Below are 69,694 nucleotides of genomic sequence, written 5' to 3' on the forward strand. Positions count from 1 at the left end.
TTTAAAAAAAAAATAAATCAGCGCCCCCCATCCTTTTTTTCCGACTGGAAATCCTCTTTTCTTTTTTTTTTTTTTTTCTCCCACAAAAAAACCCATTGTGGTTTTTAATTATTGCTTCCCAAGCAGCGACCCCTTCCCTCCTCCTCCTCCTCCTCCTCCTCCCCTTCTCCTTCCTCCGCTCGGCTGCTCCTTCCTCCCCCTCCCGAGCCAGGCTGGGCACGGAGAAGCTCCGGGGCTGAACCGGCTGCGGCGCCGCCGCTTCTCGCCCTTATTTTTATTTTTAATTCCTATTAAAAATGGGTTTAGGGGGGCTGGATGGGGTTTGGGGGACGTGCTTTGCTTTTGCTGTTTCGAAAAAGGTGGCAGAAGAGAAGAAGGGCGGGGGGCGAGGGGGGGCTGGAGGGTGAGGAAGAAAATTGGGGAATAATTGAAATACCCTTCAGCCAGGCTTTTCCCGAAACCCCGAAGCTCCTTGGAGCAGGTTGGACATTTCCCAAGCAGCTTTCTTAATGAAGAAAAAGGCGGTGAAATCCTACCTTTGCTTTGTTTTCCTTTTTTTTTTTTTTAATATATATATATTTTTCCCCCCCTTTCCCCGCAGCGAAGCAGCTTCGACTTCCCCGCCTCTGAGAAAACAGCTTTTTTTAATTATCCACTTTCATTCCCCAACTGTCTTAAGTTTCTGGGCTAAAATGGCATGTGTGGTGTGTGCAGGGAGAGAGAGAGGGGGAATAAAAAAAAAGAAACCCTCTTGGAGGAGAAAAAAAAAGGGGTCGGATTTGGGAAAGGGCAGCAACTTTCAGACGGTGAATTGCAAGGGAGCGGTGGTGTGGTGGGTTTGCTCCTGTCTGTCTGTCTGTCTGTCTCTGCTCTGCTCCCTCTTTCTCTTCGGGATTTATCTACAAAGGAAAGAAAAAAAAAAAATCCCAATCCTCCAACCTGGGACTCGCTGATATCAGGCAAATAAATACCTTCCCACACCGAAACTTTCAGGATTCGCTGCTGGTTTATTTGATTTGTTTGGGTTTTTTTTCCCCCATTTATTTCCAGCAGTGATTTCCCGAACAAAGTTACTTTTTTCTCTCCAATTTCCGCGGCGAAATTCGCTGCGATGGCAGCTCGAGTTGTTGTGGTGGTGGTGGTGGTTGTTCTTTCCTTTTCAGTTTTTAAATCTCCGAGCGAGGTTTGATTGCCTCGAATAGGTCGGGAATTCGTGGTTCCCGCTCTTCCCAACCCCTCCCAACTTTATTTTCTTTATTATTTCCAAGTCGTACCCTAATTAAGACCGATGGGCTTTTTCCATCCTTTTCCACCGGCGCTTTGCAGTGGTTGGGGGTGAACTCTGGTTTTAGGTTGAAACCTTGGCGAATAAATAAATAAAATGCGAGATGGTCGGGAATTTCAAGATCATTACAGTTAGAAAGACACGGGTTCAGAGTCACTTTCAAGGGAAACAAAAAGAAAACGCCACCTTTCCTTTAAAAAAAAAAAACACAACAGGCGAGGGGGGGAGAATAAGAAGAAAGGGGGGAAAAAAGAAAAATAAGGGAGAAAAGCAAAAGAAAGGACAAAGGGGGAAAAAAGGAAAATAAAATGGAGGGGGGAGGAAAGAAGGTGAAGGAAAAAAAAAGAAAGGGCTCAAAATCGCGGGAGGGAAAAAAAAAGTACATTGGGACAGAGAAAGTGGAACTTGACCGTTTGGGGTGATTTGTAACGGTTTAGAGTAAAGTCCTACTTAAATATTCTCACGTCTGCAAACCTGTTTTCCCAAAGATTTTCAAAAGCGGGGCTGTAAAATTCCCCTGGACTTAACTTTCCAGGGGCTTTGCGGGTCTTCTCTCCGCACCAAGCGGGACGAATTTCTGTATCTTAGGCCGAAAAAAAAGCCTAAAAGTGCGTATTTCCTAATTCGTGTGTCCCCCCTGCCCGGGAAAAGCCTTTTCGAAGGCTTCAGACGCCATTTGGTTCCCCTTGGAAAGCTATTTGCGACTTTATTGCCTCTATTTGTGTTATCTGCATAGGTCTTTTTAAAACAGTTTGATAGAAATCGTTCGCTTTTATGATATCCAACGAAAATTCCACCGTAATATTTATAAGCAAAGAATAAAACTTTAGTGCGGGGAGCCAATATTTTCTCATTTATAGGTGATGAAATTAAAGACCAACGCGATTTTTTTTTTTTTTTTAGTGTATTGCGGTTTTTATCCCCTACACCCCTCAAGTTTTAATTTTATTTTTTTTTAATCCCCCCTTATTTTCTACTTTATTTTCTCAGATGATGTGGAGGCCCAATAATTTACGCCGCTCGGTCGAAGAGTTACACGCGTGTATTTTTGGGGGACGCCAAAATTCGACCTCACGGTTTCCTGTGTTGTCTCTCTCCGGATTAAACAGGTTTTCCTGAGTTGTTTTTTTTTATTTTTCCCAAAACCCCCTCGTTCTGGTGTTTCTCTCGCCGGAGGAGACACACGGAAGGACCGCGCGGATTTTTTTGGTCACATCAAACGTGACGTTAAACAACCTGAATTTGCTTCTCCAAAGAGAACCGGGCGCTCCACGAGAGCGTCTCGAGAGAAACTCCCCGTCCAGGTCGGTGGAGAGAGAGGAGGGGTGGGTGGGAAAACCTGGAAACCTCATCTTTTATGAACGTGTAAACGTTGCGAGTGTAAAATAAAGATTTACACCGTTCGCAGGCGTTTTGTCGACCTGGTTTCGCCAGCACGAATGTTGGAAGGGTTTCGAGCCTCTTGTCGCCGCTTCCTCATCAGCATCTTGGCCTCAGAAGGGATGAGTAAACATAAAATCAGATTTTTCACGAAAATACGAGGTGAAGATATCGCTGGAAACTTCACCGTGAGACGTTTTTGGCCCACGGGAAAAAAAAATAAAAAAAAAGGGAAAAGTTGGCATTAGGAAGCAGCACAGAGACGTCTCCGGGAGAGCGAATATTGTTTAAAGTTAAAAATAATTAGAAGTATGATAAACACGGGTCATTAATGGGGAGAGGAATAAAATTCATCAGCCTAAGTGGAACCCCCGTTGGGAAAAATGCTTTCGTCTAATTACAGAAAATAAATACGAACAAAACGCTATTAAAACTTAAAAGGAGGGGAGCCCGCCCGTGGGAAGGACTTTAATAACCCACTTGGAATTTTACACACTTGGAGAGGGGGGATCCGTGTCCCTCCCAACCCACGCGGTTCCCGGGGGATCTGCTCCCCACGCGTGGCTCCAACCTGGGCCTGGTGGGCCGTTTTTTACCCAATAAACTCGGAGCCAAAAAAAACTTGGGGGGGTTTGGAGGGGGTTGCCCTTCCTTGTTCTCTCCCCCCCGGGCCGGGGGGTGTGTGGGGGGGTTGTCCCCTCGTCCTGTCATCGTCCCCAGCGCCACAAACAGAGCGATTGCCCCCCAAAAAACCTGCCCAAAAATCAGCGCTGGGAAGTTTTGGATGGGGATGGAATGGGGGGGGGGGGAGAGAAGAGACGCCAAAACCCCCCCCTCTCCCCTCCTCCTGCCCGTCACCCCGAGGAGTATATAAATGTCTACAATTTCCAAGACAAAGCATCGCTCGGACTTCCCCGGAATATTTTACCTGTCCCCCCCTTTTCAATCTAATTATTTAACCGTGAGTTATGTGGGGAGAGAGCGCTTCTCCTGCCCATTGTATTTTTTAACCAAGTTTTCGTACGTGGTGGTTTTTTTTTTTTTTACGACAAACATTCATTTTTTTCGCTGCGAGGAAGTATTTGGTAGCAAGGCTTTAATGATTACCTTAAATTTGTATTTCTGCCCGGTATTATGCCCCGTGTTGTAGCGGAAATAATTCTGATTTATGACAAAGTACACTGGAGTACAATAACAGCGATGCAAAAATAAAACCCACGCCTTTATATGTTGGCTTAGAAACTGTAAACTATCACCACAAGAAATCTATCAAACTTTACAATCCCTCTTACCCCGCTTCCTTCTTTCGGAGTAACTTAAGTCAAAAGAATTATGGAATGATATTATGTTCCTCGAGGTGGTGTTGAAAAAAACGGTGTCCAAGTTTTTCTACCCCCAACGTAGCACCCAAGTCCTGGATGGAGTTTGGACCCTTTTTTCTTTTTTTTAAATTTTATTTTTTATTTTCCTTTCCCCCCTTTGATCACGCGGGAGAATTTGGGAAGCGTAATTCATAAAGGAGCCAAGAGCAAGGCGGGGTGACACGGGGATTTTGGGGGAGTTTATTCAGCGCCGAAAACGTTTCCTTTAATTTTTCCAGCGCGTTAACGAACTCAGATATTACACACACACCTCCAAAAAAAAAATAAAGAAGAGAAGAAAAGGGAAAAAAAGGATTTTTTTTTTGTTTTTTCTTTCTAGCAGGGGTGGAGAAATTCGTGTGGGAGCTCTGGGAATGTGGATTATTGCAAAATTTAAGTTGGTTTCCTATATAGACACATATATATACATATTAAGTTGCGATTTTTAAGGTGCAAAATAACCCAGCGGCGGGTATTTGGAGGAGTCTCTTTTATAAAGCGTAATAAAAAAAATAAGAAAAGGGAAGTTGCAAGAGGCGAAGAGTAACGATGAAAGGTAAAACTCGCCAACAATGAAGGACGTGTGAAAATGTGGGGCTGCCCCGCGAGTTGAGGGTAAAACCTCAAAGAATTCCCCATTTTTCACGCAGGACGGCGGGAAAAAAATGATTTCTTTGGAACTCGGTTAAAACGCTGATAATTTACCGGGCGCCTTTGAAGGAGGAGCTGCTCAAAATAAACGTTATTGTTTCAATGACGATTTTAACAGAATCTGGAGAGGAGAGGCCGTTAACACTCCCCGTCCCTCCTGGAGGAAGAAAAAGAGGCAACTGGAAGAAGAGAGGGTGGAAAAAAGAATTCCAGATAAATACGGATTTCACACCTACAGCTTGGAGATAAAGCCTGCTCTTATTTTTGCCGTATTTGCTTAAATTTAAGGATCTCGACCTTCTAAACGCAGCGCAGCGGTTGAGAATCGTGAGGGGCGGATGGGCAGGGGATAATTTAATTTTTTTTAAAAATATAATCCCTTTTTTGTATTAATTTTTTAAAAGAATCTCTTCCATACCTGCAACCCTGAGAGAGGAACCCCGAGCGCCTCCTAAATTCTCACTCGGGAGCCCCTCGCAAACCCCAGAGAGCGGCAGCTCTTTTCGCCCTCACATACGGTTTAGATCAGGCACATCTTTGGAGCAGAGGCTGCAGATTTTTCTATCACTTAATTCAAAGGGAGGAATCAGGCCTCTTCTTTTTTTTTTTTTTTTTTTCTTCTTTTTTTTTTTTCCCCGCAATTAAAACGAACGAATTTGCTTTGCTACTTGTAGCACATAAACAATTGTAATGTTTACATTAAGTCTTCCTCCCCCCCTCCTCTCTCTCTCTTTTTCTTTTTTTTTTTTATCCTCCCCCAAAATGAAGTTTTTTTTATGGGCTCCCTCAGCCAAATGTTCCAACCTAATTCCACCAACCCCAGATTAAAAAAAAAAAAAAGGCAAAAAAAAAAAAAGCAGCCTTATGAGGTTGCAAACCACATTCCCGTGGTTTCATGTTGTAATTTAGGAGTTATCAAAAGCAGAGGAACGTGCTTCCATCTCACATGTGCTGAGCATCCCTCGAGCCTCCCCAACTTGAAGCAAAGGCGGATGAGCCAAGGCCTAAACGAGCCGCCATTTTGGGGCAAAATCCTCGAAAGTCGTATTTTTAATAAATTTCCTTTGCCCCGAGCCCCCTCCACGTCTCCTTTTTGGGGTGTTAATTATTTTTTGGGGACCCTTGAATTTTTTTTTTTTTTTTTTGGACGGGGAGAGCTATTTATTCTTATGGTGCTGTTTTGGGGGGTTCTACTCATCTTTAAGAGCCTAATTATCTCGGAGGAGTTTTATTTTTGAGGTGTGCTTATTTGGGGAGTTATTTTTAATTATTTATTTGTTTGATTATTTATTTATTTGGTTGGTTCTCTATCTATGGGATCCCATTTATTTCCACACGTCTATTTAACTCGGGGTTCCAGCCACTTTTGAGGACTTCTCTTCATATTTTGGGGAGCAAATCGCTTTCCCTCAAACCCACAATTCCTTCCCCAAAGTTCTCTCCCTCTTTCCCCCCCCCTCAACCAATTCCTCTTCCCCTCCCTCCTCCTCCTTTGGCCGGTGGATTTACAATATTTCAGCGGCAAATTTGCAGCCTGATTTTTCCCCCCAACCTTCGGGGCTTCAGGAAAACCGATTTAATCTCCTTTCTCCAAGGTTGTGACCCACCGGGGTCCCCGGGTGAGGGCTCAGGACCTTGAGGGGTCCCTCCTTGCCCTCTTTTTCCCATCCAGGGAGCAACGATGGCTCCCAAAAAACTTCCTCGTCCCCAAATAAAACGCCTTCACCCCCGGGGGATCCGCAGGCGAGGATTAGCTCAATTGACGCTCCGTCCTCAATTGACGCTGAGCTCGCCAAAAACCGCTGGTATTTTTATTTTATTTTTTTAACTCCTCTTCTCGCTTTTTTTTTTCCTTTTTATTTTTTTTTTTAAATTTATTTTTTTATTTCCAAATCCCGCCTCTGGCCAAGTCAAAGCCGCGAGGAAAAGTGGAAGCGCTGGAGAAAGGGTTGGTTGTGTCCCCAGGCCATTGTGAGCTCTGCCGCGGGTGATTTTTACGCCCCCCGAGGAGGTTTTCGCCTTCTCACACAGTCAAGGTCACGCGTGACGGGCCCGGCGGGGCCGTGGGGTGGGTGAGGGTGGAAACAGCTCCGTCCAGCTCAGCGAGAACCTCTGGGCACAAAAATCCAACGTTTGCAGCACCCAGAGATCCCCCACCCCACAGAGGCTTCTTTTTGTTCTTCTTTTCACTTTTTTCCCCCTTTATTTTCCTCCTTTTTTCCTCTCTTTCCTTCCTTTTCTCTTTCTTTTCAGTTTAACTTCTTTTTTTTGTCTTCCCTCCTTCCTTTCTTCTTTCTTCTTCCTTTCTTCCTTTCTCTCTTCTTTTCCTTTTAATTTCTTTTCCCTTTTTCCTTTCTTTTTTTCTCTCCTTTTTCTTTTTCCTTTTTCCTTTCTTTTCCCTTTTTTCCCTTTTCTTTTCTTGTTCCTTTTTCTTTTTTTTTTTTAAATAAGAATTAATTTTCTTTGTCTGGAAGCCAACGTAAGTGAACACAATCATCCCGCAAAAAAAGCCAATTAGAAGCCAACCCCTTCTCCTCCTTCTCGCCCTGCAATATTTCACAACAAAAAGTCACCCAGAGCTGCTTCCAATATGTTGTGTATGAAACGCAGGGAGCAATAGGAAACAGGTCGGGTTGGTGTGTGTTTGTACGTCACACGGAAAGGGCTTTTGTAATTAGTCTGGGTGTCATTAACGCAGAGCCCAGAGCGAGTTTTCCCAGCCTATGAGGGCGGCTTTGTTGTGATGGACGTGCGAGGTTAGGAATTAAAAAAAAAAAAAAAAAGTGCGATGGAAAAGCCAAAAACGCGCGGTGGGAATTAAAAAGAAATAAATAAATAAATAAATAAATTTAAAAAAAAAAAAAAAAAAAAAGGAAAGAAAAACTTGTAAAAACTTTTACGCCCAACAAAGTTATAAAAACTCTTCATGCGTTAAGATATCAAAAGCTTTATAACAATAATAAAGCGTGCTCGCCGTGTGTGTGTTAAACCTGCCCCGAGATGCATTAAATGCTGCGCGGTTGAGTTAAATATTAAACGTCATAAACGCCACGCGGGGGTTCGAAATTAGAGGGTGGGGTGGGGTTTTTTGGTGGTTTTTTTCCAGGGAAAAAAATGTGGGGACCCCCCTCAAGACCGACCCCCCCCCCTTTCTCCGGCTCCCTGGGGGGCGGGGCGACCCTCTCTGATTCCCCTTTATTACAAAAAGGTTAAAGGTGATGGACTTGACTTTATTGAAGTTCAAAGACATCATATATTCACATTTTTCTTCCTGTGGGTCTCGCTCCCACCCCTGCATCCCTCGGCCCGCCCCGGGAAAGGAGGACAATTTTGAGGGGTTTTGGGTTGAGGGTGGGGTTTTTTTTGGCTTTTAAACGAGAGCAGGACCCTCCCCTCGCCCTCATCTCCTGTGTCACCTTCCTTGTAGGTGCTCGCTGGCGACACACGCGTGTCCCGACCCTTTTCTGCTCTCCCTCTCCCACGGTGTGGTACCCAAAGCATCTTCTCTGCCCCCTCCTTCCCCCCTCCCCGGTCCTCCCCCTTCTCCCCTCCCCAGAACATTAACAGCCCTTTTCCTACATGGCACTGCCGCTTAATGCCGCTGTAAACTCCCACATGGTCTATAAACTTGGATTTTACAACTGGCATTCCATTTTAGCTCGCGAAAACTTTGAACTAGGCCTACAGTTTCATTGTGCTGCAGTTGAACTGGAGCCTTGGAAAAGGAGAGGGGAAGGAGGGGAGAAAAAAAAGGAAGGAGGGGGGGAGAGAGAGAGAGAAGAGGAGAGAGAGAGAGGAAAAAAAAATTCCCTGGGCAAGACTCCCTTATTTGTTTACTATTTACTGCGGAAGTCTTTTCCTTTTAGCCAGACGGGGTAATTAAGAAAAATTAAGCTGTTTAGTGCTGCAGTCTTTATTACAACGTCTAGACGAGGCGCTTTTGTCCGGGCAGCCGCTGCTGTTACGGAGCATTAACTGCCCGCTTCTGACCTCCCGATATTCACCTTATTGCACCTCTCTTCGGTTTTCCTAACCTTGGGAAGGTTTGGGCAAACACTCATTAAAGAAAAGGTGCTTTTTCTCGGGGGGTTTTTCCGGGTGGTGTGGGTTTTGTTGTGGGTTTTTTTGGTTTTTTTTTTTTCTTTAATTTGGAGGAGAAGCCCCCTCCTCAGGCGGGTCTGGCAGCGCTGCTACATCTGCCGGGAAGATGGCTCCGATCTTCGTCTCGTCTTCATCTTTTACTTCTTTACCCGCAAAAAAAAAAAAAGGAGAGAGAAAAAAAAAATCCCCCTCCTTACGCCTGGTTTATTGAATATAAATCTCAGGCGAGGTTTTAGGCCCGGGACAAGCGCCCTTTCAGGCTCTCGGTTTTTTGCAAAAATAAATAGAAGAAAAATAAAGGAGTGGGGTTTTTTTTGCCATCCACCCAGGTTTTTTTATTTTATTTTTTTTTTCTTTTTCCCCCCTCCTTCCCTTTCCCGCTCTTTTAATGAGAAACATCCCTCTTAACATCCTTTCAAGATCATCTCGTGGCGTAACCGGGACGGGTCTATCACGAAAGCTTGAAGTGGGTTTGGATTTAATTGCTCGGGGGGAGTAAAAGGAGGGAGGGGTGGGGGGGGGTTTGCTCAGGGGTGTCGGGATGGGTGCGAACGAAGAGCGTTTTTGTGGGTTTATCAATTTATTTCCTCCCCCCCGACCGTCGTCAAATAAAATCAGAAGACACCACCAAAGGGTTTTGGGGTTTTTTTTTCTTTTTTTTTTTTTTTTTTCATTCGACGGGGTTCATCTTTAAAAGTGAGGATGAGAATTTTACAAGAACACGCTCAGAGGATGGGAATAAAACGTGTTGGTTTTTTGGCTCCTGGGGGGGGGGATTATCGCCACTTCCCCCCCCCCTCCTCACTCTCCTCCATTCCCACAATCTCATCAGAAAGCGGTAGAAAATCTACATTGGCGACCTCGAACGTCAAAACCCTCCCCACCAACACCCCCCTCCTCCCCTCCCCAAGAAAAAAACACCACCAAAATTGTCGTATTGACACCAAATTCATGCACCGGCATCACCGACGGCATCTTCGGCCTTCCTTTGTCCTCCCCGCGACTGTCGCGTCGCCTTCGGGCCACGGCGAGAAAAAGTCATTGTGGGAAAGAGGTGGGGGGAGAGAAAGGGGAGGAAAAAAAAAAAAAAAAATCACTTTCTGCCCCGCTCCTGGGAGTTGAACTTGTTTTCCTTAAGCTGGAATTTAAGGACTTGACTTTGCATTTGTGCTTCGTAGGGGTGGAAGGTATCCTTGACTTACGGGGAAACGCAGCTGGTGGAAAATTGGAGTTTCATTCATTTTTAATTTAGTTTTTTTATATTTTTTTTTAAAGGAGAGTGATAACTTGTTCTGGTGAAAACGCCAAAAAAAATTAGGAAAAAAAAAAAAGAGAGAGAGGGAAAAAAAAAAAAAAGGAAAAAAGAAAGATTAACTACAACCGGAAAACAGCGAAAGACATCTGGAGCCAAATTCAGAGGAGGATTACTGGGCCAAGAAAAATCCTATAAATTTCAGGTCGCTGCCGAATACAATGAACTCCCCACCACCAAACGTGGGCTCCAAGGTGGAGGTTTCGGATTAATCCCGGCCCTGTTAGAGCAGATTGCAGCGAGTCCCATGAATATGGATGATGATATTTCTGATATGCATTCAGGTATTTAAACTCCGATGGAAGAAACCCACACCACAATGACCGCAAAGAGGCTTTTAAGAGGGGAAATTCTAATAAAATGGTCAAATAAAATCATAATGTAGAACAGCTTGCAACGTCTTTATTTGCCACAGAATTTCACAGAGTGTCCCGGGGACTCACTTTACATACACAAAGGATTTTTTTTTATTTTTAATTATTATTCTTTCTCAGGAATTTTTTTTTGTATTATTATTTTTATGTTTCCCTCTCTTGTTCTTCGTCTCCCTTTTTTTTTTTTTTTTTTTTTTCTCTTATTTTTCCGGAAAAAGAACAAACAAACAAACAAAAAAAATCAAATAAAAAATAAAACCACTACGAAATTTATATACAAACCACTTCCGAGGCAGTGTGTTTTTTTGTTTTTTTTTTTTTGCTTGGATTTCCACCCCACTCCCCACTCCAAACGTAGAAACGAGACTGGAGAGAACACGTAAATTGATGTAGATGGATATACACGCACTCACTTCCGTATATCTGCGTGTATATACGTATTTTTTAGGTGGAGGAGGTGGAAATATCGACCCTTTTCAGGACGCTGATGAGCAGAGGGGGTGTGAATGTCCACACACACACACAGGGGAGGACACGCATGTCCATGTGTTCCTTCCCACACACTCACTCACACACTCACACTCACCCCAGATGAAGTGATTTGATCCTACAAGGGAGGCTTTGGCCGCTCTGGTGCTGACACAGCTGCAGACTGGAAATCACCGCGGTGGTAACACAGCACTGCCATTTATTCAAATAGGGACGGGGGTGCCTAAAGGATAATCACAATAAAAAAATAATAATATAATAATATAAAAAAAATAAACAAAAGGGGACGCGGGGGCGTGGGAGGGGAATCCCAAAACAACAACAAAAAAAAATAAAAGAAAATGGGGGAAAAAAACCAAATTAAATTAAACGTTCATGGAATTCAAGTCCTCGAAGCGGGAGCTGAAAGAAAATCTCTCTCCTTTTGTTACTCAGCACTGCCCCAGACATACAGATATGAAAAGGCTTAAACTTTTGAGGTCGCTTTGTCGACGCAAAAGGGCGAACCCGAGCTCGCAACTGTTCCTCCTCGCCACGCAGACACTTCACCAGCAGAGGGGATCTCCAAAGATGTTCACAACAAGGGATTTCCAGAGAAATACTGCAGGCGGTCTCTGCTTAATTTTTTTTCTTTCATCCTTCTGTTCTGAAACCAAATTTTAACCTGTCGGTCGGTGAGGTTTAACATCCTGGACAACTGGAGCCTCTTCTCTTTGTTTATGTAGACATTGAAGAAGAATTCCCTCTCTAGCTCTCTGATCTGGAATTTCGAGTAGGGGCACCTCTTCTTCCTCGTCCTGGGAGCACCTTAAAAGGACCAGAAGGCAGGGGTAAATATCCTGGAGGAAAACGCAGGACACGGGGGCAGCAGGGAGATTGGGAGCAGCTTAATAATTCCGATTATTAATGCAAGGGGGAGAGATCCTCAGCCTATTGTTAGGGGGGGTAGCAGAGGTGAGGTTGCACAGGGTCTTAAGGATCAGTGGGGTAATTATTTCCCCGCTGCTCAACGCAGACATTTTGGGTTTAGATCGGCTATTTTTAATTTTTTTTTAATTTTTTTTTAAATAAAACCCGGCCTGGGAGTGGAGGCAGGAGGTTGTTGGAGCAGAGTTTAGGGAGGTTGGAGTGGTGGTGGTGGTGGGAGTAAAAACAACCCACGCTCAGCTGCAAATCTGTTATCTGTATAGAAACAGCACGAGCAAGGTCGGAATTAGAGGAACTAGATATTGTGTTCCGCAGAAGTTTTTGATTAACTCCAGTCCTCGCCACACACGCAAAAAAAAAAAAAAAAGGAATCAAAGTCAAAGAGAACTTCGCATCTGAGCCGCAAAAGGGGGACTCGCATCACGAAAAGCAAACAGGGAAACAAAACAACCCTCCCCTCTTCCCAAAAGAGCCCCTCGCTGAACGCCAACTTGCAGAGTTGCCTGGATCCAGCCTTTAAAACAGCTCCAGGACTGCCTAGGAAATGCGAGTGCATGCAAATAATAATAGTAATAATAATAATAATAAAAAGAGATATCCCCAGCCCAGAAGACCCAAAGAAACCACCACGTAAGTAAAAGCCCTTCCTGACAAAAGCTCAACGCTCCACCGGGCTTGGAGGAGGAAAAAATCGCCACTTTAAAGAGAAAAGTCGAAAGAAACGCTCCGCTTTGCCTGCAGATTCGGCGGATTTCTCCCCTTTAGCGCCTCGCCTCCCCCGAGAGAGGAGGCTCGACATACAGTTTTAATTATATATTATTAAAAAAAAAAAAAAAGAAACACGACAAACCACCCAAAAAGCCGCCCCAAACATTTCGCATGCATCTTAGCGCCTGAAAGAAAGCCCAGGCAGCTAAAGTAGTGTTCTGCCCAATTGCCTTTTACCCTCAGCAACCCCGGGACCAAATCCTTTTAAAATGCCCGTGTAAGTTCATGATCAAAGTTAATATTTGTCACGACGGTGTGCTTTTAAAATTTCACAGACTCGGAGATACTGTGTCTGCGCCTAACATCTCCATTTTTTTTTTTTTTTCAAAGAGCTTTTCCCATCGTAAAAATTCTTCTCGTTGGAAGAAAGAGCTTTGTAGGTTATAATAAAATCCTTTGAATGCTTATAAAACTCCACATAAAATTTGACCGACAAAACACGCGGGCTAGTCCCTTAACCTTTTCCATTTACTGCTCTACCTACTCGAATTGCTGCTGCTTTTGCTCCCTTCCTTGGTGACAGAAGAGGACGAGGCTGAAGAAGAGCCCGGGTTCGTGTTTTCCTCCTCGTCTTCCGGGTCTAGCCCTTGCTCTCCGCGGGATGACAGCGCGTGGGGTTGCGACTCTGCCTCCACTTTGCCCTCGCCCTTCTGCAGGCAGGTCTCGGCCGGGTTTTCCGCCCCGCAATAGGCGTTCTCGAAGAAGCGGTCGAAACCCTGGGGCAGGACGGTGTTTTTGTTCATGCTGGTGTAGAATCCCGTCGACGCCGGGTGGTTGGAGCTGGGGTGGTGGTGGTGGTGGCTGTACACGCTCTCGTTTTTCATTAGCATTTCGGTCATGGTGGAAGGCGGGATGCACTCTCTATGCATCAGATCTTCCGCGGAATAACACGAGGCGTAATTGCTGCGGTGGTGCCATTTACTCGAGGGGTCTAGACCGTAGGAGACCTCTCGCACGGGCTGCACTTGCGAGAGGTTGGTGGAGTAAGGGTAGGAGATTTGGCGAGAGGGGGCCTGTGGCAAGAAAGATGACACAGTTGAAAATTCGGGGACGTAATAGGTACAGCTGGGGAGGTAGAGATTAGAAGCGCAACCTGCCCTCTCTCCAAACTCGGCGCTGCGCTCCTTCCGCGACTGGGAGCAGAAGTTGCCCAGGTTCACCGAGTTAAACATCTTTCTCCTTTTTTTCCCTCGCTCCTATAGCTCGAGATGTTTTGGATCCGAGGCGCGCAGGGGGAAAAAATTTGGGAAGGCGAGATGACGCGCGATCCGTCTTAGTCGCTCCGGAGGACACGTGATCCAAAGTAGATATTGTCATATATCAGTTTGGAGCACTTAGATGCGTAGGAGTGGTTCACTTAGGTAAGATCTCAGAGGTTCAAACGATTGGTTTGCAAACACCGCAGAAACATTATGAAAATCAATTGCAGATTTGTATTCATTTTCCTGAAGGCACACCCCTCCGAGCATCCACAGCTGAACAAGTACAAGGGCTGGCTTGGGAACTTGCTGCTTTTTTTTTTTTTCCCCCCTCCTCTCCCCTTGCTTGCTTTTTTTTTTTTTCTTCCTTGCCTTTTTTTTTTCCTTTTTTTTTTTTTTTTTTTTTAAGCCTTCCCTCCTCTCCTTCCTATTTGGATTGAGCTTCTCTCGCTTTCAGCAGGGTTTGGAGATGGGGTGGGGGCGATTTGGGTTGGGGAGGAGGGAGGGAGGGGGGAAAGGGAGAGGGAGAGGGAGGGTCTAAGGGAGCTCGAACAGTGTTTTTCCAGCCTTTTTTTTTTTTTTTTAATATTTTAATTACGCTGATTACTATAATTTATTATTCCGGCTATTTCCATCCTTAGACGTGCTCCTGGATAGGCTGTAGGTAGCTCAATCAAACCGCTGGAGGTGCAGAAGTAAGTTTTCCAACGTTTCCCAATAATCCGCAGCAATTCCGGGCTGCTGAATTCCAAGTCAGTCTTCCCTCCATCTCCCTATCTGGGAGCGAGGGGGCTGGCGCTAATTAACAAGCTTCTAACATACGCTAATTATGTTGATCTCAATGTGCACATCAACCCTCCATCACCGGCTTGACGTGCTTTATGGAGAATATTCCACTTAGGCAGTGACAGGGACCGCGTGAAGTTTCCAACTTTAAAGTTAAAGCAGGCCTGGCTTTAACGACTTTTGATATCGAATTAGTGATATATCAAGGAATAGAACAAATGAATTAAGTCGGTGTCTAATAAATATTCGAAACCCTCCTTTAATGTTTGGTTAAATATTTATTACGTAAGAGTGGCATATTGAATATTTAATGCAATTGTTTATTGTCAATCAATGGATGTACTTTCAGCAACGCTCTCATCATTTATTCTGCCAGCTGAATTAAAAAAGATATTCTTATTAAAGTCATTTATCTTCTATTCCGCGCCCCGGGAGCCTCCTCTTTCTCTGTCCTGCTGCCTTTTGATCCGAAAAAAAACCCCAAAACCCCAGAGATGCTCAAGAGGTTTTGAGAGTTTTGCAAAGAATTGTTCGGCAGCGAAGGAAAACGGGAGAACAAAAAGATTCCCTCCTGCAAAAGGTGCACCTGAACCGGGCTTATCCCACCGCCTTCAAACAGCCTCGAAGGGACAAAATTGCCCGCAACAATCGGGGGGTTTTCACCTGGATTAGGAATCCTGAGGTGGGAAACGTTTCCCTGCCGGGCAGAGGCGGCTGCTTTCATCTGCAGATGGAAATATTGCATCCTTTTCCTTCCCGGGAATTTCCCCCCCAGCCTTTATTCTCCATTTTAAAAGGGCGAGAGGAAAAAAAAAATTAAATAAAAATATTGATTTGGCCACTCGCAAACCCGAACTGGGATCTATTTGGTGGTGGGCTGAGTATTTCGAATAAAATTAAAGCACCGGGAGCGAGGGAGATGCTTTCGTGTGGGATTTTGTCAAATCGAGCCGCTGGAAATTCAAAGAACGAGAAAGGGAGGGGAAAAAAAAGGTAAATCTCAGCTTTGGAGCACTGAGAGCCAGGAGTAGAAAAAGCCTCGACGGCTACCGTGGGTTCGCTTTCCTCCCTGAGGAAAAAAATTAACAATAATAATAATAAGACGTGAACACACCCGAAAAATAACCAAATCACCAAAAAGGAGCGTCGGGGGGGTCCCAGCCCCGCTCGGGGATGTCCCTCTTGGGGTTGGGCATCCCTGGGCAGCTCCTCCGTCACTTCGCTGCTCTCCATCCAATTTTATTCAATTTACTCTCGCCCAACCTGCAGTTTGCTTTTGATCCAAGGGGGCTGCTGAATTCCCAAGAAATGGGGAGGAAAAGGCACCTCGAGGAACGGGGCAGAGGTTCCAACCTCCGCTAACAATAAAAAAATAGAAATATTCTGAAATTTTCTAGCAATGCAAGGGAAAGGGGAAGGGTGTGTGGGGGAAGGAAAGTTGATTTTCGTGTAAGAAAACGACCCCGCGAGTCCGAACCTTGCGGGCGAGCAGAGAGCGAGGGAATCCAGGATCCCCGAGCTGAAATCAAAGTGGGCATTTCAGCAGGGATTTCCAAGCCGGGGAGGGTGAACCCGGATTTGGGTGCGTTTATTGGGAATTCTTGAAGGCGAACATGGCGGCTTCCCACGCTCAGGTTGTTTGCTCTTCCTCACTTTTGAGCCTTCCTCACCCCCGGGGCGAAACAACGCGCTGCCGACCATTTATTCTCATTAATTTCTGCCTTTCCCACCCTTTCCCTTGGCTTGGTGTTTTCTGTTTAAAGAGCCGTTCTCATAAAACCCTTTTTATAAGGGATCGGGGCGTGTGAGTGTCTCTGAACGCGTCTGTGTGGCGAGAGGGAGATGAACGCACATATAAATATGTCCCTAATTGCGAAATGAGACGTGTTTTTTCCCCTCTCTAATGCACCGTTTAGCTGATGAATATATATAAAAATATATATAATAAATATAGAAAAATAGGGGCAAGAACTCCGGCCGCAGAGATGGATTTCTTCAGGTTTGTAATCCGCCTTTTTCTTTTATGGCTTGGACGTCGTTTTGGGCAAAACTTTTAATTAAAGTGTCAGCGATCCTTTCACTTGGCTTTTTATGGAGCGGTATTAATACTAACTACAAACTAATAATGTTAAGCGATTGTTTATGAGCGTAATTATTATTTTTTTTTTAAATCCCCCCCACCCCCAATTCCCTCCTGTTCGCAACCTGCACTGGAGCATCTTCTCCCCTCCGGCTCAAAGGGGAAAGGCTCTAAAATACACCTCTTTTTGTTGTGTTTATTCCAGTCCGGATTCCACTGAAGGTTTTAGGCACCAAGCTTTGCATCCAGAGGAGGAATTAGAGCGTGTTCTCTGATTAAAAAAAAAAAAAAAACAACAAACCAACACCAGGAGCAGACACCTTCAACCCAAAACAATGCGCCCAAAATACCCCCCAAAATAAAATTAAAACCACCCACCCGAGAGAGCGAACAACAACAAAAAAAAACCCCGTGTGGCACAAACCCCGCCGTCTCTCCTCGAGGTGCGTGGATAATTTATTGCCCTTCGTAGGTAAATACTTCGAAACCAAACCCCGGTGTCGGTTTGGGGGGTGAGGGGGTGGTTTTAAACCCGGTTTAAAGGGTGGGATTTGGGCTGTTTCCTGCGAGGAAGCAGAGAGGAGGCAGCTGTGGAGTCACAGCACTTGAATTTGACCACCAAAGTGACCACCATAAAACGGAATGAGGCCGGCGGCTGCATTCCTTTTGGTTGCCCTAAAAAAAAAAAAAAGGAGGAGAAGAAGGGGGGGAAAAGCTTAAAAAAAAGAGGACAAATAACTCTAAGGCATAACCTTAAAGCAACGTTTCAATCCCTTCCTTTTTTTATTTTTTTAAACCCCCTTCCCTCGGTTTCCTGGAGAATGGGAAAGGTTTGAGCTTGAAGGAGTAGGGGGGGAAAGAAAAATTAAGAGGAAAAGCTGCGTTTGTGTCCTTGAAAGGGAAAAAAAACATCCAGGGGAATCAGAGAAAGGGGAGGAAAGGGCTGATTTTGTTGGTTTTGAGGTGGCTTGGCGTTGAAGGTGAAGTTTCCCCATCTAGAAGGTGGGGGTTTTTTTCTCCTTTATTTGGTTATTTCTCAGACAGAGGGAAGAAGAGGAGAAAAGGAGGCGGCAGCCCCGAGCTCCCAAAGCCTGTTCTTCATTTATATACCGAAATACCCACTCTCAACCTGGCATCTCCACCGGAGGTTTCTCCCCAACCCAAATTGCCCCAGAAAAAAAAAAAAAAAAAAGAAAAAGCGAAGTGGAAGGCAAAAAAACCCCAAAATTTTCACCCCCCTTCCCCTCCCCTGCCCTTGCTCCGGAGTCCACACTGATTTGCCTGATAAAATGCGAACACTTAACACATTTAACAGCGTTTTCAGCAGGCAAATAGGCTCAAGGCTTGGGAGATGTGTTTTGTGTTACCACCAGGGATTTTTAAGGGGATGTTCGAGGCGTTTGGAGACCAAAAAAAAAAACCTAAAAAACATTGTAGGGATTGTACCGAAATCAAAAACTCGGAGGTGTGAAAGTTGGCTTTAGCTGAGCTGTGTAAACATCTGAAGTTATATTTTGATTTTAGGTTAATCCTGTACTTGAACTCTTCTCTATAAATCATTCCTATTTTCCTTTTTTTTTTTTTTTTTCTCATTCTTTCCTGCCATTGGGGAGAGAATATATGATTTTTTTTTTTCCCACCCATGAGCTGGGGGTTATCTGAACGCAAAATAAATTCGTTACCAACCTCCCAACTGCGGTCAAAAACTTTTTTTGTCGGCGTTGCCATAAAGGAGGCTTTGTTCCAGCTCGTACAGTAGGGGAAGCACTGACTGGAAGGGGGGAAAAAAAAGGAGAGGAAAAAAAAAAGGAAAAACCGCAATAAAAGGAGAAGGAAAAAAATAGAAAAGAATAGATTTGATACCAACCTGGCTTAGCACGTTACTCGTGGCTTGCTTACTGTGCCCTCAAGGCATCTCCTGCAGGATTTAGACCCTGAATCTTTCCCTATTTCAGCCACTCGGGTAGAACCGCCTTTACCTCTCGCTTTTGGGGGCCAAAACCGGGGATTTGGGGAGGGAGAAAAACCACAGTGGGTGCAAAAAAAAATTAAAAGAAGAGGAAAAAAAGCACTTTTTTAGCGGCCGCATCTCCCGGCAGCTGCGGGGATGTGCTCGGCTTTTGCTAAAGAGGCTCCAACTTTTCTGATGCCTAATGACTTGGGCCTATCAGATGTTCTCAGAGTGATTTTTCCCTCCCTTCCACGGCGCTGCAACTTCCTCAGATGGACTTCCAAAATAATAAAAAAAAAAAAGGAAGGAGAGGAGAGGAAAGTCAGGCCAGTAAACAGATTACGAGACAACCTCTTATGTGTCCGGGAAATCTGAAGGGAGAGACAATAGCTACAAGTGGGAAGCGCTTGGGAAAATGATATTACTGTCCCCCAAACGGCAGAGATAAATCGTACTGGATGAGCGCCAGGCTGCGAAAGAAAAACTATATAAGCTGCGAACAATTCAAAGGGGGAAAGGGGGCGAAAAGAAAAAAATAATAATAATAAAAAAAAAATTCACTTAGATCTCTCCGGACCTGAGCTGCAAGTTCAAAATCATGTGGACTTAATCAAGATAAAAGCAGATTGAACTATGCTTCCCAACCGCAGGCAAGGCTGGGGCTGTCTGGGATAAAAATGTGCGGCGGGTGTCGGATTTGACTGGGAGTGATGCAGCAGAGGCGTTAAGAGGAGTTGGGCTTCGGAATAACCAATATAACTCACACTTCGCCCATCGGCCTGCCCGCTTCTCTCTATTTTTCTCACCCTTCCCCACCTTCTCCGCGGCGGGAATATCAATGCCTGAGTGTTTCCATCTATTTATTTGCTTTTTTTTTTTTTACCCCTGCCCGGCTCTGATCCCCGGGAAGCGGCGAGGTTTGGGGAATTCGAGTCCAAACTTCACAGCGAGCCGCTGCCAAAGTGGGCTTGGAAGAGGCAGGAAACACGGAGAGCTGGTTAGGCGACACCTATTTCAGTTCCCCCCGTCCTCCAAACCTCTAAAAATACTGATTTTGATACGTATAAAACACACTCAGACCTCTGGAATTAAATAATCCTTTATTCACCGGGCATCGCCTCTTGGTAACTTCAGCAGCGCCACCAAAACGCCCCAAAACTGCTCGAAAAAGTCGGGGAAAATGTATTTTCTTTGGGGTCGCCCCATTTATTAGCAAAAAATAACCCCCGAAATGCGAAGTTGGGGGTAGAATGTGGGCGTTTAATCCTCCCCCAGCCCGGTTCCAGCCGCACACACGTTCGCAGGCGTGGTGCTTAATCCTTAAAGACTCAGGAAATCATTTCCAAGTATTGCACTTTAATACTTTGGCTCCCGCAACCCCTCTCTTTTTTATTATTTTTGGTGGTTTGTTTTTTTTTTTTTTTTCGGTTTTTTTTCCCCACCCCAGCCAGCGCCGAGATGTATTTCCCTCAGACAACCATTGATCAAAGCCGGCTCTCCGCACTTTATGGGGATAAACTTCAATAATTCGCCCTCGAGAGCGCGGCGGGCGCTGGGCTCCCTCGTCCATCCCCGCATTAATCAGAATAAAACGAAACAAAATCCTTCAGCCGCTTCGCGGGGTGACATTTTCCAAACGTCTGTGCAGCCCCTGAGAAGATAAATGCTGCTGGAGAAGGAGGGGAAGGTATAACCTGTATATCCACCCCCCTCCTTCCTCCATTTACCTACGGAGCCCATGGATTTACCTGCCTTGCCCCGTTCACCACGACCCTCCGCCTATAAAATCTACCCTTTGGCGCAAAACCCCGTCCATCTCTGCTTTTCAGAAGGATTCGGGCTCGGAAATCTCTTTTAGATAAGTTTTTTTATTATTATTTATTTATTTAGACTCAGTTCTTTTATCCCCTCCCGGAATAAAATAAATAAAAATTCATTATATTCGCATCTTTTTTTTCTTCCTTGGGGATGAGGGTGGAGAAATTTCTTGGAATATAGATCTAAATTAATGCAGCCGGAGCTCTCATTTAATAAGGTACTGGCTTTAAAAACTTCAGGGATTGAAAGCAGATAAATTATGAATTAAAAATCGCTCCAATGATAGGACTGTTCTCTAATCTCTCCTTCTAGTCCCTCCCAGTGTGTTTTTTCTCCATTCTTTTATTTTCTTCTGTCTTTTCTCCCCTTCCGTCTCTCGCTCTCTCTTTTTCTTCCTCTCTTTCCACATTTATTAGAAAAATTAGGGGTGTAGAGCGCGGGCACCTCTGCGGAAGCACCGAGCGATTTGTTCTTACCCCAGAAACACACACCTTTATTCACATTTACCTCTCATTCACGCCTCCCGATTGAACACCTCCGTGGCTTTCTGTCCCTCAGGGCCCGGATTCGACCGAAATAATGACATCATTTATACAAAAATCCCCGAAATCGGCGTCTCTGTCGCACCGATCCCCTCCCGGTTTTTATTTTACCCTTCCGATGGGGACTCCAGGGCTGAAAATCGGGGGGGTATTTGTCGGGATATTCTCGCAGGAGTGGGAAATGAGGAGAAGTGGAGACGTGGGGAGAGGGGAGTGGGGTCGCGGGCGATCCCATTGTCACATCTCGGTGTCCCCCCCATCGTCACCCACCCACCCCTTCCAGGAGGAACAAAGAGCAAAACCTCCCCGAATAGGGAATATCTCCACGGGCACGCGTGGGGTCCCGCTCGGTTCAGGGTGGGTAGGTGGGTGAAAAAGGGGACGCCAAGACCCAACCCCAGACCTGGCTCGAGTCCCCTCCCGGTCGAGCTTTGTCCTCTTCCTGCCCTTTTCCCACGGCCCGAGCGCGTTTGGGTGACTTTGGCTTTGCCCCCTCTTTATTTTGGGGTGTATTTTAGGTGCCCCTTGCTTATTTTGCCTCTTTTTTCCCGCTTTTTAAATTTTTAAAATTTATTTTAATTTTTTTCTCCCTTTCTCCTCTTTTCCTAAGTGGGAAGGTCCCGGGGGGAAATCAACGCCGTGTGGGGTGAGGAGAAAGGGAGGTGGGCGAGGTGAAGACACTCAGGGGTTTTATCCCCCCACCCTTCCCCCCGAACCCCCCCTTATCACCCCATTCCCTGCCTTATTGCTTATTTAATATTAACCCTTTTCCCCCCTCCTTTTTCCCCCAGTTCAGGCCTTTCCCCCAATTTAAAAGGAGCAGAAACCAGCATGAAAATCCACATTATTTTACCCACTCGTTCCCCATCTCCGAGCACAGCAGATGAGTTTTGCTTAACCCCAAATATCCCCCCAACCCCCTTTATATTTAAGAATCACCCCTCTATGTTTAATTTTCCCCTCCCCTTCTTTGAGTCAAAATATTCTGCCCCCTCTCCCTCCCTCCACCCCCTTTTCCTTTCTTTCTTTCTTTCTTTCTCTCTGCCTCTCTCCTTACCGAGCGAACTTCATTGTTTTCTGGAGGAAATGGGGAACGTTCGGACATTAAACCTTAATTGGACTTTTCTTTATGATGTTTAATTTCCTCCGCGGGGCAGACGGGGTTTGCATCTTGCTGGGAAAAGACGAGAAAAGAGGGGGGGGGATTAAAAAAGGGGGGAAAAAAAAAAGGAGAAAGGGAGGAAAGACCTGGTTTGAAGTCTGAAATCCGGCTTGGTGTTGGGGGGAGAAAGGATGAAAAAAAAAATAAAATAAAATCAGGATTTGGAGGAAAAGCGTCCGAAAAATCGAGTTGTCCCTTCGCTGTTTTAGCGTTTGGATCCTCTCTGCCCCCTGGAGCGGATGAAAAAAAGGGGGTTTAATTAAAATAAAGGTTGAGGGGGAGGTGGGTGGCAATGGCTTTGCGGAGCAGCGCGGACGGGCCGCGGAAAGGGGAGGTTGGAGGCTTAACTTGACCTTCACTTTGCGAGGGGCGGCCCCCGCCCACCCAGACGGGCAGCCCAGACGGCTCCTCCCGCGGAGGAGCCAAAAAAGGGGAAGGGAAAAAGAAAGAAAGAAACAAAAAGAAATGAAAATGAAATAAAATGAAATGGGAAAAAAATTAAAAATAAAGATAAAAATAAGAAGCGAAGAATGGAAAAGAAAGGATGAAGGCTAAAGAGTAAATAAAAAAAGAAAAAAAAAGAAAATACATTTAAAAATAAAAATAAATTAAGAAATTATAAAAAATAAATTACTGGATGGAGACAAACACTGGGCAGCTCCTACCCCAAAGCCTCCCCCCCCCCCAAAAAAAAATCAAGATTTCCAAAGTGTATTCGCAGTTTAGGAGGGAGATGGGGAGAGGAGGTGAAAGCAAATTTATCCGCAGCCAAAAATAAATTTAAAAATAAATCTGGATTAGAGTCGATCAGACCCTTCTGTCTCGCTCCGTCCTCCCCGAGAAATCCCCACTCATCCCACCACATCCCCTTGGCCACAACCCCTCCCGGCCTCCAAACAGGCACCGAAAAATCCCTTTTCCCCTGTAAAAACAAAATAAAAAAAGGGACAATACGGAACCTCTGCAGCCAACGCGGCTCCCCTTTGCAGAGGGATATTTCCTTTAACCCCGTTTTAAATAAAAATAAAAATAAATAGAGAGAAATCTCTGCCAGAGCCAGTCCGTGGGGCTGGGAGGATTTTTTTAAAAAAACTTTTCAGGAGATGATGGCGGGCCTTGGATAAACGTATTTTTGGTGGGGAAAAAAAGAAGACAAAAAAGAAAAATAAAAGAAAAGAAGTGCTTGTGCAGATGTGGAACTTTGTCGGCGTTCAGCTGCCTTTGTGTGTGTCTGGGTTTGGGGGGGGAGACAGATGCTTTATTTCAGAGTCTCTCTATAAAGAGATAATTATATCTCTAGTTCTCCACCGGAGCAATAAATACTCTTCATCCCCAATTACAGATGAAGATGGTTGGTTTAAATACCCATAAAGTCAAGGTTTGGGCTCTGGCTGCGAGTTGGAAATGCGGGAATTTTTTCGGGGGAGGTGGAAAGAGCCACAGAGAGGGGGGAAAATCCAAAGGGAAACCCCCACACCCACCCCAAAAAAATATTTCTGCTCTTATTTCCACCTTCAGACATTTTCGAAGCGTACGTGGTTTTATTTTTTTGGCCTTTTATTCCTCGATTTACCGGTCCCAAAACCCTCCCGCGGTCCCTCAATCGCTGCCTGGGGTCTCGCACTGTACTTTTTTCCATACCTAATTTATTATTTTATTTTTTTTTCTTTTCCTTAAATGCTTTCGTCCTTTAGCAGCGTCTCGTCTCACCTCATAATAGTTTACTGGGCCGTCATAAAAAAAAATAAAATGAATTTCCACACTCGCCGGGCAATCATCGCCGCTTTCTCCGCGCCCGACGTGGAGGTTTTTTGGGAGCCGCGGGAGGGTTTGGGGTCGCAAAACTGAATATTAATACCCTTCGAAACGCATTCATTTTGGCGAAGGTTTTTTATAATGAGGTGCTCCGGAGGTTTATGTGTTCTCTGCGGCGGCGCTTGGCTAAGCCGAGCCTAAAATTAAAGCTCCAACTCTCTTAAAAACAACTAAAAAATTTAAAAATTACAGGTAGATTTTTAACAAGGATTATTTGAGGCACACGGCAGCGAGAGCGAAAAAAAAGAGGGGCTAAATGGGGTTTATTTTGACTTAGGGAGAGACAAGTTTGCTGCATTTTGGAGTTACCAGAAAAGCAACGGGTGAGAGGGGACGGGGGGAAGTTCGAATTTCCTCGCGGATAATCGGGTAAAATGCTTCATTTTCAAAAATAGCAATTTTTTGGTCAGAAAAGGGAGAAGGGAGAGAAGGGAGGTGTCTCCCCCCCCTCCTCCCCTCGAACCGCAGAGGAGGATAGTTAATACGAGATTTATTGGGGGAGCTCGGGGCGCGGATCTTCATTTCCTATTCGAGGAACAGGAAAATAAAGTCACTTAATGAAGTCTGACTTTAAAAAAAAAAAAAAAAAAAGGAAAAAAAAAAAGAGAGAGAGAAGGAGTTTGTCGAGAGTCAACAAGACGCAACCATCAGAAAATCCGAGTAATTTACCCGCAGTAAGAAGCACAACCCGAGCGATCTTTTTATCTTTTCTTATCCTTTTCATCTTTATTATCACTCTTGTTAACAACACCGATGAGACTGGATACATATATCTCCTTTAAACGCGGCCATCCGTGGAGCCATTGTAGTCGCGAGCTACAGAGATATTAATTAATTTATTCTCTCAACAGTAAAATATTGCTGTGTCTACTTGCTACCTACCAAGCCATAAAAAAAAAGGCGCTTTTTTTTTTTCCCCCTCCCCTTCTCCCCTACTCTGCACTTCATTAGGTTTTACCTCCAAGTTTCTGTGCGATTTGCTTCCCACTAATTACTCGCCCCGTACTTCATTTTTCCCCTCGCGGGGTCTGGAAGGTTTGGGCGGTGGGGTGGGTGGCCATATGCCGATAAATGCCGCTAATTATTCCCACTCTGTGTTTATTTTACCTTTAGGAAACCCCCACAACACACTCTCGGAACTAAATCGAGGCGTTCTCGGGTTGAAAACAGTCCTGGGGAGGGAAGCAAACAAATATATCACGGAATTAGGCAAAAAAAAGACAGAGTCTGAGCCAGGAAGAGGGAAATCCTCTCATTCTTTTAATTTTAATAGGAATTATGATATTTATTGCTAATTACCGGAGTCTTTCCAGCTCTGAAAGGTGGTTGCCAGTTGGGGTTTTTTTGGGGGGAAGGAGGAGTCTTAAGGGGGGCAAAATATTGTCCCTCCCGTGTCTCCAGCACCCACGGCCCAGCCCAGCAGCTCGGGGTGCCCCCCACCCTCCCACGCCCCTCCACCCTCGCCCCTTTCCCTCGTGGGTCGAATCTGAAAGGACACGGAGGTCCCACCCACACCGGGACACCCAAAGGCCCCCCCATCACCTCCCTCGACCCAAAACTCCCTTTGTTATCCCTTTATTTCTTATTTTGGAGGGTGTAGAGGAGGAAAAAAAAAAGGAGTTTCCATCTCCAGGTCAAAGCACCGAGCAGGGGTAGCAGCGTGGTCGGGGTTTATTTTCTCCCCCCTCTTCCTAATTCCTTCTCTCCCCTCTGATTTTTGATTTTTGCCGATTTTCTGGTTCCATTTTCATTCTTCCTCATCCCCCAATTTTTAATTCTTCCCATTCTCTCTCCTGCAATTTAAATTATTTCTACTTTGGCTTCTGTTCATCCACCCATCCCCGGGCCTGGGTTTGGGTGTAAAATCGCCCGATTCGGCTCAGAAAAAAAAGGGAGGTGTGAGAAAACGAGGAGAGGGAGAAGAGATTTTGACTTCCTGCCTTGATTTTCTGCTGCTTCTTGCAGGTTGCCCGATTAAACTTGGCTTAAAGCGGTTCCTAATTGCTTCGAAATGAGCTCAGGGTCGGGTTTTTGCAGAGGGGGAGTTCAAAGAAATCAGACATTTCTTCCACACAAAAGGTGTCAAGGACAAATCTTCTGGTCTAGGGGAAAAAAATACCCCCTACTTTGCATATTATATTTATTATATGATATTTCCCACCTTTGTGCACTCCCCGAAAGCACCGAAATGGGAATAAAACCCGAAAAAAAAAAAATCCTGTGTAATGACACCTCGGTCTTTGCCATCAGGGGTAGAAATATTCCTCATCATTAAAGCGTGGGGTTTTTTTCCTCTCGCCCACGAACTCATTTGGAAGCCGGAGCAGTGAAAATAAAGACGCTGCTGAATAAAAAGAAACCAGCCCAGAAATAATACGGATTTTTTTTTTTTTTTATGGCGAAGCAACAATTTGTTCCACGGGCTCGCCGGCAATAAATAAGTTTTATCTGTTTTCGTGAGGGTTTGAATGTCTTTGAAATCCAACTATTCCTGTTCAAGGTGAACCGACTTTTACAATATAGATCGGCAATTTATGTCACTCCACGGCGCTCGGCCCTGTTGGGCGCAATTCCTCCTCCTGCCCCCTTTTTTTTTTTGCTGCCAGATCGGTGCAGGGGACAGAGAAATAAGGAAATAAAAGTGGATAGGGGTCAAACTTGGCTCTGGTTGGGCAATGGATGCGGAGCAGGAGAAACGGAGGGAGGGCTTGTGCATTAAAAAAATAAAAAAATTTAATATAAAGTTTAAAAAGTAACTACGACATGAAAAATGTGAATTTTCAACTCTGTGGAAAAGCTAAACCCTGTAGATTTTCCTAATTGTTGCTGCTTCGGAACTCCCAACTTAAATCTAGCTGGAAGGGGCAGAAAAGGGGCCCTTTCCTATAGAAATATTTGCTTTTCGCCTCCTTCCTCCTCTGCCCAAATCAAGCAGCTGGTGGGGAAAAAAAAAAGCAAAAAAACCAGGAAACTGCGATGAGTCCTCACAACTTTGGTGTTTGAGAATGGCGATGAGGAAAAAAATATTAATTTGGGGTGGTTTTTTGGCAGAAAAACCGATCTTGACTCCGCCAGGTTGAGCCTCAGTGGCTCCCACACTGGGGCGTGAGCTGAGCTGGGATTTTCTGGGCCTGGACGAGGGGAAAAATCCCTTGATTCTCCATCGATCCCCACTCGTGGCTTCCATTGGCATTTCTTTCATAAAAATCCCTTTTTTTTTTCCCTCCCCCTCTGGGGAGCGTGTGGCATCTCCCCCGAAAGGAAAATCCAGACAAGCCATTTAGGCGTAAAATACCCGCTCAGAGAGAGATCGAGGCCGTCATAATCCAATTTATTTAAATTGGCCTGACGGGGTTGGCGTTTTGGGGTTTGCTTTTTATTTTTTTTTTTTTTAATTTTATTTTTCCTCTCTCTCGTTAAATGATTTCGCTGCCGATTTACGTCGAAAAAACGCCACGACGCCGGTCCCAATAACCATAACCATAAGCGGGAGCATCACCGCGCCCCGATCCAACCCCGATCTCGGATATTTCCGCTCTTTCCACAGATCCTTCCCATCCTTAAAGGGCTAAAATCCATCAGGAAACCTGGATAAGGGGTCCCCTTGGGGAGGGATTCACTTCCAGGAGAGGTGCGGCCCCCCCAGTCCCCTCCACCACGGACAAAAGGCTCTCAAATAACCCATATTTAAGTTGTTTTGGTTTTTTTTTACCCCGATTTTGCTCCCAACTCATCACAGCAGCGATTCGGGGATTCACTTACGTTTCTTGTTTCCCTATGATTTTTTTTCCTAATTATATTTAGGGCGATATTTTTTCTTTTACAACGCATTTTACGCCTTCATTTAATTACTCTTTTTTTTTTTTTTTTCCCCTCCTTTCTCCTTTTCCAAAAGATGATCTACAAGGCAACGCTGGCCAATATAATTTTTGTTGTTGTTGTTGTTACTCTTTTTATTAACCTTCCGACTTAACGCTTAATTTTAAACAGCAAGCAGTAAATCAGCGCGGAGACGTTTTTGGGGCAATTTTTCTTTATTATTATCAAGAAATCACATAATAATACATTATTTATTTAATTTTTTTCTCATCATCGTTATTATTATTATTATGAAGCAAGGTTTTTTTGTTTTTTTGGGTTTTTTTACATGACTATAAAGCCAGAAACGTGCTATAACAGACATTTGCATAGACCCTACATAGAATAATAGCTTGAGGTAAGAACCATTTACATGTGGACTCTACTGCCAGGGGGGATGCGGGTTAACAACGGGCAAAGAACCTAAACTAGGCGATACAAGCAGGGGGGAAACAACGCCACGCACACGGAGAACAAACACAGGACAAAACAGAAATCCCACCGAGCCTCCCCCTTTTTAAAGCAATCCTGGAAGAGAATATTGCATATATTTTCATTTTTATTCGGCCTTTTTTTCCACCCCCTCCCTCTTCTCCCCCACAAGGGGTTGCTTGCTGGTGTCTCGGCTTTTGTGTCGGGGAGGGCGGGTGGGTTCTATTTTATTTTAATTTAATTTTATTTTAATTTTATTTTAATTTAATTTTATTTTAATTTCTTTTAAATTTGCGGGGTGTGCGCGGGGGATACAAGAGCCCCCTCGGTGGGTGAAGAATAACGAAACGGATTGATTTGTTTTTTCGGGAGGGTGGGATTGAAACCCAACACAGCGTTCCTGACATCTCCCCGTAACTCACCCTCGTTTTCTCCCCTTCCTCAACCCCCCAACCTCCCCCGGAGGGGTTGAAAGGGGGGTTTGGGCTCAGCAAAACCCGGGTGGGTTTAGTCCTTTTAATTTTTTTATTCCCCCCGAGTGGAATTTCACCCTCCCAAGGACCCCAAATCACCAACTCAGCACCCAAAGCCATCACCACCCCCCCGAAAATCCCCTCACCCACCCCCCAAAAATAAATCTCCCCAAGACATTGCATTCCTCCACATTGCACATGGTTGGGTTGGAGCATCCAGAGATTCAAATCTCATATATTTGCCTTTTTTTTAACACATCCAGGGCTTTATTGCACAGGAGAGACCTCTCGGCCTGGGGGGAGGCTCTTTTTTTGTGGGGGGCAAAAAAAAAAAAGGGGGACCCTCACCCAGAAGCCGGCGCTGAAGGAGGAAATCGGGGAGCAAGGGGAGTGAATTTCTTTGTAAGAACAACTGGAAGGAAATAAAGACGTGACATTTCTCGGGTTGGGAATTCAAAAAAAATTTAAAAAATTACAAAAATAAAAATACCAAAAAAAAAGGGAAGGAAAGAAGGGGAAGGGAGGAGGGTCTGCAGGGATAAAGCTGAAGGAAAAGGCTCCTTCCAACCCAGGGAGGGATTTTTTTTTTTTCCCTCTTTCTCTCTCTCTCTTTTTTTTTTTTTTTTTTTTTTAAGGAGTCGGCTCCATCCTTTGCAGCTCGTAAATAAAAGCATTCCTCGGCGCTGCTGGTCATGACCATGAACGCGGGGAAGCGGCAGCACGTGGTGAGAGTCCAGACTTCCCAGAAAACGCTGCTTTGCCATAAAATTAATCCCCCTCCCCGCCTCTCCCCGATATAAAATTGAGCAAAGCGCTGCTCGGCCGCAGCACCGACGGCCCCTTCTTCCCCCTCTTCTGCCTGAAATTAAAATTCCTCTATTTTTTTAAGCTTTTTTTGAACTCGAAAATTACAATTTCCAAGCAGGCAAAGCTTCCCAGGGCCTTAAACCTGCTGTTCCCCCTGTCCTAACCCGCTCTGTCTCTCTTCCCCCCTCAACCTAAAAGACCGGGAAAATGGAAAATTGGTGGTTTTTCCTCCAGGAAACGCGAGTTCAAGTACAAAGAAAGAAAAAAAAAAAGCGTCGCATCCTTCCAGGCCTCTTTTTATTGCCCTGAAAGGCATAAAAAAAAATAAAGAAGCCAGGCGGGGTTTTTTTAGGGATCCCCCGTGTCCCAAAGACAGAAAGATCTTCTTAAAGCCGGATTTTTTAGGGAGGGAAAGAAAGTGTCGTCCTCGCTAGAAACCTGCAGGGTTTTGAACCTGGTTCGCAGCCGATCCATCTGAGCTCGATTTCCTTCCAAAAACCCCTCGAATTCTCATTTTTGTTGTCGCTTTTAATGGGGAAAAAGAGCGTCCAGGAGACAAAACGCGTCTCGAGTAACCCCACGAAGGGTGGGAGATGCACCGAGCTCCTGCTCCAGCAAGCCCCTGGAACCGCAGGGTACCAAAGAGAAGGAGTGGGTTTTTTTTCCTATTTAATTTCCTACATCTTCACCAAACCCCCCCAGCACACCAGCGTTCACCCTTCCTTTAAAATTCACATTTTCCTTCGGGGAGGGAGGATGTCATTTTAGGGTAGCGTGGAGAAACGCTGGGAATTAGGAAAGAAGGGGGGAGAAATAATAAAAATAAAATATAATAATGTCCGAAAGGTTCCGTTTTCTGGAAGGAAATTCAGATTATTTTTTGGTGTTTTTTTTTTTTTCCCTGGGAGGGTTTTCAGCGGGAGGGGAGGGGTGGGATGGGGGAGCGTTTTCCTTCTCCTGGTGACATCCTGGCGTTGGGGGCAATCCCAGCGCCTGCACCAAAGCCTCGCATCCACAGGGACACAAAACCTCGTATATTATACAGATATATCCCATTTACAGCCCGGATAATACACAGCCTTTGTCTGGCGCCTCTGCCTGGGGATCCTGGTCAAACCCAAAGATCCTGATCAAACCCAAATATCCTGATCCAACCCAGAGATCCTGATCAAACCCAGAGATCCTGATCAAACCCACAGATCCTGATCGAACCCACAGATCCTGATCAAACCCAGAGATCCTGATCAAACCCACAGATCCTGATCAAACCTACTGGTCAAACCCAGAGACACCCATCAGTCGCAAACCCTCGATTTAGACCGAGAAAACCACATCCTAAAACAAAAAAGAAGCATCTTCCACAGGGATGCGGGGTCGGTCCTTTAAGACAACACCCCTCCCCATCCCCTTCGCCTTTTCTTTTTGCCCCCATACTTTAATTTTTGCTCTTCCCCCCGCCCTGTTTACCATCGGATCAGCCCGGGAGATGCTCCAGGATCCACTTTCATCCCTCTCGAGCCAATCCGGGGGGCGAAGGGGCGAGGGGAGGGGACCCCCGACGGCCCCGACGGTGCCCGGCGCTGCACGGAACCCCTACCTGTGCTCCTGGGCAAGGGCAAGCGGCTAAAGTGGCTCTCAAAACCTTCCCTTCCATCCCGACGAGCATCTCTGGAAGCCGTCCCGGCGGAGAAGATGCAAGATTCTTATTATTATTAATTTTTTTTTTTGTCTCTCTCTCTCTCTCGCTCGCTGTCGGGTTTTCGTATTTTAAGGGAAACTGGTTATTTATTGATATTATTTCTTTATTCATCGATTTCTTAGGGAGGGGGTTGGGGGGGCTTAAGAGTGATCAGGTAAAGTCCCGGGAGCTCGGGTCAAGGCTTAGAGAGTCTGTGAGGGGTTTGGTTGGGTTTGGTTATTGTTTTTTGCTTGGGTTTTTTTTAATTTTGGTGGGGTTTTTCCCTTTTTTTTTTTTTTTTTTTTTTTTAATAACACCCGACACGGACGACGCTTTTTTTTTTTTTTTTTTTGAAACTTTAAAAGAAAGAAAGGGCTTGCTCTCTCAGGAGGAGTCTTTTCTTTTTCATGCGCCGGTTCTGGAACCAGATCTTCACCTGCTGGTCGCTCAGGTTCAATCGGTCTGAGAGCTCCCTCCTTCTTTGGCGAGTAATGAATTCATTGACCATAAACTCCCCTTCCAGCTCTGCCAGCTGCAGTTTGGAATAGGGTTTTCGCTTTTTCCGGGACCGCGTGTGCATCGGGTACCAAGGAGCACCTGGCAAAGGGTTGAGCGAGAGTTGAGCACTTGGCGAGGAATAAAAAACCACCCTTCTCCCCAAAAAAAAACCCCCAAAAAATCGGTATCCCTTTTCCTGCTGTCCCGATGCAGCCGTGGGTGTTTGGGGATGTTCCCGACCGCCTCCCGGGCCCGCGGGTGACGCGTGGGAAGGGCACTGGAGGCAGAGGGGAGGGAAAGGTGGGAAGCGTTACAAGCGGGGCACGGAGCAAAAAGGACGGGCGGGGAGCGCGGGGAAGGTAAGAGGGTGAAACCTCCCCTCCTAAATGGCAACTCTGAAGGTCGTGGGGGTTTTTTTGGGTGTTTTTTTTAAGCATCTCCCATCTCTCTCCCTCTTCCCTCGGGCAGACACACCTCTGAGATATCCCCCAAAAGCTCCCGGACGCTCCAGCAGCCTGGGATGCTCAACCACGGCTCCCTCCCTCCTCTCTCTCTCTCTCTCTCTCTCTCCCTTTTTTTCTTCCTTTTTTTTTTTTTTTTTTTTTTTATGGGATATTTACATGTTTATAGCCTTTTCTTTTAAAAGAAGAAGCAGCAGCACCACCACCACCACCTAATAAAACATTCGGGATTTCGGTGCTACCCCTAGCGGTCTCGGCACACATAGACGCGCGCCGAGCCCGGCAATGACACCCCCCTCCTCCTCCTCGAGAAGCCCCCAACCTGCAAGTTTCCAGGCTAAAACATCCCCACGAACCCACACACGGAGAGAGAGACAACAAACACGAGCAGACGCAGCCCCCAGAGCCTCCTTCCCGGGTCTTACCACCGTTGCCTAAAGTGCCGCCTTGATTCAGGGGGGACACCAAACCCCCCGCTTCTCCGGCCGTGCTTTTATTCCCTTCATTGAGCAAGGAAGAACCGGAGTCTGACTCCAAGGACTGGCAGGACGGAGGGTCGTGGGGCGCCGCCTCGGCGCTGGGATAGTCATATTTGCCGAAATTGCCCCCCATGCCAGCGGGGAGGCTGGATTCGAGGGGCAGCAAGGCACCAGTGTCCCTGCCCCTCTCCTCCCTCTTGAGCCCGCCGCTGTCGGTGCAGCTCTCCCGGTAATAACATTTGCTCTCCTCCACCCGGGCGAGGTCGCAGGCTCTGCCGAAGGAAGGGTTAATGGAGACGGGGCTGCCCAGGTAGGGTTGAGGGTACCCGTTGCAGGGTTCCGAGGACGCCCAGGGCAAGGAGCAGACGTTCTCCCGCCGGGGGTACGAGAGGGACGGCAAACCGGGCAGCTGCCCTCCGGAGGCGCGGAAATTGGGGAAGTAGAAGGTGTCTCCCGTGTGGATGTTCACCAGAGGTCCCACAAAGCCGGGATTAAGGAGGTTGTGCTCGCCCATTTCCGCGGGCCTGACCGAAAGCTTCTACTTTATTGCTATCTGACATTAAACATAGTTAAACCGACGGCTCGTGCCCATTGGTCCGGGGGGGGTCACGTGAGCCCCCAAATTACGCTGGAGGAGGGGGGGGAGACCCTCCCCTCCCCTGGCAGCCGAGACAAAACACAACAGCAAGTTCCGCCTTTTTACGCCTTTTTTCTTCCCCCCCCCCACCCGACCTTCCCCCCATAATAATAAAAAAAATCATTTAAAAGAAAAAAAAAAATCCCATAAAGCTCTTTTTTTTTTTTTTTTTTTTTAAAGCTACTCCCAGCGCTGGCTTTAAGAGCCCTAAAATGTCATATTTCAGCAGAAAACAATCGATAAGCCAAGATTTCGCCCCAAAACCCCCGCGCTTGCCCCTCCCCCGGCGACACTTCGGCGGGTGGGGGGCTTATCTGTGCACCAGAGAGGCTGCCTCTCATTAATTAGCTCCTTTATTAACTAAAACAGTTCGAATTTACAATATCTCCCCAATAAATTACTATTAGATATTGTGTCATATAAAGTTTACGGGCTTTTTAAGGAGACGAATGATGGTGCCCGCAACAGGCTCGTATTGACGCGCGGTGGGACGGCAGAGTTGGAGGTTGTTTGCGACCTTTTCTACTCCTTTATATTATTATTATTATTATTATCATCATCATCATCATCATCACCGTTTCCTTCCCCTCCTCCTCTAGGGCGAGGTGGCTTTGTCGCGGATTGGGGGGATTTGCAGCCTCTTCCCAGGCTCTGTCCAAAAAGGATGATTTCTTTTTTTTTTTTAAGCAATCCTCAATTGCTTTTATTAATGATCTGTGTCGAATACAGCAGCCAGGAGAACACGACCGCGTGCGTGGCTTCCATTTACCCGGTGTATATCCCACATGCACCGAGGAGCACACACGTATGGAGAGTAAATATTTAAATCTATTTCTTTTTTTTTTTTTTTCCCCCGCTCCCTTTTTCTGGGAACGGGTAAAAAAATTCCTGCTCTCTCACCCATTTTCTGGGGCCCGCACCCCTGGAAAGGCACACACAGACACACACAGAGCTGGTTCCTCGCCACCTTATAGCAATATATTCTGCCCTCGTAACACCACAGAGCTCTTCCCTCCCATCCATCCTCTCCTCCTGCTCGCACTGAAAGAAGCCGCTGCAAAGGAACACGAGGGGTGAAGAAGAAGAAGAAGAAGAGAAAGGAAAAAAAATCAATACAGGCCGTTCTCAGCGCAAAATAATAATTAAAAAAACGCTGGAAAAGGGAAAAAAATGCTGGAAGAGGAGCATTGCATGGAAACCGGGAACTCGCAGAGCCATCTGAGGGTGGTTTGTGTTGGATTTTTTTCCTCCCTTGTGGTTTGGTTTTTTTTTTCCTCCTATTCCCCCCTCTCCATTTCTTAATTTTTTTTTTAAGGAACACAATTGCCCCTCCACCCCGTTCGCTTGATTTCTTTTGCGTGGCTCTGCATTCCTCGCCTGCCTTTAAGCAACTCCCGAACCTTCCCCCCTCTGCCAGGTTGACTTTGCTGCGAAAGTACCGTAAATATTCCTGTAGAGGTAAAAAAACCGCTCCGAGGAGGCTGAGCCGGGCGGGTGGAGCCGAATCTCCCCAACTACCGCCTTTCCAACCCCAAAACCGACCTCCTTCATCCTATTTTTTAACATATTTCTCAACCAGAAAGTCTTTTTTTTTTTTTTTAACCCATGGGGTTTTGGGGTCACCCCCTTCCCAACCCTGCAAAAAAACCCACACACACAAAAAAATGAGGTGCCGATAAAATCCCTCTTGGAGGTTCTTCCATGGACAGCTCCCCGAAGGTGGAAAACCCACATTCCACCTTTTTCCCCCTCCCTTTTTCTCCCTGTGGAGACGCTCCATACATACCTTGCAGAGAGAGGGACGTGCACACCTTCCCACACGCTCTGCCTGTGAAAGAAGAAATACGACCACTAATATTTCTTTTTTTTTTTTTTTTGCTTAGAATGAAACTTTGGCTTTCTTTTCTCTTTCTCCTTTTTTTTTTTTTTTCCCTCTCCTTTCTAATTTTTTTTTTTTTTCAAACCTTGCCAAGGAATTTTTCTCCCTGCAGGTACGAGCGAAATAATAATAAAAAAAAAAGCTGCTCGCGATTTTCCTCCAGGAGCGTCTTCTCGCTGCACAAGAAGCTGCTCCCGACGACGCTGGGCAGGAGTGGGGAGGAATAGTTTATATAAAAAAAGAGCACGTGATCCCCCGAGGTTGCCATCTGAACTGGCTTTGTTTGCTGCCGTGTTTTTGGAAGAAAACCCTTCCTTTACCTTTGCTCTCTCCTTTGCAAAATTCCCCCTTATTAAAGACGCGCCCGGCCCTTGCAGGGCTTTGTTCTCCCGCCGGACCTTTGGAAAAGTGCATTTCTGCTCCAATCTCCGGTGGTTTTTTGGGGGGCCTTTTCCCTCCTGATGGCAATTGGAAATTTATTTATTTATTAACTATTTTTTAATTTTATTTTTGCAGGGTGAACCCAAAAATTTACTCGTATTTGAGGAGGCAGAGCAAGCGAACCTCGACCCGGGAGCGGAGGGACAGTGTCAGCTTGGGCATATCAGCAAAGGGAGAGGGAGAAAAACACCCTCCGGTTCACTTATTTATTATTCTTTTTTTTTTTTTTTTTGGAGCTGGGAAATGCCACGGCCGTGCTCAGAAATATATTAAGCGTGGAGAGGAACTCCCTGCTCTTGGTGGCCTTGAGCGGGGCTCCCAGCGCTGCTGCAGGTCCGAGGAAAGGAGATAAAACCCTCCCCTTGCCCCCCTCGAAAAATAAAATATATTCCTAAGGACTTTCAAGAAAAGCTCCCTCCTTATCCCGGGAATTCCTTACCCCTTAAAAAAACTCCTTTCCCGGTTCAGGTTGAGCGCTTGGGTTTTTGTAAATGCTCGCTTTGGCTTGAGCGCTGTTTAAAAACGAAAGGCTGAGCCGAGCCCTCCTGCCTGGGGCACGACCGGAGGCGGCTTCACCTGCACGACCCACCAGAAAAACATCCCCACTTCCACTCACGTTTCTTTAAGCAACCCCCTGCCCATTTTTTTAATTATTACTACTATTATTATTATTATTATTTGCGGTGTTCCTCCAAAAAGACAGTTCCCCAAGGCCCGCAAAAAAATAAAAATATTCTCTGAGCTTTCAGGCAGAGAAAGAGAGAGAGAGACCTTCTCGACGACGACATTTCATAATCCTCGGGGAGGGTTGATTTTTGATTTTTTTTTTTTGTCCCACCTCCACACGGGCAGCTCTTGGGAAGGAGATCTTTGCCTTATGGAAACCTCGGGAAAAAGAAAGAAATCCAGCCTCGAAAAAGTAACAGGGAGAGGGAAAGAGGCTGGAAAAGGGAGATTGCAACGCCTCAGTTCAAGGTCACTGTCTAGTGTAGTAAAAGAGGGTCGGCATCCCATGCTAATGACTGTCTCGGATGAGCATCACTCGCTGCTGCGCGGCGGAAAAACAACCACCCTAAGTTTTGGGTTGACTTTTCCGGGTTTTTCCCCTTTTTTTTTTTTCTCCCTCCCCTTTCTGTTCGGGAAATTTATTCGGGCGCTCCTCCCTTTTTTTCCTCTTCCTCTTTTCACACCGTTCGCGACCCCTCTCTGAGAAATGACATTTTTTCCCCTTCCCTCTCCCACGGGGTTCCCACCCCTCCATCCTCGGCTCTTGGAGAAATCAAAATTAAAAATCATTATAAAAAAAATCATAAACCACCCGAATTGAAATGGCCTCAGCCCAATGGCCCAAGCTACTTATTTACATCTCAGCTGGGAAGGACTTCTCCCCACTTTCGGTTTTCTCCCATGAGATGTAACCCTCACAAGGCAAAAACCACATATATATTGTATTTTCTGGCCTGGGTAAAAAAAAAAAAATCAACAGCAAACTGGGGAAATAAAGCAAATTAAAAGATCATGGCTCGGCTTTTCTCCTCATCTGAATTTCACCCCACATCGGTCGGGAGTTGCAAGGAGCTCGACCAAAGAGCTGCCTGCCCGGTTCGAAAAAGAAATATTTAGAATAAATATAGAGATACATGACATGGGGAATAAAATAAAGACGGGTTTTGGGGGAGTCCACCGAGCTGCTGTTTCGGGGTATATCATATATCATGGGAACCTGCTTTTTCTGAGGTGGGAAACGCACGTCTTGCAGACCTCTAAGTGCACCGGACGTATCAGATGATGTCTGTAGGAGATGCGGGGAAAATGGAATGAGGAGGAACTGGGCACAAAAAAAAATAAAATAAAATAAATATATGTGTAATGGCACGGCAAAACTGTAAATGGCTGCGAATAAAACCGTCCACGACACTTCAGCTCATCCGAAATACAAATCATCTGGGGCGGTTTCAGTTTTAAGGTGCAGGGAAGAGTTAAATGCCTGGAATATCAGTATATATATATTTTCCCCTGCTTTGCCAGCAGAGGATCTTCTCCTCCCATTAGCTTAATGTTAAACCTCCGTGAGGCAAAGGTTTAGTCCCCCCAAAACTCGAGGGGAGTTTGCTTTGTCCTCCGGCTCTCGTTTTGGGGCGAGAAGTTGGCTGTTCGTGCTGTAATCCCTTCGGAGGGCTGGGAAAAAAATAAAATAAAATAAAATAAAAAAAGCCAAACAACTGTAACAACAAAGCGGTTAAAGGCCTCGAATTCACGAGTCTCGAGCAAATCGCAAGCGGAGAGCCCGAAAAGGGCGATCCCACTTATTTAATGTTCCTTGTAAAGCGGGAGAAAGTGGCGGGGAGGAAAGAGGAGTTTATGAAAACCGCGGCTGGTCCAAGCGTGGGTGCTGAGCCAAAGCTGAGCTGCCTGCCAGGAAAGCAGCTCCCCCCTCCCACCCCTCGAGAAGCGGAGGCCACGGGAGACACGGGATTTTGCTGGGTGGGATGCTTAAATAGCCGTAAACACGAGGTTTTACCCCCCCTCCCCCAAAAAAAAAAAAAAACGTGCCGAGGAGGTTTCTGAGCGGAGCTGTGGGGGTTTGTGGGATGAGCACACTCACACACACGCACCGTGTCGGCTGTCAGTGCCTTAAGAAATAATTTCTTGGCAAAGCCTTTGGAAGGCTTTTTTTTTTTTTTTTTTTTTTGCTGCTAAAAAAAATTACATAAATACATAAAGTCTTTTTGTTTTAAAGAGCAAAGCCCTTACATAATATGTGGGAAGGATGATCAGTAAGAGTTCTACTCACCTCCTCTGCGAGAGGAAGAATTCCCTCTCCTGATGGGGAAGTTGGTCTTGAAAAATGTGATGGGGGAAAAAAAGAGGGAATGTGAGGGAAAGGAGGGGAAGGGAAGGGAGGGGAAGGGAAGGGAAGGGAAGGGAAGGGAAGGGAAGGGAAGGGAAGGAAGGGAAGGGAAGGGAAGGGAAGGAAGGGAAGGGAAGGGAAAGGAGGGGAAGGGAAGGGAAGGGAAGGGAAGGGAAGGGAAAGGAAAATTAAAAAGAAGGAAAGGAAAAATAAAAAGAAGAAAAGATAAATTAAAAAAAAATTTAAAAAAGAAAGAGGGGGGGGGAAACAAGAAAATATTGAATGGCAGGGGATAAAAAAAAAGGCGAGGGAAATCCCTTGGCCGGGATTTTGCCATAAAGGCTGCGGTTGGGAAGTTATTCAAAGTCCCGGCTACAAAGGGAAGAAAAGGCTAAACTTGGGAAAACTTCCTTTTCAGGGCTTTATTGTTGGCCATTAGCCCGCCTGTCTAGACTTCAAATAACACCTTGTTTATCTGTAAACAGGAGCGGGAGCTGACTGGGGCCGGCTGGAGAGGAGAAGATCAAGGGTGAGGGTCCTCTCTCTTATTATCCCCCTCAGCTCGTGATGTCAAGGTCAAACAACGCCTAGTCACGGTCAAGGGTAATACAGGAGTGACGTCAAGGCCCGACCTAATACCCAGCGAGCTCCGGGCAAGGGCGTTCTTGGATAAATAAGCAAGGAAAAGAGGAGCCCGACATTCCCCAGTCCCATTTCCTAAGGAGAAAATAGGTGGGGGAAAGGTGGAAATTAATGGGATTTGGGTTCCTGTCGCTCCTCGGGTCCCGCGTGCGCGCGTGTGGGCGCAGTTTTGATTTTCCTTTAATTTTTTTCTTCTAATTTCGCTTTTCGTTTGTTCTCCTCCTCCAACGCTCGTCGGGAGAGGGTGACCAAGTAACTTGAGTTGTGGGTGGTGTTTAGCGCTTCTTCTGGGCAAGCAAAACAAAACAAACCGCCGAACAAACCCGAAAAAACCTCGTCTGGCATCGGCAGGAAGGATTTATCACCCCAAAAAATTTAGAAAAAATTAATGGGAGTATTATTTTTATCCCACCAGCCCCAAAGCCGGTGGTTTTTTTTGGTTAATTTAATTTTTTCCCCAATTATTACAAATTGCCCGTGGATTGGTGCGAGGGGAAAGGGAAGGGGAAGGTTTGCCCGTCTCGTGTCCCCTCCCTGCCTTCCTGGAGGGTCCAATCCGGCCCCACTTCGTGAGGTTCTGAGTATGTCGGGGGATGTCCTGGGGTTTATAAACCCCCCAAAAAAACCCCTCAACGTCGCCTGCCCGGCTCTGGGGCGCTGGGGTAGCCCCGAGGTGGAGGGATGGAGGTTCCCACCACACACTGAAAAAAAGGATAATTTAAAATATTGTGGGAATTTAGATCTCCTGGTGTCCCGGTCTCTCCAATATCTGCCAAGCGAGGCCATCAAACCCCCTCGATGCCTCGAAGTGAAATGAATGAATGAATTTGTTGGGTTTTTTTCGGTTTTACCCTTATTTTCTTTTTGGGTGGGGGTTTTACCCCCCACTTTTTAAGTCCTTTTTGGTCGACACACCAACCCTCTCCCCCTCCAACCCAATCAAACCACAAATGACAAAAAAACCTCACAGAATTTGGGAACTCCGTGAATAACTCGCTCTCAATTCACCCGCACAGGTAAAGAAAATAACAAAGCCTCTATCCCCGTCCTCTCATCCCCTCTAACTCTTTCTTTCAACAACCTCGCTTTCATCCAATTATTTACGTATACACCTATAATTTTTGAGCCCGGAACCAGCGAAATTCAGGTACAGCGGGGAAAGAAGAGCAGCCACGGTAAAAAGAACACGTTCGCTGTTGGAGTTCGGATTTGGGCTTGTCTGGAGCTGCTCTCGGGCACCGCAGTCACTGCACGCACAAGCTTCTTTTTTATTTATTTATTTCTTCTTTTTATTTATTTTTAAGAGGAAGAGCCTCTTTTTTTACGCTCAAAACACATCTTTTCTCGGCTCCGGTGGGTCAAGGCAGGTTTTTACCAACGATTTAATCCCGCTAGGGGTGTCTCGACCAGCCTCGGTTATTTCCTGGCTGAGCGCCTTTAAAAAAAAATAATTAAAACGCGAAGGATTCGGTGCTTCCAAACCACCGAAATTCTCCCAGAGAAACGCGGGAAAGCCCCTCGGGTCAACACCTGGGATTTTCCGCCGCCAGAAATCAGGAGACCCCATTTTTTTTTTTCTTTTCCCCTACCACGGAGGGAAGGGGAGATGGGAGGACCCAACCCCTGGTTAGGAGAATTCCCGGAATTAGGCAAAGATTTGGGATCATGAGGTGCCTTTCTGGGAGTGGCACCCTCGGAGAGCCGCTGTTTCATCCCACGCGTGGAGTCTTTTAGGCTCTGTGGGTGTAGGTACAGCCACTCATTCTGTAGGTACAGCCACGCACTCTCCACGGACACAACGGCAGGCACCTTAAATGAGATTTACACCCCTCTTCCCACGACGACACAGCGGGTTGCACCTGCACGTAGTGATACATCTATCTAAATTTTATATATATATATAATATAAGACACCAATATTAGCATTATTATCCCCTCACCATTTCGCGGAGGGTTGCACTTGCCCAGATTTTATATATATATATAAATAAATTTATATAAATAACAGGTTGTGATTTGCCGTTTATCAGATGGGATAGACCCAGAGGCAAAAAAGATACCCGGAGCACACCTCAAACCCCACGAATTAGGAATTACACACCCCCACTGCCAAGCCCTGCACACCTACAGGTACCATATATATATAATAATATATATATATATTTCAAATATATATATATACCGACTCCAAGACCACAAAAAGAAGCGGACATCCACCATTATATCCACGCGCCATTATGTACCCACGTATAAATAAATTAATATATCGTTATATACATCCACTTAGGCACAGAAATTCGAGCACTGAGAGCACCTAAACGCGCATTTGGGTGGGCAGCGAGGCCGATCCTCTCCCCCTCCGGCTTTTGTCCTCCCCTCGCACCCCACGCTCGCCGCAAATTTACCCCACGATAACATTGTTTTAGGTTACGTCCCTTTAAAAGCCTCTTCTCCCCCCTCTCCCCTCCCCTTCGGATCATTTAACGAGGTGATTAAATCTCGCCAGATATTAAGGTAAGATTGTAACGCGCCCCACGGAAACAATTTCCTCCCTCTCGGGTTCCTTTAGCGGAGGATCCGCGGGTGCGGAGCCCGGAGGTGGATTTTTATTTTAAGCTGAGGTCGGAGTCGAACAGGTTTTGGAGAAACGCGATTTCAAAGAGATTAGAAGCGTCCCCTCAAAGCCATTGCGTTTTCGGGGTATTCGCGAGAGGGAGGAGGAAAAATAAGGAATAATAAAAAAAAAATTAAAAAAAAAAAAAAGGAGAGAGAAAAAAAATTAAAGAAAAATGAAATTAAAGGAAATTGAAATTAAGGAGAAAAGGAGGTTAAATAGAAAATAAATTAAATAAAAATGAAATCAAAAAGCGCGTTGTTGGTTCAAGCTCCGCGGATTTTATTTTCTCCGCTTTTCACTCCCCTGGCAACGCATCTGCATCCCTCGCCTGATTTCGGCAAACCCCGCGTTGAGCGGTTTCGGCCCGAATTTACCGAATTTCCACCCTTTTTTTTTTCCCCCTTTCTCTACAGATGCTCCTGCCCGGGCGGTATTTGTGGGTTTGGGAAAGGGGAGGGATGGGGAGAAGCACCGGGGGCTACAAAGAGGTGCACAAAGAGCCTTTCCTCAAGGCAAAACCGACGACAACAAAAAAAAGATATTTATTTCTAAGAAATGTCATCTGCAGTCGGTACAAGTCATCTGGACACCACGATTTATATACATATACAAGACATTTAAAAAAAAAATAAACCAAACAAACCAAAACAAAAACAAAACAAAAAGAAAAAAACGCTTTTACATCTCCAAGGAACACTGTGGATAATGAGCCGGTCGAGAGAGGGAAAGAACCAAACCCCAAAGACAACATTGTGCATTTTCCCGGCTTGGCAGCGGAGAAGAGACATTCCAGTTTTCTGGTAGAGATAGAGAAACCCCCATGAGAACATATATCCCCCCCAAAAAAATAAAATAAAATAAAATATAAAAGTCTCGTAGAGCAACTCGCTCCCACCCAGGACCTCAACCCAGCGGTTGGGATGTTGGGGCGACCCCGGGCAATGGTTTTTCTTCCCCCTCGGTAGCAGCTTTATTCCTTATTTTCCGTCCCTAGCGCCGAGAAAACACGAAGCTGACGCGGCTTTGCCGGGGGTTCTCCACACATTTACACATCGGTGGGTGAAAATGGCCCGAGAAACCAGAGATTAGCGGAGAGGATGAAGGGGGGATCGGACTATACAGCATTACAAGGCGACATCTCTCCTTTAACTACACCCTTAGCTTATTATTATTATTATTTTCTTTTAAAAATATACACAGTTAAACCTGATCGATGGGTTGTTTTGTTGTTGGTTTTGTGTTTGTTTTTTTTTTTTCTCAGAGCAAAACCGGGGGGTTTCACAGTCAGAGCTGGGCGAAGGGATAAATCAAAGATGCCTTCAGTGTGGTTGGGTTTCTTTTTTTTGGGGGGGGGGGACACGCGAGCATCTACACTTGTGAATGTCGGTTTGGGTTTGGGTTTGGTTTTTTTTTTTTTTAATGACGATTACTTTTAAATAATGACTTGGAATCAGCAGGATCCCCGTGGATGCGATCATACAAACTACCGGATAAATATTTACGCTTCTTGCTTCCTTTTCTTTGCCCCTTTTTCTCCTCCGAAGTCATCCTCTGTCAGGTGGCGTGGAGATGCGCTGTCTTGGATTTGTTCACCACTTTCTTCTCCTTGACCCTCCGGTTCTGGAACCAGATAGTCACTTGGCGCTCAGACAGGTTGGTGGTGGCCGAAATCCTCCTCCTCTTCTCTTTGGTGATGAATTTGCTGGCCGCGTACTCCTTTTCCAGCTCCTTCAGCTGGATTTTGGTGTAAGGGACCCTTTTTTTCCGGCCCCTCCTATAGCTGCTGACTTCGGGTTGTAAGGGGACCACGTCTGGATTTAAAACAAAAAAAAATAAAATGAAAATAAATAAATAAAAAAAATAAGGAAGAGGGGAAGAAGGGGGTTATCAACATCCCAGAGAATTGAGGGGGAAAATTTCTGAGAGTCGGGGAGAGAAAGAAAAGGAGGGGGAAGGAGGATAAAGTGTGGAGGAATGCGGGCGAAGAGGAAAGGAGAGAAAGAGGAGGGGGAAAAGAGACAGGACAGGCAGAAAATGCACCCAACCAAGGTGGATAACACCAGGATAATAGGAATAATCACATTACAGCGGTAATTCACGGGGTGAAAGCCTGGTTTTCTTGGCTACGCTCTGACAAACAAGGAGCATCAAGACAACCCCAGGGCTGAGGTGTGCGGGCAATCAAAGGGACCTTCCAAACCGACAGAATTTAGGCAAGATCACGAGCTTCTCCCCTATCTCCTTCTTCCTTTTTCTCCTCTCTCTCCCCTCTTTTTTCCCGGCAGAAAACCTCGGGGGGTCCCCCGCAGTTGTGCAGCCCCAACAGGGAGCCCGGTGAGGAAACAAGTGCCTCCCCCAAGACCCCCACCCGCCCAGTGGAGCCCAGAAAGCCCCTCGGGAGGGGCAAAATCGGGCAAAAATAACCCCGGTGCCTCCCTCCAGTCGCTCCTGCGGGCGGGGATGGGGAAGGGGAGATGCTCCGTGCTCGGTGGGGCTGCGGGGAGCGGGTTCAGCAGAGACTCGGGGGGCATCTTCCCCCCTGCTCCGCCGCTGCAGGGAGGGGGCAGAGCTCCCCCCTAACCTCCCTGGCAGCCTCGGCCCCTTCCCAGCCCCCTGCCAGGGTTGGGAGGGGGGGATTAACCTGGGCATGGGAAGCTCCGCGCCGCAAAGGTGTGACCCAGCTGGCAGGAGCAGGAAGATGGAGGCGAGCTCTGCTCGCAGGCAGAGCAGCCCCAATTATGGCTGACAGGCTCAAACTGGGGAGTTTTGGGGGGATTTCGGCTGGCTGGGGGCTGCAGCCGAGGTCAGTGGTGGTGGAAGGGGTAGGATTCTCCTTTAGGGGGGGTTCACCGCAGGTAGTGTGGGGACAAAGCGCTTGGGGTGGCAGCTCCCCCAAAAGCATCGTGACCGCGAGGAGAACCCCCCCTCAAAACCATCCCCACCCTCATCATGCAGCCAACGACGCATTGCCAAATTCTCTCCCCCCTTCTTCGTGCCCCCAAAAAGCTCCTGGGAAAGCTCATCCTCCGTCTCTCTTTGTCCCCATGAAGATAAACAAGCCGGTGTCCCCACGCATCCCCCTCCCCCCCCTTCTCCCCAAAATTAACGCCACCCGTCCCTTCCCTCCATCCAAGAGGATGGGGGGGTCGTGTCCCCCCTTTATTGTGGTTATTCCACTCACAGCCCTCCGCGCTGGGACTGGGGGGGCTGGAACGGGCTTGGGGAGAGGCACCGGGAGAGGCAGCGCCCACCACCCCCTTCCTCCCCCCGCTACCGGGAGGGACCGGGAGGGGAAGGGAGCGAGGGGTTTACTGGGTTAAAAGATGCTCCAAGGAGAGGTTTTCGCCTTCCCGAGCACCCGCGGGCTCTCAGGATGCCCCGCCGGTCCCCCACCCCTCTGCCTCCCTCCTTCTCTCCAAACCGATTCATTTGTCACTTGACACCTATTCCTATAATTGTGCGTAATTGAGATATGATTTACTGTCCCAGCCCCCCGACAATTCTCATTCGACCGAACCGTTCGAGATGGGTTTTTGATTATTATTATTATTGTTGTTGTTGTTATTATTTTGCCCTTTCTAAGCTCTCTGCATATGGAGGTGCGGCAAGCAGAGGGAAAGATGAAGAGAAGGCAGCGAGAGACTCTCCTTAGGTGAGGCAAGAGGAGGGAGGAGAAGAAGAAGAAAGGGAAGAATTAAGGAATTAAACGGCGAAGTTACTTTCCAAGCAAGCTCACGGCGTGTATTTTGATTCAGAAATGATTGCTTCACCCTCTTTCCATGCATGTTCATACACATTGCCCGGCACAGGAGGCATTCCAGAGCCATTTCTTCCCCTTTAATTACACATACAGGCACACACGGATCTATCTGCGTGCGTATATAGAGATATATGTGCACACTCATCCGCTCGCATTCACATCCACCCCTCCGCCGACGAGCTGGAGGCTGGGAAGAGGCGAGCACGCCACTTCCCGGAGGAGCCTACCTGGGAAAGGTGATTTCCAGAGGTGCGCGGACTGCGATTGCTCTTTGGAGCAGTACACTTGCCCGTCCCAGCCATTAGAAAGAGCCCAGTGCTGGTAACCTTCCATGGGAAGCAAAGCGTCGTGTCTCGGTTCCGGGTGAGCCCCGAGCCCCGGCACCACCGACACGTCCAAATAGCCAGGGACCGCCTGGTAGGAGCCGGGAAAACCGGGATAAAAGGCGAATTCCTTGGCCCTCGACGGCAGCTCCTCGCCGGGCAGGGGCCCGCCGGCCTCGGGGTACTTCTCGCCGGGGTGGTACGCGCAGGGTTTCTGCTGCAAGTTGACTCCGTGCGAGTGGGACAACCTGCAGCCGTAGTAGCCCCCCGCGAAGGGGTAACCGTAGCCCAGCGCCGCGCTGGAAGCCGCCCCCGACGGGCACTGCCTGGGGGGCTCTGCGGCCGCCAGCTCCGCGTACGCGGCTCCCTGAGGCGGCGGCGGCGGGGGAGGCGGCGGTGGCGGCGGAGGGGCGGTGGGCACGGCGAGCCCCGCGTGGGGCATCATCTCCCGGCAGTGCCCCAGCCCTTCCATGCGGTTTTTCTCCCGCGGGGCGTCCTCGCAGCGGCAGGCGAGGCCGTCGGGCCAGCGCGGGGGGAGCCCGAGCGGCGCCGTCATGTCATGCCGCGCCGCTCCCGCCGCCGTCGCTGCTGCTGTTGCCGCTGTTGTTACCACCTCCTCCTCCTCTTTTCCCTCCTCCTCCTCCTCCTTCTCTCCTCTCCTCTCCGCCAGCTCTTCCTCCTCCTCGTCCTCCTCTTCCTCGGCGCCCGTCGGGGGAAGCTCCGCGCCGCGACCCCCCCAACATATCGGCGCCCGCGCGCGCATGCGCCGGGGCCGCGCGCCCGCCGCCCCATTAAGAAAAATCCACGGCGGCCCTGCCCCCACCCCCACCCCGCCCCCACCCCCACCCTCACCCCCACGGGGCCCCTCCCACGGGGCCCCTCATTGGACCAGAAGGACCCGTTCCTGCCTCCCTCCCCCCTTCCCTCCTCTCCCCCTCCTTCCCATTCCATTTTTTTCCCGCCCCGTCGGGAGAGGAGAAGGAGGGGGGGGGATCGCACAAAGAGCGTCCACCAACACCCACCAACACGACCAGCCCACGCGTGTCCTCACGGACCCCTCGAAATGACACGTGGGGGAGGGCACAGATGTTTCCCTGGAAAGCTCCCCCCCCCCTTCCTCCTCCATCAACTCCCTCCGTCATCGACGCCCCCTCCCCGATATATCGCGCCTGGGGTTGGGGGGGTGTTATCCTTGTGCTCCCCCCTCCCCATATCCCACCTCCCCCAAGGATATTTCAACTGGAAACGACGAACAATCACCCCTCGATGCTTCGAGGGGGCGGACAAAAAGCAACAACACCCCCCCAATCCGTCCCCCCCTCCAATTTTTCCACCCAACTCAACCTGCTGAGTATTTTTTTTCCTTCTCGAGGTGCTTCCCCCCCCCCCAGGCGACCACCCCCCAAAAAATAATTTAAAATAGAAAAAAAACTTACCCAAACGCCCCCACCTCCAATTTTCCTGCCAGACTCTGAAATAATTTGATTTTTCCCCCATTTAGGATGCCGGGGGGGGGTGGGATGGTTATTGATGTTTAATAATTCGCTGATAAAAATCGCAGCGCTGTGGGGGAGGGATGGAGAGGGGTGGGGCACTGCGAGGGGGGTCTCTTGGTCCGGGTAAAAATGTGAATTAATTCACTGGGCTGCCACGGAATTGGGGGAAAAACGGGGAAAACCTGCAGGTTGAGGGCTGGGGGGGTCGCAAACCTCAGGGAGAGGAGTTTTTAGGGGAGGGAGGAAGCTCTGAGGTCTTCAGCACCCTCGAAAAATCCATAGAAAAAGAGGGAAAATGGAAAAAAATTGTCATTTTTCGGGACTTGAGTTCTGGAGAAGACCTTCGTCTTCTTCCAATTCATCCCACCAGCAAAAACAGCTGGAAAAAGGCAAAAATATCCATCAAAACTACCCCAAATCCTGGATTTGGGGGAGCCTGAGGGAAAAGGGGAGCCCTTGGAAGGGCGAAGGGGAGTTCTGGGTTAAACCTGCCCCGCTCCGAGCGCTCGGGGAGGGATTTTCGGCTTCCTAAAGAGCCGTCGAAGTCCAAGTTCAAGGCGAAATAACCCGGGCGGGTCCCCGGGAGCGTCGGGGATGCGACCCCGGAGAACCTTCCAGGGACTTCGGGCTGGGTTGAAAAGCGGGGGAATAAAAACAATAAAAATGGCACGAAACGGGATTGAAACGGGGGGAAAAAAAACCAGGATTGGAATGGGAAAATGAGTGGCGTGGAATGCCACGCGATGGGAAAAAGTGGAATAAAATAAGAGGGAGTGAAATAAAGATAGTACTGAAATAAAATGGTAAATGAAATGGAATATTTAAATAAAATCCAGTGGAATAAAATAAATGCACGTTAATAAATAAATAAATAAATAAATTTAAAAAGCCGTGCCCACATCCTTTCCTATTCCACAAAGGGCTGCGAGTCCAGCCAGAAATCATCCAGGAGGAACATCCCAAAATCCACACGGCTCGGGTCGGGTGGGGTTGGGGGGGTGATGGAAAAAACAGAGGACTAAATGATACGTAAATTAAAGCCGGGTGTTGGCCACCTCGGGGGTGGGGGACTGGGAGTGGGAGCTGAACTCAACCCCCTTTCCTTCCCTTCCCTTCCCTTCCCTCCCCAGGTTTTTTTTTTTATTATTATTATTATTTATTATTATAATTTTCCTTTGCACCTTGAATTTTTATGAAGTGGTTAACATTGGGGAGCACATGTCCGGGATTAAATGTTAAAAATGTCAAGATTTATGGCGAGGGAGGGAAAGGAGGACCCGGGAAGGGCTCGGGAGTGAAGGTGGGAGCCCCGAGAAATCCCAAAAATAAAGCCAAACTGCGCTGGGAAGGGCATTGAGGGGAAATATTGTGGGTCGGTGGGTTTGTGAGGGCTCCAGGAAAGAAATTAGGGGAGGGGAGAGAAAATGAAGGGGAAAAAGAGGAGAAACGAGAGAAAAAAATTGAAGGAGAGGAGAGGGGAAAAAAAAAAAAAAGGTGAGAAGAAAAGAAGAGAAAACAGAAAAAAAGAAGATAAAATGGAAAGAAGAGGAAAATATAAGAAAAGAAGGGAAAATAGAAGGAAAGAAGAGAAAATAGAAGAAAATAACAGGAAATAGAAATAAACAAGAGAAAATAGAAGTAAATAAGATGAAATAGAAGAAAATAAGAGAAAAGAGAAGAAAATAAGAGGAAATAGAAGAAAATAAGAGAAAATAGAAGTGAAAAATAGAAAGTAGGAGAAAATAAGAGAAAGTTAGAGAAAATAGAAGAAAAAAAGAGAAAAATAGAAGAAAACAAGAGGAAAAGGGGCTTTTTGTGGAGGTAACAGAGGAGGAAAATCTCATTTCGAGTGGTGGTTTCCTGGGGAAGGGGCAGCGGCTGAGAAGGGTCGAGGTACAAAGAGACCTTGGGATGCGAAATCGAGGATTTCCCTTTTTTAAAAAAAGAAAAAAAGCCTCTCTTTTCCAAGAATTTCTTTTAATTCGGGAGCTTTGAGGGTTAAAGCCCCCGAAGCAGCTCAGGGCTGGTCAAAGGTGGAACCGCTTTGGAGAGGGGGGGACCACAAAGAACAAACAGGGAGAGGAGAAGGAGCGATTAAAAAACAGGGCAGATGTGAGATCGGGTGGGGTTTAATAGCATTCCCCCCCCAAAAAAATCCTCCCCCTGAAGGTGTTTTTAAAGTCAAATATTCCTCTTCTTGTTCATTTACACAATAAAGGCTGGAAGAGCCCGCACGGTTCACGAACCATCCCCTTTTTCAGCGTCGCTTCCTAAAATTAAGGATATCAGGGGGGGTAAAATGGGTGGATATCAAATAATATCGACTGATAAATTCCTTTTTGGAATAAATTCCTTTTTCGGCTCGCAGATTGTTCCACAAAGGGGTTTTTATGCGGCTCCTTCCGAGAAGAGAGAAGCTGAATTTTCCTCTTCTGCAGACAAGGATGGGTCTGGCTCCTTCCCCTTCCCTTTCTCTGCCGCCTTGGAGAGAGTTCCCGGCAGAAATTCGGTGTATTTTTTAACCTTTTTAAAATTCCTGCTGGAAGGAAGAGAGAAACGGGTTAATCTCCCAATAAATAGGGGGGAAAAAAAAATTAATTCTCCATCTCCTTGAGGTGTTCCGCTCTGGGAAGTTCTTTCTCAGTGTTTTATCTCCAACAAAGCAGCTGCCCGGTTTTTAAGGCAGTTTTTTACTCTCTGTCCTTGAAATTAGGCATTTATTGCCACTTTTCCCTTATAAAAAAACACAAACCCGCACCGAAATTTAGGACAGAGTCCAGGGTATTGGTTTTTTTTTGCAGGTGAAGGCGTTTGCAGCCGGAGATGTTGAGGCTGTCAATACATCGCCTGGTGGAAAGGTTTAATTGACCAGCAGATATTCGAGGTGAATCCTCCAAAAAGCGGATTTTTTGCCCCAAAAGCAACTTTTGCCCTGAAAATACCGAGTCGGTCGCACTGGGGTTCGTCTAACGGAGCTCAAAGTCAAGCTCTGCTCTTCCAGGCCGGGGAAATCTCACCCCCAGCGAGATGAATCGGCCCAGGAATTTTATGTAAAAAAGCCTTTTTTTATCAGCCGCCTATCCTGGAGATTAAAAAAAAAAAAAAAGTCAAGATGAAATAAAGGAAAAAAAAAAGGTAAACCCTTATTTTTTAAAAAAGGAATGGAAATAATTCCCCTCAAACCTGCGGCACGTGGGTATTTGTCTTTCCTTTTTTTCCCTCCCCCATGGATTGTTGTTTTGCAGATCAAGAAAAAAAAAACCCTCTCCTCGATACAAACTTTTTTTCTGAAGGGGAAAAAAAAACCTCAACGTGTTTGTGGTTCTTCCCACCTCCAGAACTCTCCCGTACAAAGGAAAACGGCCAAGGTATGAGTTTTATTGGAGGAAAATCGGCTCCAGCTGCTGTCAGTGCCTCTAAAACCACGATGCACACAGGGGAAAAAAATAAAATAAAACCCCTTACCTAGATTTGGAAAAAAAAGGTTATTTTTCATTATATTTTTGGGGGAGGGGGTGAAACAAAGAAGGGGAATTTTAGCTTTGGAGCCCTCAGGGAAATCAGAGCCCGTGTATGAGAAAGTCTTGAGATCAACACACGATTTTCCCACCGGAATACCAATTTAGTGAAGAAACCATTCCACTAAATCTCATATTCTTGCGGAGGAATCCAAGGGAAGTTTTCCCAGGCTTCGTTCAAAATCTGCTTTGGATAAATAAAAGCCAAACCCGACTTCTTTTCCCAAACTTTTATTTAATTTATTTTTTTTTTTAGGGAGAACTCCAACCTCCCCTGGTTCAGCTCAGAGCGGAATTCGTGCGACCAACCAGGCTGTGGCCAAGCCGTGCCCGAAACCGCTCAGCAAAACATGATTAAACACCCTTTTCCCCCGCCCCACCCCCAAAAAAACTAAAAAAACCACCCCAAAAAGCTGATAAAATAGTAGAAAATCAAGAGTTTTGAGTCAATTCCTCCCAGCCTCTGCTTTTGTCACCGATTCTTCACTGGAGATGTTTATACAGGGAACGAAAAAGAAAATTAAATAACCCCCCTCACCAGCGAATCTTTAATTTCAAGTGCTCTGGAAAGACGCCCCAAGGACGGAAAGACAAGCTCGGGTTGGATCAAACATCGGGGGTGGCAGAGGGGGGAGCTGAGCCTGACCCGAGACGATCCTGCTTTTTTCCTTCCTAACCTGTCAGATTCCTGCAACCTGTTCGGTTTAGATCCACCCTCAGGCTTTATTTTCAGCGTTTATCTTCATTTTATATATATATATATATTATCTGTCAGTACCCCCAGCTTAAGGGGAAGGGGTTACTGAATCCGGAGGGTGGTTTTTTTTTGGTGTGTTTTGCTTTGGTTTCCCTTCATTTTGCAAAGTAGAAAGGAGGAAAATATATAAAACAATAGGTAAAAATATAAATATATATATAAATATAAATATATATATATATAAAGATAAATATATAAATAATTACATGGGTTATACACATATAAATAGAATATACAACATACATAAATGGAGATCTATGAAATCCCTCGCCCCGAGGCAGGGCCAGAGGTGGATTTGCAAAAGCCAAACCTCGCCGTCTCCGACCTCGTGGCTCTCTTACCGTGTTTTACCCTTTTCCTGCCCTCTCAAACCACCCCCCTCCGCTGAAGAAAGGGATAAAATACCTCTCGGTCCCACTCATCTCAGGGGCGACAGTGGCGAGCTTGTCCAGGGCCTCCCAAAATCCCGCAGCCCCTTTTTCTTCCTCCCATCCTTCCTCCCTCCCGTCCCTCTTCTCTCGGCGACACCACCTTTTGAGGCGAATAAGGGCTTTTATCCCCTATTTTTTTCCCCCCTCTCTTTTCTTTTTACAGCCACCGCGGAATGTCCCAGCTCTCGGCAATCCCCCGCCGTTAATTATTGTTATTATTTCCCCTCGCACGAGGTTATTTTCTTGACTCAGCGATTCGGAGACAGACAAATAAAATATCTGCCTCAATTTAAGGGCCCCCTGTCTGGTCGGAAGTCCAAGTTCAATTCCAAGTTAAAACAGGAGGTCGCCCGAAGGCGTTCACAAAAGGAAAAGGGGCCATTTGGTCGGGCTGGTGTCAACAGAGTGGTATTTGGGGTGGGTAAATTATCTCTTCGCATCATTTTTTTTGTCGGGGAGAGGACGTTCAGGTGCTTTAGAACCCTGGGCGCTGCGCTGGGGTTTTATTTCCAATTCCACCCCACCTCAAACGTCATTTTATTCCTTTATTTGCGGGCGCCTGGAGCGCGGAGGGTTAATTGTTGTTGTTGTTGTGGGGTGGGAGGAGATGGGGCCGTTTTTTCTCCCCCCATCTGCGCTTGGAAGGACCGAGACTGAGCCCAGGCCGGCGTAAGAAACCCCCTTTCTTTTGCCCAATATTATCCAGAGCCCAGTTTTGAGAGACCCAAAAAATTATTCACTTCTTGGTCCCCTCGATGTCCAAATATTTCATTCCTTGGAGAGGGGGTTGAGAGGGGGAAGAGCGGGAGGTCTTTCTTTGCCAAGTTTATTCGCATTTTCACAAGCGAAACGCTGAGGAGTTTCATTTCCAGAGGCAGAAGAGGAACTTTGTTTGCCAAACTGGGGGTTGGTGGGTGTTAAATAGAGAAATATAATCGATGGATCGGCAGGATCGACGCCCACACGCTCACACCGAGGGCAAGAGAGCAACGCAACCTCTATTTCCAAGCGACGTCATCATGGGAGAAAGGTGACCCTCCGCGGAAAACCTGGGATTTATTAAGTGTTAACCGGGGAAATGTGAGTGCGAGGAGCGAAGAAGCAAGAAAATAATCAAAATAATAATAATAATAATTAAAAAAATCAACCCCCCGACGTTTATCTCCAAAATTTTTTTTTATTTTTTTTTTTTTTTAATGGTAAACGTTGCAAAAATCGTTTGCTGGGTCGGATTTTAAAAGGGAAGAAAAACCCCTGTGGAAAAATAAAGCTCCTCCTGAATCCACCTTGGCAGAGAGAGGTTGAAAGCTGCGTTTTCCCCAAACCCGTGTCTGGGATGGGGCCGGTTTGCAGGGTTTTTTTTTATCCTCCTGGATGGGAATAAACTTGGATTTTCCACCCGGGAATGGGGTTGTGCCTCCACCTCACGTGTGGTTATTTATCCTCCGTGGCAATTAATAACTAATTTCAGTTTAAACCCCCAGAGTTTGTCCCAAACGCCAAGGACCCAATGGAATTCTTCTTTCACGTGTTTAACCCTCAAAGGTGGATTTTTGGGGGTTAAAGGTGGGCTAAAAAAAAAAGCTGCTGCCCTTCCACCCCTCTCCCAAAGGTGCTCCGAAGGCACCCAAAGCATCAGCATCTTGCTTTGGCACCGGCGAGATACGTTTTAATTCCGCCTTTAATTCCGTTAAAAAAGGGTGGGGAAAAAAAAATAAAAGGATTTTGCTCCGTTATTGTCAAAATTAAAAAGTGGATTTCTTGCCTTTTCCCCCCTCCTCAAACACGTGGCTTCTTTTTTTTTTCCTCCCTTGAGGATGTGCCGGAAAAAACCCCACAAAACACACAAAAACCCAACAAACCAAACCAACAAACAAAAAAAACAGGTTAAAAAAGGAAAAAGTGACTTCTGTGTTGTCGCTCTGGAGTTTTTTTTAAAGAGCAGAAGTGTGGGAAGAGGAGTCACCCTCCAGGCAGGAGAGGGGTTGGGGAGGGGGGAGCTGTTTGTGGTGAAAAAAAAAGTTAAATTAAAGGACAGCTAAAGTTTTTCTGGGTGCTGCAGAAGTTGGAGGTTTATCTTTAAAAATACCAATAGAAATTGTGAGGGTTTTATCTCTTTGAGGAGCTGTGGGGTGGAGGATTCATCCTGCCCTGAGAGATGAGGGGTGGAGAAGAGGGGCTGGAGGGTGACACGAGGTATTAAACCCAGCGTTTCTCTTATTTCCTCTCTTTTATATCAATTTTTAATCAATTTAATATCAATTTCTAGGGTTATCATTTCACCAAGGGTCAGAATCGGGGCCTCCACGGGGTTCCCCTGGGGTTCCCCCCACCCCAACTCGCTGCCAGACCTGGGGGGCATCACGGGGACCCTACAGGGACAGGGACCCACCAGGGACAGCGACCCACGAGGGACAGGGACTCACAGGGCGACAAAAACCCCCGTGGGGACAAGGACGGGCTCAGATGAGGGTCCCTCTGCCCTCCCCGGGGGGGGAGATGTTGCCCCCCGGTTCGTGGGGGCTCCTTTCCACAAAACAGCTCTGGGGTCAGGGAGGAGGAGAATCCTCGCGGAAATTTGGGGTTTCTCCCCAAAATCATCTGAAATTCCGTGTAAAAATCAGAATTAGTTTATCTGGGGGGCTTGGAAGGTGGGAGGAAGGGAGGAGGGGGTCTTGCACAGGTCAGATCGGGAACAGAAGAGAATCTGTGCCAAACATCCCTCCTTCCATCCATCCACGAATCCATGGCTGTGCAATTATTGCATGTCCTGTGCCCATTATATACCATTTACACCAAACACAGACCATTATACACCATAAAAAAATCTAAAATAGTCCCTTACAGTCCCTTCCTCCATTACACCTTCCCTGACGTGGTTATGGCTGTTCCTATCTACACATCCCCCAAATTATTTATTTTTATTTTATAATATTTTATTTGTTTTATTTTATATTTTATTCTATTATTATATTATATTTTATTTTATTTTTATTTTATCTTATTTTAAATTCATGTTAATTTTTATTATTCTTATTTATTATATTATATTTTATTATTTCATTTCATTTCATTATTCTTGCTTGATTTTATCACCTAATCTCATTTCCAGTTTCCCAGCACTCCTAGGAAAGAAGTTTTACCTACTTAGCCATTAACTCCAAAATTTTGCTGGTTTTTTTGTTTTTTTTTTTTTTTTTTTTTGTTGGTTTTTGGTGGTTTTTTGCTAGAAACAAAACCCAAACCAGGCGAACAACCCTAAACCCCCTGACGAGACACTTCTCAAATCTCCCCTCAAAATAACCGCGGACATCCCGGGGATTTCATCTTCCCTCTCCTTCGGATGACGGCAGGTTGTGCCTTTCCAACGAGGAATTCGGAATTACACCCGTTAATTGACGCCCGGGTGACTCCTCACAGGGAGGGAATTCATCATTTATCCCCCTGTTCCCTTTGGGGACCGCTTTGATCCCATTTCTTCCTCTTCAGGTCCGAATAAAAACCGGGAATAAGTTTGGTGGGAGAGGGTGTTTTTCCCCTTGGGTGCCATCCCCGACGTTGCTTTGGCACCTCCTTTAACCCTTCCCGAAGTTAATTCTTCCTTCCCTTAATTCCACCTTCAAATCCCTCTCTTTCCTCTCGCTCCTCCAGAAGAGGCAGAGAAAAAAAATCACGGGGGAGAGAGGGGGAAAGACTTTCCTTCACTATAATTATTTAAAAATTCTAAATATTAGGCAAGGACCATTCCCGTCGGTATTTTGCAAAGCTTTTCCAAGGGCAGCTCATTTCCCGACTTTAGGAAAAGTTGGGACGGGCAAGGAAAAGATCCAGAGGGGTCTCCTTGTGTGTTTGGAGGTTTATTTATTTTTTCCCCCTCAAATTGGACTTTTTTTCCAGCTGTTCGTGGGCACCGGGATTTGTTCCCTACCGAGCAGCATTTGTGGCTGCCAAATAAATCTACGAGCACCGGTTACCGGGCCTGGATCGGTCTTCCCGGCTTCAAATATTTCCCGCTAAAATCGCTTTTTAGCGTTTAAAAAAATCGCCTTTTTTGGGTTGGTTGGTGGGGTTTTTTTCCCCCCATATTTTTGCGTCGTTTTTCCGTCCGTGCTTTGAGGTTATTGCAAACTTTTGAGGGTTGTTGCGAAGCTTTTGCTCCTTCTCTCGAAGAGATTTTTTGCTCCTGCGAAGCCTCCAAGGACCAGGGAAAACCACGGCGATCTGGGGAGAATTTGGTGGGGTTTTTTTAATGCAAAAAAACTTGGAGTTCTTGGCGATTTGAGTGCAAATCGAACCGTTAATATTAATAAGACTAAAATAAGATTTAGACCCCTGTTTCACCCCACGAGTGCAGATTCAGGGGACTAAACACACGAATTTCTTTTCCCGCACGAATGATTTTTAATCCGAGGGCTGGATTAAGGCTCGAAAAATGCGGGGTAAAAGTGTTTTATTCCCAGAAATCGGCGTTTCCCAGCGGCAGGAGCTTTCCAGAGACTGCAGCGCTCCCAAATCATCCCCGGAGATCAAATTAAAAGGTGCTTTTTTTCCCTGCCTCGCCTTTGCTTTACCCCAAATCCCTCCCTGAGGTACAAACGCACCCCTAAAACCACCCAAATCCTGCATCTCTCACCCGTTTAATGGGGAATGAGCTTCCCAAATCACCTCGATTGCTCTTCCTTTCCCTGGCAGGAACAATTTCCACGAGGGGAATTAAGCAATTTAAAGACGATTTGTTCCTCTTTCCCTGCTCCTCTGTGCACTGCCAGAGATTTCAGGATAAAGGACCTGCGCCCACAGAGATGCGCAGATTTATGTTTATATTTACATTTCTGGCTGAGTCCGTACATACAATTTACATGGCGAGATAGATAAACGGGTGGGGGAAATTAATTAAGAGCTTAATTAGCTGCTCTGGATGAGCTCGAGCAGTGCTGAGGCTTTGGGGGACACTTTTCTGGGCCTTTTAGGCGGATTTGGGGATTCTGATGGGGCTTTCGGGGCCGGTAGAGGGCACGGGAGGGGAAAAAGGCGATTATCTCCTTGTAAATTGTGCGGGACGCCGCGGGCCCTCTGGGGAGGGAGAGGAAACAAGGAGAGGACGGGAGAAGGAGGAAATGAGAGTGAAAAGGGCAAGGACGGGGAAGGGAAGAGAAAGGAAGGGAAGGAAAAAAATAAACTGATTTTTGAAACTGCGATTTTAATTTTCTTTTTCCCTTTGGCGATTAAGACAATCAAGCAAAGCCAAGAGAAACAAGAAGGGAAAACTTCACTGGCAAAACTCCAGTTTCAGGTCGATGCAAACTCTTCTCTCCATCAGCAGCTGCTGCTTCCCACATTCCCCTGTCCTTGGCTTCCCTTGTGCCCATGTCGAGCCAAACCTTGTCCAGGGATCTCTGTCCAGGGAATCAGCAAATCCCACGGTTTTTTTGCCCTCTCCACCTGGCTGGGAAGGAGTTTGAGCTGCAGCTCTGAGTTCTCTTGGTGCTGCAGCCTCTCCCACTCTCTGGGGTGGGCTGTGGGGTTTAGAGTCCCCCAGAGAGGGGTCTTCTTGCTTCTCTTCCTGCCCCCACCCCAAATCTGGGACAGAGGCTTCTCTTTATCCACTGTAGGCCCAAATTCCCTCAAGTTTCAGCATCCCCCTGGGGCAATGAAGTTGTGGATTCTCCAGCCCTGCTCCTGCTGTATTTACCGGCGGGTTTCCCCTCTCCCTCTCTACCTTTAGCCCGGGTGAAATCCAGCTGGCACCAGGAGAGGGGAGGTGACACCTCCAGGGACAGCAGAGCTTTGTCATTGGTCCAGGGGGACCTTCTGGGATGGAGCAAATTCCAAGTCTCTCTCCCACTCCCTCCTGGGGTGGGAGTGGTTGATTCCACTGCGGGCCCGAGTTCAAATCTTCATTTTTGTGAACAGTCATCACAGATTGTTTGTGTCTGTGTCCACCCTTCTCTTCACCTGCATATCCATCCATCCATCCATCCATCCATCCATCCATCCACCTATCCATCCATCCATCCATCCATCCATCCATCCATCCCTCCGTCCCTCCATCCATCCATCCATCCATCCATCCATCCATCCCTACACCCATCACAGCATTAAAAAAGTCCAAACATGGATCTCAGACCCTCTCGATGTTCTCCACCCCCTCCTGCCCTTACTGGGACTCAGCACCACCCATGGGTGGGGCCTCGAGGGGACCCACGAACCCAGAGGGGTCATCCCAAAATTTTTTTGGGGGGGGATGGCAGGAGGTTGGGGAGGAAAACGGGTCCATCCCTCCCCCGGCTCTAATTAAGGCGCGATGAACGTTAATTGACCATTATGGGGGCTAATGGACATGGGGAGGGGGCAGGAGGGGAGCCCTGCCATGCCTCATTCCCCTCACAAATTTTTAGTTTTTTTCTTTTCTTTGCAGTTTCTAAACTGAGTTAATTTAGCCATTTCCTTCTTCCCCTCCTTCTTCTCCTTCTTTTTCTACTTTCCTTGGTTTTTTTCCTTTATTATTATTGTTTAAAAAACCCCCTCAAATCAGTTGTTTTCTGAGCAGAATATCTTGGGCTATCGATGCCCCCCCAAAAAAAACCCAACCACCTCCCTGGGACCGGCCTTTAACGCCACTTTGGGCTCGAGAACTGCACAAGAATAGGTGAAAATGATTAAAAATGAGAAGCCATCAGCCTCCAAAGTCCCACCACGCAGCGTCCGGAGTGGTTTTTCCTCACCCGATGCTCCGCGGGGGTGATTTCTGCAGGTTTATTAAGATTACTTAAATAACTTCATCTTAAATAACATGGGAAAAGCGAACAAACCCTAAAATATCCGGATTTTTTATTGAGTTTCTCGGTTTTTTCCGTATAGAAAGCTCCTTCTTAAACTTACAGATTAATCACCTGACGGGCAAATGTTGCAAGAAGGGGGAAAGCTCAGAAAATAAGAAACTCCGTCTTTAAAAAGCTCAAAAAACCAAGTCTTTGAAAAGGTCCTCAGGGCTGGAAGTTGTGGGTTTCCGTGAGGACACAAACCGCACCAACTCTTACGTAAAAAATCGTTATTTATTTTTTTTTTTTTTTCCAGGGCACGCTCCCCAATTTCCTTCGGGAATTTCAAGTTAGGATACAACCTTGGAAATGCCAACACTCACTTCTTCCTACTCGCTCGTTTTCCCCCACTCTTAATTTAAATACCAATTAATTTAAGGGAAAAAAAAGGCACTATTCGATCTTTATCAGTCATGAAAACCGCAGCGCCGGGCTTTGAACCGCGATAATTTATTTAAGGAAGGGAATAATTTCTTCGGGAGTTGATTTTTTTTTTTCTTCCCCCCTTTTAAATGCTCAGCTCTTTCCTTTCCCCTCCCCGGGCAGGTCCTTTTAAACCTATTTTCGGGGGGGGAGAGGGAGACGAGTTTGGATCTACTCAGGGCTTTATCAGGAGGGGAAAATAATAATAATCAGGGAAAAAAAAAATAAAAGGAGAGTAAGAATAAAAAGGCAGGAAAGGTGGGTCGCTGCCAGCTCGCTCCCGTGGGAATGGGAAGAGATTTCCATGATGATTTGTGCGTGTCTTAACTCGGAGCCTTCCCGGTGACTAATTCCGTGAGCCCTCCCGGGCTCAGCCCCCGGGGAGGAGGAGGGTGGAGGGAGTACCTACAGCCCCCCCCCAGCAGCCGAAATTCCTTGTTTTTCCAGGATTAATAAAAAAAAAACCAAGTGCAAAAGCGGAGCATCCTTCCTCCTCCCCTCCCAGCGCGGGAATTGCGGATCCTTCCACCTGGACGGCCCCTCTTCCTTCTTTATTTATTTAATTTTTTTTATTGCCCCTAAGCCACGCAGGTTTTTTTTTTCAAGGAATTAATAGGTCAGGTAAACAAGTTAATAGGAGATAACACCGAAAAAATCCGGAGATAGCGCTGGGAAATAAGGGAGAAAACAAAGCTTTGTTGGTTTGTTTTGCTGTTCTTTTTTTTGTTTTCTTCGAGAAACGGAGGGGAAAAAAAGCACAAAGTCACTTCTTCCATTCTCACTTCTTTTTTTCTCTGTCTCTCGGGTATATATATATATATATATATATTTTTAATGCCAAAATTTGGTCACGTCCCTTCTAAGCCAGGAGTGGCTCCTCTGCCCTGGTGGGGTCGGTCCCTCCTGGGGGAAACCAAGGTGAGTTTGTCACCTCTGAGCCCACGGGGTTGTGTCTGGAACTCTGCAGGGAGATTTTTAGGGGGGTGTAGAGGTGATGTCTGGGTTCATCCCCTGTTCAGATGGATGTGGTGTCCCCAAAATGTCACCTGCAGGTGGATTTGTCCCACCCTCTTTGTGTTCCTGTTGTGTTTCTGCCACACACAGGTGATGTTTTGGGTACAGGTGTCGTTTTTTATTGAAAAGATTGAATTCCTCTCTTCGGGGCAAAGCTGTTGGGCTTTTAAAATCTTGGGGTGCTCTCCTGAAAACCAGGAGTGTCCAGAGGAAATCATGAATAGGAATGAAAAAGGAAGGGAAGGTCCGCTTAGGGCTGTGTGTCCATCCATCATCCATCCATCATCCACCTATCCATCCATCCCTCCATCTATCCCAGCCCACAACAAGTCCAGAAGTGGATCTTGGGCCCTCTTGATGTTCTCCACCACCTCCCACACGTTCTTGGTCAGACAAAAGGGGACACCACCCTCCTGATTCCGCTGCACCTACTCCCTGAAATGCTTTCCCAGGATGTTTATTTGTGTTCCCAGGATATTTATCCCCAGGATATTTATGAACTGGGCACTGAGCTGAGCCTTCCTCCTGCTCCCTGTGAGGAGGAGGAGGAGGTCTGAAAGCATCTGAGCCCAGCCAGGACCTCCTGGACACACAACTGGCCTCGAGCCCCTTGGTTTCCGCTGCCTCCGAGGCACCACAGGAGGATTTCATTTGCTTTCCAGGGAGTTTTCTGTGCTGGTTTTTCCTTTACCTCGTCCTGTAGCTTTTATGGACTTTCAACTATTTTTATAAGAGGTCTTTTCCTTTCCTCTCTTCTCAGTTATGTATTTTGCTTTTCCTCTAGCTAGAGGGGGTGGTTCAATAAATAATGGTAATGAGCCTCCTGTAATTGCTTTTGGATGTGCCTGCAGATGAAATCTTGGATAAATTATTTCTCGGTGGGAAGATTTTCACTTGACTTTTTGCTGTTGTTCTTTCCCCCCCACCCCTTCTCTTTCTTGCCAGAAAACCTGATTTCCTAAACAAAACAAAACAAAAAGTCTCAATCTCAGGGACTTTGGGGATTTTTAAAAAAACAACAACAACTTTACATTTTACCACCTTATAGGGATGTTGGGGTGGGTATTTTTACCCCCCTCCATGTGTTTCCCTGAGATTTATTCTGCCTTGAATGCCTCACCACAGCCCTCTATGAAAAATCATCACCCTTAACGAGACGTTCAGGCTCTTTCTTTGCCTCCCAAATTTGTCAGGTGCAAATTCAACAAAATAAAACACATCAGCAGGAAGAGGAATGACCCACACTTGCACGAAATTCTCCTCTAGGTAGGAAAATGGTGGGTTTACTGGGTTTAAACAAACTTCTCTCTTGACCCGGACCGGGATTAGGATTAAAATTCGATGTCCGGAGGCGACCTCAAATTCTTTACAAAATCTGCAGCAAGAGGAGTGGTTTTGGTAGAAAAAACCAACCAAAGGGTGAGGGGAGAGCTGGAAAACAAAGTGTTGGAAGGAACAGAGAGAGGAAAGAGGGATGAGGGGACGGTCGGAGTGGTGACAACGCCCTGGGAGCCCTCGGAGAGGTTCAGTTGGATGTGGCAGGGTGGATAACGGGATAGGGCACCGTTATGTGAACTGATTTACACAAGTTAAGAAAAAAAACACTCCTCCCCCCCTAAAAATAGACTAAATATGCCTTTGCTTGGCCGAGTTGAAGAAACCTTCCCACTCTGCTGTGTCTTGCATGGTTAAAAATCTGTTTTCCACTCAAACAGCGGATTTTTTCCCATGACTTGCAGCCTCTGGAAATATTCCTCTCCCAGGCCTTTCTCCCCTCCCCCCAAATTTGTGTGGGGTGTTTTTTTTTTTTTTCCCTTTTTTTTTTTTTTTTCCTATCCTCTTGGACGTTTTAGTCTTATTTATTTCCATCACTAGGGCAGAACTTTCCGAGTCAGCAGGGAGAGAAATGGCAGGGAATGGCCAAGGGATTTCAAACCCCCAGGGATGCCACTTGGGAGGGTTTGGAAAATCACCAGGGGAACAGAAGGGCCTGATCTTTTCAGGAGCTTCAAAAGTGCCCAAGTCGAGAAGGAATTAACTCTTTGCCCCCCTTTAACTCCTCAGATGGAAGGCAGGAAAAGGTCATTTCCCTTTGCCTCCCATCCCAACCTATTTCAGGGTGTGAAATTCGGGCAGGATCTTTGGAAAATCTCTCCTTGGGGCAGACTGGGGGGCAGGTGGAAAATGGGAGATGTGGGGTTGGGGTGGGGGGCAAAGCTCTCCTGCCTTCTGCACCCTGGCATTTCCCATCAAATCTGCCCAAAGAAAGGAGGGAAAGGCTTTGTTGTGTAGTTCTTTTGCTTTTTCTCCTTCCTTTAAACATTTTTTGTGGGGGGGATGTGGGATCCTTCTGCTCCCTCCCCACCTGAGTGTTTGATTCCCTCTCCCGCTCGGTCCAAGCGGGATCTGAGAAGGAACCACCCCAAACCCCACAGTGGAGGGGGCAAAGGGGGGGTCACTGCACACCATCCCACTTCCCATTTGATCTGCTCTTCCTGCTGAGTTCCAGCAGCAGGAAAAAACAAAAAAACCTGCCCAGATAAGTCCCGACTTGCTGCAGGGACTCCGATCTGCGCGAGCCGGGACGGGCGGCAGCGGCGGTGGCGACGAGAGCGTAAATAAATAATAAATAAAGAATAAAAGGGCGAATCCCTCAGTAATCCAGGAGTTTAAAACCAGTGGATCCTCCGGGTTTAACGGCAGAGCCAGGAGAAGGGTTCCTGCTGGTTTTATTGAGCCCCTGTGCACACAGAAATGCGGGGTTTTCCCCCCCTCTCCCACCCGAACCCCAACATGATCCCCCCTCCCGGGATCTGGGGGGTGTCATTCTGGCTCCTGGATAATTAATGTATCCATTTCCAATGTGAGGAGCCAGGTGAGCCCAGCCTGGGCGGCTGCAGCTGTTTGCCAGCTCGTCCCAAGCTTTCATCAGAGCACCAGGGCGAGCTGAGCCCTGGCGTGGCTGCGAGCGCCAACTGCCAAGAAAAAGTCTTCCTTGGGCCAAATGTGTTGGTGGTGGAAGGCAAGCCTGGCTCCTTTGAAGTGTCTGGGGCACAGCCAATTTACACCCAGTTGGGTTTGGCCCATGGTTCGTGTTTAGCAACAATATTTTCAAAAACAAACACCGGGGAGGGAACTTGTGGGTATTTTTTCCTCCAGGGCATTCAATTTATTAGCATTAAAGGAAGTATTCCTTTTCCTTTTTCCTTTCCTTTTTCCTTTCCTTTTTCATTTTTTATTCTTCTCTCTTCTCTTCTCTTCTCTTCTCTTCTCTTCTCTTCTCTTCTCTTCTCTTCTCTTCTCTTCTCTTCTCTTCTCTTCTCTTCTCTTCTCTTCTCTCCTCTCCTCTCCTCTCCTCTCCTCTTCTCTCCTCTCCTCTCTTCTCAATCCCCTCTTGGTTGGGATCCAATGGGATGAACGTCCAATAAGCTGGAAGATCTCACCCAAACCATGGGTTTGTTTGGAGGACACAGATTGCAAGGCCCCAAATCTCCAGGGCAGGCACGGCCTCGTGCACACTCCTGCTCCCTGAATCACAGGCAGCATCTCTGGGGAGTGGACATTTACTCAGCACTTGCAAGCCTGTGATTCACAGTGGGCTGGTGGCTGCTCATACCCACGCTCAGCAAATCCACCTCAAAACAACCTCTCCGGGACTGAGCCTGTTTGCAACAAGGTTTGCTTTTGAAGTCTCTGCCTGCTGAGCTAAAACTAAGACAGGAGGATGGGGGAGAAGGAAAGGACAAGGTGAAAGCCAGTGGTGGCTTTGGGGTCCAGATGGATGGGGGTGATGACCCACCCTTAAGGGGAAGGAAGCACCCGATGCCCACAACGGGCACCACCGTTGGCTTCTGGCATCCTCCAAATCCTCTGTGCCCCAAGTGCCACCATCAGGGACATCATTCTTCTGAAAGGTCTGAGGACCTGAGCAAAATCCACCACCACCAGTGAAGTTGAGCCCTCCAGGGGATCACGGTTCCACCCTGGGATTTTGGGAGCTTGGGCATCACAAAGCGTGTCCTTCCTCCCAGCCAAGCACTCACGGCTTGGCATCATCATCATGGATTAGGGTGACTAGAGAGCCAGCTGAGGACCTGGAGAGGCACCAGAGTTGCCTGGCCCAGCACCTTGAACCAGTTCTGCAGCACTTCAAACCCGCCGCAGCACCCGGTGGCACCGGCCCAGCCGAGCTGAGGGTGCCCGGGATTTGGGACATTTGCCATTTCTGAGGGCACACAAAAGAGGTTTGGGGTGTCCCAAAGAGGGTAAAGACTCGCTGGGGGCTGTGAGGGTTGGGTGTAATGAACCCCTCTTGAGTGATGAGCTCCTCTTTGATCTGATGTCTGCACGGCACCTCCACAACGAGCCCCTTGAGGGTCTCAGCTCTCTCCTACAGCATTTGCTGCCACAACAATTCTTACACACTCAACACCTCCTTCCCTCACCTTGGGGCCTGGAGAAGGACAGAAAATGGGATTTCTGGAAACTCCCCACCTTTGGGGAGGCAAAGCCAGTTCAATCTGCCCGTGTCATCACGCTGGGCTGAAACTCAGACCAGGGAGTTTTCTGTTTGTGTGAACTGACACCACCCTTTAACTCCATGACTAAGCTCCAGGGATGAGCCATCTCATCTCCTTCCCTCCTGCCAAAGCACCTTGCTGCAGACACCAGAGACGAGCCTCATTCCAAAGGGCACTGCCACAGCCGTCCTGTTCCATAATCCCAGAAGCCGGGAATGACTCGTCCACCTCCCTCTTTGCTCGTGACCCTCCTCAAGAACTTCTCCTCAAGAACACTCAGGAGGTGTTCACCTCTGCAAGACCTGCTCACTCAGCCCCTGGATTCATCTCTTCCCACGTCTGGGACAGACAGAGCTGCATTTGCCAGAGGGCAAGGTGAAAAAAAAAAAAAAAAGGTTTATCCATGGGATTTTTTTTTTTTTTTTTTTTTGGCTCTCCTTGCTTTGCCCCACAAATTGCAAATCCAGGGAGTGGCAAAGCTGTGTGTCAGCAGGAGAGGACCATGCCTAGTGATCCAGACACGTTTCCTAGCATTGCTCCATCTTTTCACCCAAATCCAGGTTGATTCTGCCCCTGCCCGTGTCAGGGCTGGGGTTGGAACTGGATGGTGACCTTGAAGGTCCCTTCCAACACAACCCATTCTGTAATTCTGTGGTTCCCATGTTGTGATTTTAGCACATTCTCACCCCACAACACCTTATCTGCTCCGTGCTCATTCCTGGCTCCACCATCGGCTTGTTGGGGTTTCTTGTTCCATAAAATGGAGGTAATGCCTCTGATTTCCCTGGAAAAAACAACAAAAACCCTTGGACAACTGCAGCTGAAATGCTTTCTAATGACCAGTGTGTGTGTGTGGAGGATGGTTTTATCACTGTCTGACAGGTGGATTTGGGGTTGCTGGGAATTGCACGGCCCTCAAGCATTTCCCGAGCTGTTTTTAACCTCGTAAAAGCAAATCAAACCCGTGGACAGAGGAGGGGACTCCTCACCTCAAGGCTCACTTCCACCAGAGCTGGGTTGTTATCCCATAGTCAGGGTCAGTGGGGTGGGATGGGACCGAGTCACCCACATGGTTTTCTTGGCCTGAGCAGGAAACCTTCCCAGTGGAGGATTGTCCAAGCTGCTCTCCCAGCACTTGAGATTCAGTGGTCCCAGATTTTCACACCTCCCTTTTTTTTGTAAGAGTCAGGGCTGTATTTCATCCTTCATCCCTCATCCCCAGAGATTCTGCATTAGAGAAATTTATAAGCTTGGAGGATCGTACTTAGAGATGAGCTAATGGAGGCCAGGGGTGCCTCTTCTGGGAAATGCTTTGGTGGGCTGATAAAAGCTGGAAAATACACCTACTTTCTCCACTTATATCCATTCATCAAATAAAAGACACCGACTTCCCCTCTCTCCATCCCACCCAGGGGCTTTGGCAGGCCCTGGGCAAACTCATCCTGGGAAAACACAGGGGGAGAGCAGGGTGGACAAGCCAAGCCTAATCCCAGGTAAGATAGGTCAGGAACAGGCTGAAGGTTCTCCCACTGACTCCAACAAGCCCAGAACTCATCCTGCAAAACTGCAGGTGCTTTTGGTCCCACCACTGGGGACCTGAGAGCCGAATGCTGGGCTGTGCCTTCTTTCTGCTCTGGTGGGTGTTGTGGTTCTTCCCCTCCTTAACCAGCCCTGTCCCTTGGTTAATCCCTGTGTAAACCTTCATCTCCTTCTGAGGACTCCCAGGGCTCACCCCCCTGCACAGCAACTGCAGGAATTGTGCAGAATGTGCAGAAATGGCAGCACAAAAAGCAAATTTGAAGGAGAAACCGACAGTTATTGTTCAGCAAAATAACTCAATTCTGGGCAAAAAGAGCCGGGAACCGGCGCCTCCACTTTCCTCCTGTCACTCCTCCACCAAACTTATTTACTTTAAAATAAATTACCTGTAAAACACTTCACTGGCAGCTTTTAAAAATGGCCTCTCCCCGCAGCTCCCAACGCCGCGTTATCCAGGGAAAAGCCGTGTTGGCCCTGGTTGATTTGTGAGGACTGGGAGATGAATGATAACGGGACAGACGGGGATTTATGAGCCAGGAGGGAGTTGGCAGCTCCCTCCTCACAGCACAGGCTCCTCCACTGCCTGAGAGTTCCATCCCCATCCCACTGGGAGCGGGTCAGTGGGAAGGGAGGATGGGAGAGGGTGTCCCATGCAGGAATTCTGTGGGATGAAGGGAAGTGCTGGTGGTTCACAGTGAGCAAAGTCTCACTAAAACCACCTGAAAAATGAGTTTTCTGTCCTCCAGCAGATTCTGGGCTCTGTGGGAAGCTTCTGCTGGGTTCTGGGCAGCGTTAATGTCTCTCTCTGGCAGGGAGGGCTCCAAAGGTTGTGCTGGTGTGGAGCTCACCCAGACCTCCCCGAGATGGAAATACAGTCCCTCGCCTTCACCCGGTTACATCAATGCTGCAGGATTTTAATTCCCTTTGAGACCTTTAGCTCAGAACTGAATTAATTTGGCCAACAGGTCGAAAAGACACAGAGAGGGGGAATTTATGCACCAGCTGACACGGACACACACACAGAGCGTGAGTGATAATTTCTGTAGGAAAGCAGTCGATGGGTTCAATAGAGATTTTTGTGGGCAAAATGGGGGTGTAAAGTTAGAGAAGACACCCTCCCACCCCCCTATTTAGGAACAACAGCTCAGAACCACCTAAATTTCAGTTAATACTCCAACCCAGTCGGACTGAACCCTTTCCCCTTCTGTCCCCAGCGCCGGCTGCTTGCGCAAGACCCCGAGGAATTAAAATGACGCCGCTGGATTTTCCTTTACCAAAAATTTTTTTTGCCCTGCTCTGCTGGAAAATTCTGCTGGGCATGTGCAACCCTGGGTCGTGCTGGATGCAAATTACCTTGATTATGGGTTGGGTAATTATAGCCGCAGCACTGGCGGTTGGAGGGCTGTGGAGAGAGGGGAGGGGGGAAGCCCCTTTTTTTTTTTTTCTTTTTTTTTGGTTGTTTTTTTTTCTCTCTGTCTGTGAGTTAATCTTAAAACTTTCAACAGAGGAGGGGTGTGCGTGCGTGGGGGTGGGGGGGGAACTCTGCTGAGCGTAAATCACTTTTAGGGAATCGTAAATCAATCTTTTTTTTTCCCCGAGCCCTCCAGCCCGCGAAGGCAATGAGGCGGCAGCGGAGCTCACGCTTCACGGCCCCTCGTGAGACGCCGGCAAGAAAAACACCCCTCCGAAAATATAAAGAGGTCTTGAGAGTCTAAAAGCCCTTCATTCAGAGGGGGTAGGCCCGGGGGGGGAGGTCAGGGGGGCCCTGGCAGCTCTAGGTGTTTGCACGGGGGAGGATTAAGGGGGTTTGTTAAGGGGGATTAGCGCTGGAGCACCGTTCCCACTTGGGTTTTTGGGGGGAGTCGAGGTCTGAGAGCGGCTTCACCCCGTTTTAGTTCCTGTGGGACTCCACTCACAGCCTCTTCCCACCCCCAGCACCAGCCACAAATCCATCCCTCAGCTGGAATTGCCTCTGGGGAGCCCCTGGCACGCCGACAAGCTGCATCTTCAGCGTTACGAGCAGGTTTGGTGCCAGCAGTGGGGAATTCACGGTGGGAGGGGGTGGGCTCGTGGCAGTGCCCCAGCTCGAGAGCAGTAACCACTCCACGCTTGAGCTGCACACGTCGGGCTTTGCCAGTGGGAGCCACTGATTTCCCTCTGATGAGCATTTTGAACAAGTGCACGAAGCGCTCAGCGTCCCTGCTGAGCCCTCTGCGCTGCGCGCGGGGAGCGGATGGATTAACGTGCCAGCGAGACGCGGCATTATTCTTATTAAAAGTAATTTACGCAGCCCCCATCACTTGACATTTATGTTTCGGAGCCGGCATAAATCTGGCGGGCCCAGGCAGGGGGGTTTCTGCATGGCTGGGCCGTCCCGGATGGGATGCTCCTGCCACCAAAAAAAAAGAAAAAAAAAAAAAAGCTTTGGTTTGAGGCCAACGAGATAAGAAGCAGCTCCAGGAGGTTTTTAAGGGGGGAAGTGGGAATATATTTAGGGAAAGGCAGCTAGGGAAGCCTGCTGGCTCTCTCTCTCTCTCTCTCCTGTTTTGACTCAGCTGTTAATTTGACAGTGAATGACGACGGGGTGGTTGTAAATCTGCTGCCTGCGGACGCAGCCGGCTGAAGCCGTCGGCAGCGAGCCGGGGCTGGGAAGCGCCAGCCGGGTCCCCGGGGGCTCCAGGTGAGGCTCAGCCCCACGGGGTCTGCCCTCAGGGTGCCTCCCACACAGGAGCAAACGTCCTGGTGTGAGTGTGGCACAGCCCTGTGGCACATCCCTGGTCTCATCCCTGCGCCAGCCGCTCCATGAGCTCATGGTTTGGGGTGGGGGCATCTGTGACTCAGTAAATGACCCGCTGGAAGAAACGAGGGGGAAAAATACTGGTGGAAAGTGGAAAAAAAGGGGAAAAAAAGAGAGAGAACAGGAGATCTGAGAGCGTGGCTGCCTCGTCTGACATTGTCAGGTGGTATTTCCATGCAGGTTCTGCCCAGCGATGTGAATTGGTCCTGTTGCCGGGTTGTGCCTCAGTTTCCCCATCTCCAAGACAACAGACGTGGTCTCAGGAAGTCCTGAAGCGAGATACGGAGGGCAAACAGGCTCTGGTGAGGGTTATTTGCACACAGAGAGCCCAAAAGTGGATCCTGTGGCACAATCCTGTCCCTGCACTCATCACCTGGGCTTTGCCAACACCCAACGTGCAGCCCTCCCCTCAGCCTCCTGATCCAAGCTGACTGTCTCAGGATGGGCTGAACCCACAGCCAGAGGCACCTTCTCCTCCTGGGGGACTCCCAGAAGTGCTGAGAACCCCTGGATCCATCCCAGGCCTGCGGGACGGAGACCC

At 47.2% G+C, this 69,694-nt stretch overlaps 3 protein-coding genes across 3 annotated transcripts; all 3 read right to left on the reverse strand.

Annotated features, from left to right (window-relative positions):
* Positions 1-11,527: 11,527 nt before the first annotated feature.
* On the reverse strand, positions 11,528-13,820 carry HOXC11 (homeobox C11). The gene is made up of 2 exons (XM_050334229.1): positions 13,133-13,820; positions 11,528-11,760 (listed from the first exon to the last, which is right to left on the reverse strand). Exons 1-2 carry the CDS (start codon positions 13,818-13,820, stop codon positions 11,528-11,530), a joined length of 921 nt encoding a protein of 306 aa, XP_050190186.1.
* Positions 13,821-31,607: 17,787 nt separating this feature from the next.
* HOXC12 (homeobox C12) lies at positions 31,608-33,201 on the reverse strand. Its single transcript, XM_050334235.1, has 2 exons — positions 32,634-33,201; positions 31,608-31,846 (listed from the first exon to the last, which is right to left on the reverse strand). The coding sequence occupies exons 1-2, from the start codon at positions 33,199-33,201 to the stop codon at positions 31,608-31,610; spliced, it is 807 nt and encodes a 268-aa protein (XP_050190192.1).
* Positions 33,202-43,308: 10,107 nt separating this feature from the next.
* Positions 43,309-46,393, reverse strand: HOXC13 (homeobox C13). The gene is made up of 2 exons (XM_050334230.1): positions 45,742-46,393; positions 43,309-43,565 (listed from the first exon to the last, which is right to left on the reverse strand). The coding sequence occupies exons 1-2, from the start codon at positions 46,391-46,393 to the stop codon at positions 43,309-43,311; spliced, it is 909 nt and encodes a 302-aa protein (XP_050190187.1).
* Between the last annotated feature and the right edge of the window lie 23,301 nt (positions 46,394-69,694).

This window comes from Myiozetetes cayanensis, unplaced genomic scaffold (genome assembly GCF_022539395.1).
Source record: "Myiozetetes cayanensis isolate MyiCay16 unplaced genomic scaffold, myiCay2020 scf51, whole genome shotgun sequence".
Classification (NCBI taxonomy): Eukaryota; Metazoa; Chordata; class Aves; order Passeriformes; family Tyrannidae; genus Myiozetetes; species Myiozetetes cayanensis.

Excerpts from the sequence above, each read along its gene's own strand:
- HOXC11 (XM_050334229.1), bottom strand. The coding sequence starts at position 13,820 with ATGTTTAACTCGGTGAACCTGGGCAACTTCTGCTCCCAGTCGCGGAAG. Across the intron at positions 11,761-13,132 it reads CAAAAGCAGCAGCAATTCGA|GTGCTCCCAGGACGAGGAAG; the intron begins GTAGGTAGAGCA and ends GGTCCTTTTAAG.
- HOXC12 (XM_050334235.1), bottom strand. The coding sequence starts at position 33,201 with ATGGGCGAGCACAACCTCCTTAATCCCGGCTTTGTGGGACCTCTGGTG. Across the intron at positions 31,847-32,633 it reads CGGCACTTTAGGCAACGGTG|GTGCTCCTTGGTACCCGATG; the intron begins GTAAGACCCGGG and ends ACCCTTTGCCAG.
- HOXC13 (XM_050334230.1), bottom strand. The coding sequence starts at position 46,393 with ATGACGGCGCCGCTCGGGCTCCCCCCGCGCTGGCCCGACGGCCTCGCC. Across the intron at positions 43,566-45,741 it reads CTGGAAATCACCTTTCCCAG|ACGTGGTCCCCTTACAACCC; the intron begins GTAGGCTCCTCC and ends TTTTAAATCCAG.